Here is a 55,240-nt window from a genome sequence, read left to right on the forward strand (position 1 = left end):
AGACAAAAAATGAAGCGTAAATGTAGAGTCAACATTTATTGAGAACTTAATGCACACAAGACACTGAGTGAAGCCCTGAACGTACGAGATGGATAAATCACAGTTCCTCCCCTCAAAGAAGCTCTAAGAGAGACAGATATGTAAACCTCAAAACGGCCGCACAACATTGGATTTGCCGCTGGAAACCCAGGGGACGGTGCGGGCGACTTCCCAGGGGTAACTTGGAAGCTTTGCATCAGAGACAGCGTAGGACTGAGTCTTGAGAGGTGCACGGGGCGGAGGGAACAGAGTCGGGAAGGGGCCAGTGCGTTCAGAAGGCCCGGCCCAGGCCCAGCAGTCGTGACAGGAGAATTTGGCCGGGAGATGCTGACTGGAGTCACTGTGGAAACTTGCCTGCCTACCTCAGAAATTTGGACTTTTCACTCTAGACAAAATATTTTTGAGCCGTGAATAACATGACCAGGGCAAGTTGGTTTGTTGGTTGATTCGCAGACACTTTGTAGGTTAGAAGTGAAGTGGGGAGGCTTGAAGATCCTTAACAGGCCATTCGTTCAGGCCTGGGTGTGAGAAGCGGATCTGGGAGGCGCTGGCTGTGCGAGGAGAGGAAAGGAAGCAGGCGGGGCACCAGAGGAAGACAGAGGGGAGCCTGGCTCCACAAGCAGGAGGCTAGGGAAGCAAAGGCGCAAAGAAGCCCCTGTGCTTTAAACCTTAGTTATCAGAACACACAGAGGAGGAGCTGATTCTGCAGAAGGAGATGAGGGGGGTGGTCAGGGTCAAGGTGAATTTGAGGTGACAGCAGAATGTCCATGCATTCCCCTCCAGGCCCTCCCGAAGCCCTGCTGCACCACAGCAGAGGGACTTTTTTTTTTTTTTTTTTTTTTTTTGAACGTACAGACTCATAGAAACAAATAGAACAAGGAGAGGACAACAGTAACAACTCTTGGAAGCTGGAGAGAGGACAGGCGGAGAAATCCGAGCCCTGAGCCAGCAGTGAGGGCAGCTGAGACACCCTACATCACAGCCACCGCCACTCCCCGCCCGGGCTTAAGGCTGCTTGGCACAGCTTGCAAGTAGGGATAAGGGAGAATTTTAAAAAGTAAAAAGGTAGTGGTTGCCAGTGGTCGGGAGGAGGAAGGGATACATCAGTGGAGCACAGGGGATTTTTAGGGCAGTGAAAATATTTGGTGTGAGACTTGTCTTTATACCTTTGTCCAGACCCACAGAGTGTATAACACCAAGGCTGAAGCCTAATGTAAACTATGGACTTCAGGTGACAACGAGGGGACAATGTAGGTTCATCAACTGTCACAAACAGACCCTTCAGGTGAAGATGTGGATGGCGGGGAGGGGAGCAGAGGGTGTATGAGAACTCTCTACACTTTCCACCCAATTTTGCTATGAACCTAAAACTTCTCTAAAAAGTAAGTCTATTAAAAAAAAACAACCAAGCAAACCAATTGAAAGTCAGTTTAAGGAGCAGTTAGTCCTCCAGGTCCCTTCCCCTCCCTGTACCATCACATACTCTGGCGTGGGTAAAACAGAGGGTCTTTGGGCGGGGGGAAACTGATGCCGCAGAGGCAGGACCACTACAGGGGGATTAGCTGTAGGGTTTCTAAAGGCCAGAGGCAGCAAAGGCACAAAGCATTTAGAGTTCCATTCTCCAATAGAAACCCAACGATTCACAGACATATGAGAAAAGCATCTAATATGAAAAACAGAGCTGGAAACAGATAGATGAAAGCAATTTGAAAGACACTATTATGCAGACAGAAAGAAATTTTTTTTAATTATTTATCCTCAGAGAAATATGATAACTGCATCCGTGAAACAAGAATAAGATGCTACAAAAATGAACACTCAGAGAACAAAATGAGATCTTAGAAATTAAAAATCTAACAGGATTGAAAATTAAATAGAAAGACTGGAAGTTAAAAATGATCTTCCCAAACAGTAGCAAACTAACAAACAAAAAAAAGAAGGAAAACAGAAGACGATGAAACTAGAGGACAATTTCTGGAAGACCAACAACTAAATAACAGGAGAACTAGAAAGAGAAAGAAAAAAACAGAGAAGAGAAAATCCCTGAAAAAAGTATCACAAGAGAATTTCTCAGAATTGATGGACATGAGTTTCCAAACTGAATGGGCCAAAGAGTGTATAAAAATGTCCCCTCACCAAAGCATAGCATGGCATCATGGAATTTCAGAACACTGGAGACAAAAAGGTGCTACAAACTTCTAAAAAGACAGCTAAATCACAGGAAAGGATCAAGACTCCAAACAGCTCTGGTTGTTAAACACACTGTTGCAGAGAATGATGAAGTATAGCCTTTGACGTTTTAAGAGAATATTTTTTTTCCCAACCTAAAATTCCATACCCTGTTAAACTAAGAATTAAGTGTTTAAAGGGTAAAAACATGTCAAGACGAGCAAAATCTCCCACAACTGTAACTTCCATTCACCGTTTCTCACAGTGGGAGGGGAGAGGATGTGTTCCCCCCAGCAAACAAGAAAAAGGAAGTCGAAGATCAACATAAGAGAGGGGTGAGGACCCCCTGCCAGGAGTGGAGCCACCAGGTTGGACTGGAGAAGTCAAAGGGCTCTGATTTCTTCAAGAAGCTGAGATGCATAGAATGCCTAAAACTTGGACGTATTGGGATGAGATCTACACTACTAGTGAAGATTTGGAGAGTGGATCTAGTACGAGGAAAACGAAGCAAATGAAAAAGGGCAGTTTGCTCCAGAGAGAACAAAATGTTGAAAAAAAATAATATACTACATGGTTTAGCTATAAATAACACTTCATCATAAAAATGAAGACATTGAGTCCCCCATCTAACCAAGCAGATGATGAAACCACATCAGAGAACGAGGAGACAGGAAGGCGGCCTGGGGGAAGGTGATAAGGGGCAGGGTGGATAAAAGAGAACGTAATCCACATCTTATAGAGTGAGAACGTAACTGGCATCTAAAACTGAAACATCAAAAAGTAGCGATGCAAGTCTCTTTTCTACAGATGCTAAAATTCAAAAGGAAGCATTTAAAAGAATTGAAAGTGGTGGTGCCTGGGGAGTGGCTGGGGGCGGCCAGGTGGAGGTGGGTGGGGACAGGTGGTGGGTTGGGGGGCGGGGTGGAGGAGGTGGGGTGCAGGGTGGGAGTGGTGCGCAGGGAGCGAGGACACCGCCGCTTTTCTTCACAAGGCTGGGATAGCTTGATTCTTCCAACCAAGGCAGGTAGCTGTCTGTGTTCTACTTCCAGACTGATTCATCAGCCTGCCTTCTAGAACGCAAGGTCTACATGGACAGGAGGCCTCATCTGTCTTGTTGCCTCAGCGCCTAAACCAGTACCTGTCAGACAGCAAACCCTCAATTACATGTTTGTGGAATGAATCATTATTGGTTCAAGCTGGGAGGGAACTTTCATTGCAACTCTATCATTTTACAGGTTAGAAAACTGAGGCCCACAAAAGAAAGGGCAGGTTCTCCAGGGCTCAGGGGATGAGTGACAGCTCTGAGGCTAGGCTGTCAACCTCTGGATTCTCTGGCCATCCTCCTGCAAGTCCGGGGGTGGGGGTGGGGCTGCCTTTGAATCTGCAGATAAGTGACAGCTCTCTTGGGGAAGAGAATTTAAAGAGAGAGGAAAGGTAACAAGAAGAGGGAAGACAAGCACCCAGGAGGAGGTGGCAGAGAGGTGGGCGTGGCACTGCCCAGGCCGGGAGAACAGCATCTCCCAAAAGAGGAGGTGGCCACCCAGGACCCATCAGTAGGCTACTCCTCTGAGGCCCCATGGGAGCTCAGAGTTCAAGATCACACCCCATGGCTGCTGGCCAAGGATCAGGAAGCTGCTCTTGCTGCTGCCAAACTGGCCTCTCAACAGCCAGGAAGCTACAGAATGGCCCTGGGATGCCACAGCAGAAAAAGCACATTTCCTCCACCTTCCCCGTGAGCAAAAGCGGCCACAAAGGGCGCTCACTGCTGCTTCCAGATACCACCCAGTGCGTCCACATCAGGCTGAAACTCATTCGCACTTATTGGATCCCTATTGCCAGCAAGTTTTGAGAAATGTGGCTTTCAGCTCTCTGACATGTCTAGAGTCGAACAGTGGACCGGAGGTTGGGGGCGAGAATTCATAGCCCTCTCTGTTGATTTCACATCATCCCTCTCATCTCTCCCTCTGTCTCAGGCAACTTCACCAGAAACCTCCCTTCTCCTCCCGGCCTCCAAGGAATGCCACCTGCCTGCTGGTAAGTTCATGCAAGCAGATGCCTGGAGGGACCCAGGGCCACCCAGCTCTGAATCCTAGAGCTGGGTCTACGTGCCCAAGGACATATTAGTGTCATTAAGGTCCCCTCTCATCCATCAAAGCATCCGGCATCCAGTGGGGTGGGGAATTTCAGGTTTAGCTGGTGACATGAGAAGACTATTGGGCAGGATGCCAGGACACAGGCAGGAGGGAGCTCTGTGCCAGGGAGATGCCCCACGTGGGCAGCCTGGTAACCATCACAGCATGGGCACCGGGTAGCAGGAAGCTTGGCCACATGGGTCCCCGGACTGGTGAGCTAGACAAACCAGGAGACCTTTCCAGAGATAATATCCAGTTGGGACCATGTGAAGTCTGGTGGTGCCTGGAGGGGTCGGGGGCTGGAGTCTGCCTGGGTCAAAGAGCTCTTGGCCGTGGAACCCGTCTCCCCTGGGGTTAACCCGCGATGCAGAACCTGATCTCCCATTTCATCTTGCCCTCCTCAGATGGCTATGCACTTGCCTGGTGCCCAGACAGTCCGGGACAGTTCTTGACGGGAGCAAATTGGGCGACACCTCTCTCTCCCTCCTGTTGTGGAACATGGGTTCTCCTCTGTTCTCCCAGCCCTCCCCTTGCCCTGCCCATCTCGGAGTCAGACAGACTTAGGTCCAATCCATGCTCTAGCACTTTCTAGCTCTGAGTCCGTGGGCAAGGTGATGTCGCCCTTCTGAGCCTGGGCTTTCCCATCTGTAAAATGGAGCTGAAGGTAACATTCTCCCAGGGATGTTGTGAGGATTAGATGAATAACATGCGTAAGGCTGTCGGCAGTGCTTGGCACATGATCAGTTGTCTGTTACTGTGTAAAAACTGCTCCAAAGTTTGGTGACTTAAAACAACAGCTGTTTCCTATTTCTTATGATTCTGGGGGCTCAGCTGGACAGTACCGGTGGTCCTTGTGATGGTGGTGGGGTCACCATTTGGCTGCGCTCAGCTGGCAGTTCAGCTGGAGGGGCTGGGAAGCAGTGGGCACCAGTTCCAGCTAGATGGACTTTTTGCACGGCAGCCCAGGGCCCCAAGGAGTCCAGGTGGAAGCAGTCGGTTTCTAGGCTGGAACTGGCACAGCTTCATTTCTGGTGAGTTCTCTTGCTCCAGGTCAGCCCCAAGGCCAGCCTAGAGTCAAGGGAAGGGGCGAGAGCCTGTGTCTCCTGGTAGGAAGAGCAACGTGGCACAGGAATGGGAGAGGCTGTTGGGGGCTGACTTTGGAGACAGTGCACCAGCACATAAGGTTGGCGCAGTGGTGATGGGGAGTGCTGGGAGTCTGGCTTGACCACTCAGATTAGCACCCTCTTGGAGTCTGGCCCAGAATAGTGTTTCCCAGACAGTTGGGGCTGTATTACTGGTGTCCCAGAGATGATTGGATGGCAAAAAGTAACTTTGCCTCTTGAACTCCTTTTCAGTCCTTTTGGTACCATCAAAGAGAACGAACTCAGCTGAGTGCTAGCCTGTCTCTAACTCCTCGAGAACACTGGCCATCTCTGGCCGGGCATTAGCGGTGTCCCTACGGTAGGCAAAGGGTCTAGCCGGTACGTAGTATGTCGCTTTGTTTCACTAAGTATAGAATTCTAGGTCGATGGTTTCTTATTTTTTTTTCTCTTGTATTACTTTAAGGATGTCTCTCCGTTGTCTTGCCGCCTGCAGAGTTTCCCACGAGAAATATGCTGTCACTTTTTTTCTTTGTTCCTCTGTATGAGCTGTGTTCCTTTTTCTCTAGATGCTCCTACAGTTCCCCCTTTGTCCCTGGTTTTCAGCCGTCTGATTACGTTGTGTCCTTCTGTGGTCGTCCTCCTGTCCTCTTCCGCTTGGGTTCGTTGAGCCTCTTGAATCTGTTGTTTTCAATTTTCATCAAATCTGGAAATTTTTTTACCCTGATTCCTTCCAACAGATTTTTTTGTTTGTCCCAATCTGGGTCTCCAATGATTCATATGTTAGATAACTTGATAGTATCTCAAATGTCATTGATGTTCTATTTATGTTTTTTCCCCTCTTAAATTTTCTCTCTGGGCTTCATTTTGAATGTTTTGTTTTTTCAGTGCTATATCTGCAAACTCGCTGCTCATTTCTTCTACAGTGTCCAACCTGTTGATAATTATATCCAGTGTATTTTTTATATAAGATATCATATCTTTCATTTCTGGACATCCCATTTGGATTGGGGGGGGGGGACAGGGAGATAACTAGGTTTATTTATTTATTGTTTTTAGTGGAGGTACCGGGGATTAAACCCAGGACGTCATGCATGCTGAGCACATGCTCTACCACTGAGCTATACCCTCCCTCTTGGGTTTTTTTATACTCTTCTATTTATCTCCCCATCATGTTCATATGTTTCTCTACCTTCTCAGATATATGAGGCATATGAGTGACGCACATTTATATTATCTCTTTCAATGTCTTTCTCTGCTGATCCCTTCATCTCTTCATTTCTAAATCTCTCCCTACTGACTGATTTTTCTCCTGACTGTGGGTCATACTTTTCTACGTCTTTACATGCCTGTTGTGGTTGCTTGTTGCTCTTTATCAGATTGAGGAATTTTCCTTCTATTCTTAGTTTTCTGAAAGTTTTTATCAGGAATGGATGTTGGATTTTGTCAAACAGTTTTTTTACATCTATTGAAATGATCACATGGTTTTCCTTTTTTAGTTTGTTAATATGGTGAATTAAATTGACTGGTTTTCAAACATTAAACCAACTTGGCATTCCTGAGATAACCCCACTTGGTCACGATGTATTATCCTTTTTATATATTGTTGGATTTGATTTGCTAAAAATTTGTTTAGAATTTTTACATCTATGTTTGTGAGGGACATGGGTCTGTAGTTTGATTAGAGGCTGGACATTGTGAATTTTCTATGGTTTGGTGTAAGAGTTTGTTGCATTCCTTTAAGTAGTGTCAGACTTTGCTCTGGTACATAGCTAACATACTTGGAGTAAGATGTATACTTTTGAGGCTTGCTTTTAAGATTTTTAGGATAGATACAGAGTAGCTGTCAGTCGAAGGTTAATTTAGACCTCTGCTAAGGCGATCCCCTTTTGAGGACTGTACGCAATGCCCCATGTATTACAAGGGCTTTCCACTCTGCCTGATGGGGACGCAAACTAATCCTTGCCCCGTGTGTTCTCCAGGCGTTGCTCTGCCTTCGGTGGGTCTTTCCCCAGCCTTTCCTTTCATGTTTGTGCAAATCAGTGCTCAGCCAGGCTCAAGGAGACACCTCTGCCAGTCTCTGGCTATATGTTCGGCTCCCCCTCCCTGGGACTCTGCCCTGTGAATTTCTAGCACCTTTCTAAATCTGTCTTCTCAATCAGCAAGACATCCAAGCTCTGTTTGGATTCCCTCCTCCCTGCATTGAAGCCTGGAAACCGCCTTGGGCGGGGAGCTGGGGTAATTACAGGGCTCACCTCATTTGTTTCCTTCTCAGGGATCAGTCCCATGATGCCTTTGTCCAAAGTCTGAAAATCATTGTCTCATATATTTCCTCTGGAGTCCTAGCTTTTTAAGGCAGGAGAGTAAACCTAGCCCCTGCCACTTCATCATGGCCAGGAGCTAAAGTCCCATTCTGTTGGTAAACTTGTTTTTGTGTGTGGCTGTGACAGGCAGAGCCTTCTGAAGTGTGGGTTCCCGGTCCGAGGCCCCTTTGCCTACGTCTAAGAGCACTGCTAGCTAGCTGTGTTACTTAGGGCCAGCTACTAGTCCTCTCTGTGCCTCCATTTCTATTACTGTCAAATGGAGGGAACAATAACAGTACTGCCCCTGAGGACTGTTGTAAGACACGGCTAAGGTTTTACAGGCAGAGCACCTAAAACAGCGCCCAGGTTTCCACAGTGAGCGGGTGTTCAATAAATATGGGTTATTTCAGGGACAGTCCCGATCACCCAGCTAGGACTCCCTCCAGCTCCCACTCTCCTCCCACCTTCGCTCAGAGAAGGAGGAATCCTTCCTTTCCCTTTTTAAGGCCATCATACCCCCTGGCTAATGATAAAAAGATACTTTGGGGGCATATTTTTCTCTTCATTCCTTTTTTTTTTTCCTCCTGATTTCTCAGCCCCTCTGTCTTTCCAGAGACTCTTTTCCCTCAGACTAAAACATATTCCTGTCTACAGCCTTCTAAACACAAACACACACAGACATTCCCTCTCTCTCCCTCCGCCTTGTGCTCCCTTCCTTGGGCTTTATTTCCTTTCACTGCCAAATTTCTTGAAAGAGGGCTCTGTGCTCCCTGCCTCTCATCCCTTACCTCACACTCACCCCACATCTCTGCACACCCTGCCCTGCTCAGACTCCGCTCTCTCGCAAAGCCCGGGGCCACCTTCTAATGCCGTGGCCTCTTCTTAATCCTTGTTCCACTCAGCCTCCCTGGAGAACGTGACAGTGGAGGAAACCTCTTCTTCAGGCCTCCATGATTCTCTCCAAACAACCTGTAGACCTGGACACCCAGAGTCCCTGACAGAACAAGGAGCTCTTGGGGCCAACGAAACATTCCTTCTTGTAGCACGTGACTTGTCTTCTAGGCCATGCTCCAGGGACCCAATATTTGGGCATCTGTGCCCAGACAGCCCGAGGCCCCCGTCCAGCACCTGCAAGGGCTTCCTCCCTTGGTTTGTCCTCTTAAGGGTGAAGCAGGACTGGTGTTTGTGCCCCAGGGCCTGAGGCACGATCTGGGGCAGCCCGTTGGCAGATAGAGGGCGTGGGCAGAGCTCGGGTGCATGGCTGGAATGTGCGTGCATTGCAGAGTGCGTGCACTCTGCAGGACAAGCTGAGAGGGTGAAGAGGAAGGGGGAGAGGGCAGGCTGGGGGCTGGGAGCCCTTTGCTTTTACCAGGCCCTACAAATGTTACAGGTGGGCTTGGTTTTTCCTCCTTGTCTCTCCTGCTAGCTCTCAAACCACTTTCCCCGTCTCCTCCGCTGACTTTGCTCCCTCTCCCATCCTCCTGGAAAAGGCTTCCCAGAAGGATCTAACCCCTGCACCTCCACTTCTCTACCTCTGTGCCTTAACTGGTGCTCTTTGTCCTACCTGGAAGGCCACTGGCATCATCTCTGCTTAGTGAAGCCTACCTATTCCTCAAGAATCAAATTAAATGTGTGCCACCTCCTTGCAGCCTTCCTGGATTCCCACATCCTGGTGCCTCCTCTCCAGTTACACACGCATGACATGCCTCCTGAAGGCCACAGTCCTACTCCACACAGGTTGTGGTTATGCCAGTTCAAGCCCCAATCCTCCATAGAGTTGGAGCTTCTTGAGGGCAGAGGAACAATAGTTGGTGTTTAATGGATGTTTACTGAATGAATGAATGAATGAATGGTTGCAGGATATTCTAGATGCTCTGGCAATGTCTGATAATCTACAAGGACAGTTTCCAGGGAGTCTTGAACCGAGGCCTCTAAGATAGCAAACATACCTCCTCTAACTGATTCTTGGGATTTAAAGGGACTTTGGCTTGCTGAAGAGCCACCTCCAACTTGTAGAGAGGTAATAATTAGCAGGGCGCTGACCCAGGAGGGCAGACGGGCAGAAGTCTTTCCCTCTGTCTGTGCTATAAATTCAGAGACAGGATGGTGTGGTATGAAGATGAAACGACACGGTGTTTTAAAAGCCCCAGTGGAGGGCCTGGTGCGAGGCTGGCTCTCGAGAAACGGCAGCATCAGCAGGAGTGTCCTTGGTGGCGGTTGTTACCGTTCGGAAGAACTGAGTCTGCAGGGCACGAGGGCTGGGAGGCTGATTCATTCGCAGTCAGTAAGTGGTAATTTCTGCTTGAGGACTGTCTTTCCACTTCTAGCCCCACGCTTGTCAGTACGTGTGTTACTTTCCTATCACTGCCTTAACCAGTTACCACCACGTCAGCGGCTTTAAACACTGCAAACGTATTACCTTACGGTTCTGTAGATGGGAGGTCCAACGTGGGTCTGTGGGGCTACACTCAAGGCGTTGGCAGGGCTGGGTGCCTCCCTGGGGCCCGGGGCCCCTCCCTCAGTCTTCAAAGCTGGCAACGGTCGGTCATGCTGCCACCCCTCCGACCCTCAGCCGTCAATGTTTAAAGCCACTGATGTTGAGTATCTTCCCTCTGTACCTTCAGCAGGGAAAGTTGCTCCACTTTTAAGGATTTATGTGATCAGATTGGCCCACCTGGATAATTCACAATAATCGTCCCATCTCGAGACCCATACCCTTTATCACAACTGCAAAGTCCCTTCTGCCACGTAAGGCAACGTATTCATAAATTCCTGGGACATCTTTGGAGGGAGGTAGTCATTATTCTGCCTGACACAGTCTATTCTTTTACAAGTTGTCTTGAATGCGTTTTCTCTGTGGGGACTGTCCAGTTTCCTCTTCAGAGGGTCTCCCCATCGTCATCACAATAGCAAATCACTAGGAAGGGTGACCATCTGCCAGGGACTTTTCTAAGGAATATGCATTTCTGAACTTCACAAATTCCTTAGGAGGCTCCCCACTCCTTAGGTGTGGACTGTACACAGTCACTTCCTTCCCAAGAGCACAGTCAGGAAAGAGGGCGGTAACTTCACAGGAGAGAAACCTGACAAACACCACCTCAGCCAAGTGATGCAGGTCCGCATCCGCTGTCACAAGTCCCGTCGATAGGATGATATGAGATGAGGACAACACTTTCCCCCTGGGACCTCCCCACTGCAAATCCATAATCCCAGTCCAATCATGAGAAAAAATCAAATTCCAATAAAGGGCGTCCTACAATATACCTGACTAGTACTCCTCAAAACTGTCAAGTTCACCAAAAACAAGTAAAGTCGAGAAATTGTCACAGCCAAAAGGAGCCTCAGGAGCCATGACAACTAAATGTAATGAGATGTCCTGGATGGGATCCTGGAACAGAAAAAGGACCTTAGGGGAAAACTAAGGAAATCTGAATAAACTATGAGCTTCAGTTAATAATGTATCAATATTGGTTCATTAATTATAACAAATGTTAATCGCAGAGAAAACTGGCTGTGAGATACTCAGGAACTCTGTACTGGCATCTCAATTTTTCTGTAAATCTAAAACTTTTCTAAAAGATAAAGTCAATCAGAGAAACAAATAAATAATACATAAATAATGTAACAGAACCCTACAAGACCAGTGCCATCATTATCCCCATCTTACAGAGAAGCAAACTGAGGCACAAAGAGGTAACCTGCCCTGTAAATGGTGGAGCCAGGATTTGAATCCTGGATTCTAGCTCCAAAGTCCACACTGTTAACAACTGTGTTTTCCTGCTTCTCTAGGGGCTGTCCAATCTCCCCCATTAACCCGGAAGTTTCTCAAGGTCAGAATCTGTCTCTTCCTTCAAACTAGGGCCGGGGTTCTACCTCTGTCCTTCAGGGGCAGGAAATATATTACTGCCAGACTGGGCACCATTTCCTGGCCTCACTGTGCATGTCCAGTGTGGAGATACACCCTGAGTTTTGGGAATAGGCCAGTGCTTTTCAACTGGAGTGCTTCTGCTACCACCACCACCCTCCTCCCTACCCCCTTCTCCCCAGGACATTTGGCCATGTCTGGAGACTGTCAGTTGTGACAACTTGGCATCTAGTAGGTAGACGCCAGGGATGTTGCTAAACTTCCCACAATGCCCAGGACAGTCCCATAACAAGAGTTATCCGGTCCCCAAATATCAAGAGCGTCAAGAGTGAGAAACCCTGAGATAGACCCTGTTTCTAACACTCTCTCCCATTTTCCTCATAAGGACAGTCATATGTGTCTAACCATGGGTACCAATTTTTGGTTTGGGAAATATGGTCACCATAAGTATAGCAGACTCTGCGGTGGAGCTCTCCACCCTGGGGAACAGAGGAGGGAGGGGCCCTCGCAGGGTCCCGCTCAGGGCTCTTCCCGCCCGCCTGCCTCAATTGACCAGACTACCTGACCTCTAGCATGGCCCTGTTGGCAGAGACGCCAGGATGCCCTATTTCCTGGGGCAGGAGGAAGTTACCGGCCCTGAGGAGGTCACGGCTTGAGTCAGCCCTTCTTGGCGTCAGCTCCAGCAGCACATGCAGACAAGAAAGTGACATCCACAGTGAGGCTCATGGCTTGCTCGGGGCAGCCAGACGGGGAGGCGCAGCGGGGAGTGGGGTGCTGGCAGCCACCGACTCAGCCCTGTCCTGGCCCACAGCCTTCCTGGGACTTGCCAGATGGGCATGTCTTGGCAGCTGGGTCTCTTTGGGCAAGTCATGACTCTCTGGACCTTGGTTACTTTGAATGTTGAGAGTGGAGAACACTCACTCTCTCTGTCCGTGGGAGGACAGCCTGGTCAGGGAGAAGAGTCTAACTGAGCACTGACTCAGGCAGGCGGCTGGTTCCAGGTGCTGGAGAAAGTGTGGCGGACAAACAGCACTCTGTCCTCAAGGAGGTCGTACTCAGGTGAGGGGAGACAGAAGATGCAGCGGTCCACATGGATCTATTTCGGAGGGGGTGGGTGGCGAGTCTGTTGGCTCTCAGCTTTGTTCCCTCCCTCCTGTGTTCAGCAGGAAGCCTACAAACTACCTTTCCCAAGCTCCAGTTAGGGTCTGTGAATGGGAGGAACAGGTGAGTTCTGTTTTATGCTCTTAGCTATTCAGAAGCACTTTTTGAATATCTGATGCAATTCCACCCTCCATCTATTTTGCTTTGTTTATCTTCAACAATGTCAGATTGTCCTCAAAAACCCATAGACTTGGGTGGGGGGAGCGTACAGCTCAGTGGTAGAGTGTGTGCTTAGCATGCACAAGGGAGGTCCTGGGTTCAAGCCCCAGTACCTCTGTTAAAAAAATAAACAAACAAATAAACAAACCTAACTACACCACCCCAAATTTTTTAATTAATTAATTAATTTAAAAAAACCCATAGACTTGGAAACAGGGCCACAGAAGTGAACAAAATTCTCTCTTCCCACCTCCAAATGTCCTCTATGCAGATGCCTGAAATTCTACCTCTGAAGCAGTCCTTCAGATTAAGGCAAATAATCTTAAATGAGGCTTTCTGGGAGTCTAGGAATCTTCCAAACTTGTATTGGAAACGCCATGCTTATTTGAGGAAAGTTTTTTGAGAGTGCCCATAGCTTTCACTAACTTGTCAAAGAAATATGGAATCCAGAAAAAGCTGCAACCAGTAGGCTAAGGCAAGGCCATCTGTCAATCACATCTATCCCTTCAGGAAGAGCAGTACATCATGGTCTCCAAAGTGGGATTTAAGAAGAAACACTCATTTCTGTTTACCTCTGTTTATGTTGGATTTGTTCATATTTACTCTGTTTCATGTTTTCACTTTGAAGCATATTTATTATGTACATATATAGCAACATAATAGCACAGATATATAATTCATAAGTGGTACATATGAGGATTAATGTGCGTTTTTTTTAAAGTGACAGAGGCAAAATACTTTGGAGGAAGCAGAGCTTGAACAGATACTTGTACACCAATGTTCAGTGTAGGATTATTCATAGCAGCCAAAAGATGAAAACAACCCAAAAGTCCATCAACACATGAATGGGTTAAAAAATGTGACATATCCATACAATGGAATATTATTCAACCATAAAGAGGAATGAAGTTCTGATACATGCTGCAACATGGATGAAACCTGGAAACACTGTACTAAGTGAAATAAACAAAAGGACAAATATTCTATAGCACTTATATGAAATATCTAGAATAAGCAAATTCATAGAGACAGAAAGTAGCCTACAGGTTGCAAGGGGCTGGGGGGAGGGAGGAATGGGGAGTATTATGGATTGAATTGTGTCCCCCCAAAATGATACACTGAAGTCCTAAACCCTAGTACCTCAGAATGTGATGTTATTTGGGAATAGAGTATTTTACAAATTTAACCAGGTTAAGATAAGGTCATTTTAGAAGTGGTCCTAATCCAACATGACTGGTGTCCTTTGGACACAGAGACAGGCAGACACAGAGGGACAGTGATGTGAAGAAACAGCGAGAAGACGGCTGTGTGACTGGAGTGATGGATCTACAGGCCAAGGAACACCAAGGATTGCCAGCAAGGATTCTCCCTGAGAGCTGTCAGAGAGAGCATGGCTCTGATGACACCTTGATTTCAGACTCCTAGGTTCCAGAACTGTGACACAATAAATTGCTCTTGTTTTAAGCCACCTAGTTTTTCGTACTTCGTCACGGCCGCCATAAGAAACTAGAGAGTTACTGCTTAATAGTTGTAAAATTCATTTGGAGTGATGAAATAGTGTTGGAAATGGATAGTGGTGATGGTTGCACAATATTTTGAAAGTAATTAATGCCACTGAATTGTACGCTTAAAATCATTAAAATGGAAAATTTTATGTTATAAAGATTTTACCACAATTTAAAACAATGGAAAATGTAATATAGCAAAAACCATTAAATTATGCACCTTAAATGGGTAAATTATATCATATATGAATTATGTCTTTATAAAGCTGTTAAAAAATAGAGGGGCAAAAGACCCAGAATAGTCAACATATTATTGAAGAAAAACAAAGTCAAAGAACTGACCCTATCCAACATTGAGACTTACTATAAATCGGCAGTAATCAAGACAGTGTGGTGTTGGCAAAAGAACAGACAAACAGATAAGTGGAATGGAATAGAGAGCCCAGAAATACTCACATAAATACAGTCCACTGATCTTCGATGAAGGAACAAAGGCATCACAATGGAGCAAAGACACTCTTTTCAACAAATGATGCTGGAACAACTGGACATCCACATGCAAAAAAAAAAAAAATCTAGACAGTTTTCATAAAAACTAACCAAAATGGATCATAGGCCTGTAAACACAAAACTACCAACCCCCTGGAAGATAACAAAGAAAACTAGCTGACCTGGGGTTTGGCAATAATTTTTAGATACAATACCAAAGGAATGATCCATGAAAGAAATAATTGATAAGCTGGATGTAAAGTTAAAAACTTCTGCCCTGCAAAAGACACTTTCAAGAGAATGAGCAGACAAGCCACAAACTGGGAGAAAATATTTGCAAAAGACGTATCTGATAAAGGACTGTAATCCAAAATATACAAAAACTCTTAAAATTCAACAATAAGAAAATGAACCACCAGATTCAAAAACAGGCAAAAGACCTGAAGAGCCACCTCACTGAAGATGACAGACAGATGCAAACAAGCATATGAAAAGATGTTCAGCTTCATGTCATTAGGGAAATGCAAATTAAAGCGGCGATGAGATACCACCACACACCTATCAGAATGGCAAGAGTCCAAAACACTGACAACATCAAATGCTGGTAAGGATGGGGAGCAATAGGAACTCTCAACCACTACTGGTGGAAATGCATAATGGCACAGCCTCTTCAGAAGAAAGTTTGGAGGTTTCTCAGAAAATTAAACACACTCTTACCATGTGCTCCAAAAATCACACTCCTAGGTATTTATCCAAATGAGCTGAAAACTTATATCCACACAAAAACCTGTACACAAATGTTTACAGTAGTTTATTCATAACTGCCAAAACTTGGACACAAACAAGATGTCCTTCAGTTTAAAAAAAAAAACTGGATAAATAAACTCTGGTACATTCAGACAATGGAACATTATTCAGTGGTAAAAAGAAATGGGCTATCAAGCCATGAAAAGACCTGGAGGAACATGAAGTATATATTATTAAGTGAAAGAAGCCAATCTGAAAAGGCTACATACTGTATGATTCCAGCTATACGACATTCTGGAAAAGGTAAAACTCTGGAGACAGTAAGAAGGATCAGGGGTTGTCATGGCTGAGGGGAGGGAAGGATGAATTGGTGGAGCACAGAGGATTTTTAGGGCAGTGAAAATACTCCGCATGATACTATAGTGGTAGATATGTGTCATTAGATGCTTGTCAAAACCCACCGAATGTGCAATACCAAGAATGAACCCTAATGTTAACTATGGGCTTTCAGTGATAATGATGTGACAAATGTAGATCCATCCATTGTAACAAACGCACCACTCTGGCGGGGGCTACAGATAGTGGAGGCTGTGCAGGGGGTGGGGGCAGGGGTGTGTGGGAACTCTCTACACTTTCCACTCAGTTTTGCTGTGAACCTAAATCTGCTCTAAAAAATTGTCTCCTTTTTAAAAAAAGTACAAATGCTGACACTGTCCAGAAAATTTTAACAGGTTTACTTATAATTGTTATAGGTTGAACTACTTTTTTAAAAAAGCTTGGAGGCCAGTGCATGAGGGCATTTATACATGATTAACAGTTCAGAGTTAATTAACTTACCACGAGGAGAAGAGGAGCTACACAAGAGTGGAGGATCAGGGCTGACCTGAGCCTCCTCCCTCCTCCCAGGGAAGATGGTGCTGAAGGGAAGGCTGTGGGGCTTAAGCAAATTGCTTAACCTCTCTGTGCTTCCATTTCCTCACCTGTGAAATGGGGGAGATACTGGTATTTAATATTAATTGATACTTAATGTTGTGTCTACTAAACTGGTTGTCAAGGCTGTGAATTGTGCCTGTCACATAATGAGCACCAGGTAAGGGTTTGAGACTACGGACATGCCTTGTGACACTCCCCTTGCTTGCTGCTGGGTGAGGGTTGGGGAGGGCAGTGCTGGGCAAGAGAGTTAACATTGACCAAGAGCCTACGATGTTGTACCAGGTGCTCACTTAATTTCTCCCTAGTTGTGATGTGAGAACTTATCCCCCTGGATTTACACAACAGAATTGGAAGCTCAGAGAGTTCAAATGACTCGCCCCAAATCGCAGAGCTAGGTAGCAGTGACTGAGCCAGGATGTAAATTGGGTCTCCATGACACCAAACCAAGCCCCACTCTTTCTACGATGTTAATTACCAGCGAGACAGAGGGACGCCAAGGACCATGTCTCCATCTCCGACAGCCAGCTTGGAGGTGAGGGACACGTTCAGAAGAAGACCACAGTTCTCTCTCTCGGTGCTAAAGGCCGAGTCAGGAATTGGAATGAGCATGGCCCTGGGCTTCAGAAAATGCAGTACAAGTCCCCGCTCCATGAGCTGCTAGTTGTGTGGCCATGGGCAAGTCACTTTGCCTCACTGTGCCTCAGTTCCTCATCTGTAAAATGGGGATAATAGCTATCTGGATTGTGTGGGTATTCACAGAATCAACAAATCTAGAAATATCTAGCAAGGGGCTGGCAGATAGAACACACCCAACTCATGCGTACTGAATGTAACACCACTTTCCTCACCATCACCAAGAACAGAAAAGAGACTAGAATCAGGCTTGGGGCCCAGAGCTCCCCTCCCGCCGTTACATGCCATTTCCTTCAGGAAGGGAGGATCAGAGCCCCATTCCCCCTACTCTGCTCATCAGGGAGGGAGTTCCTATCAGGGTGTTCTGTTCCGTTCCTGTCTGCAGCCTTCCCCCCACTACACACAAACACACCCCCATCTACACAGCCCTCTGCAAAGAGGTTGTGCCACAGCGTCCCATCTTCCATTCTCCAGGGCACGGAGACTGCAGCTGTGGTCCAGATGGGGAACTCAGCCCAGCCACCGACTGGCCCTGTGCCACAGACAGGAAGCTGGGAAGAGCTGTGCATGCCTGCTGGACACCGGGGAGGGGTGGACACCAAGGGCTGGAGCCCAGCCAGGGCCTGTAATTGCATTGTGTGGCAGGGACTGGATGGGAGAGCTGCGCAGGGTCACTGTCACCCTTAGGTGTCTGGAGGGCTGTGGGAGTGATGGAGGGGGTGGTGAGGATAAGCCCCAGGAGGCAGGAAAGAGCACTGAATTGAGAGTCTGAAAATCTGGGATTTAGTAAGCTTTTGCCACTAACTCACTACGTGACTTGCACTAGCCCCTTCCCCTCTCTGGCCTCTTGTTTTCCCATTTGTGAAACTGGAAATATTGACTGAGCTTTCTGTGTCAGACCCAGTTCTAGGAAACACACTAGCAGACAAAGCGAAGTCCCCTCTTTCCTGGAGCTTTAATTCTATTGATCAACAAGCAAATATATAACAGGAAAAGTGGCAAAAAGATATATGAGGAATAAAAGTGGTGGGAGGAGACAGAGAGTGAGGGGTCTGGGATGGCCTCTCTGAGAAGGGGACATAAGCACAGGAAACAAGGAAGGGGGCCACGTGACTATCTAGGGGAAGCACATTCTGGGCAGAGGGAGTAGCAAGTGCAAAGGCCCTGAGGCAAGCACACGAGGCAAGCTGAAAAAACAAACTGAGGAAGCAGCCAGGCTGGAAGGAAATGAGTGAGGGGAGATTAAGGCGAAGGCCAGTAGAGCCCAGGTAATGGAGGGTGAAGGCCATTGTAAGGACTTTGCTTTTGTCTCTGAACTGATCTGTGGGCCCCAGGAAAGCTAGGCCTGGGCTTGAATGCAGAGCCCACTTGGTGTTGTGTTTGGTGGGGGGTGGAAGCATCTTCAGCCTCCACTCATTTACTCTGGGGTCCTAGCCAGGTCTTTCAGGAGACAGTAATAGGCCAGGAACAGGGTGAGGTGTGTAAGGCCGAGAGTAAGTGAGGCACTTGGCTCAGATGCAAAACTTTAGGGAGCATCAGAAAACTCGGTAACTAAGATAAACCATATTTTCTTGCAATATATCTAAAAATTAAAATTAATGCAAAAAATCCATAATGAACAAAATGCCAAAATTTTAAATAAAGACAGGCCCTAACCCTGAACTTGTATGATCCTATCTCACTCAATTCACCCTAATCCTGCCCTGGTTCCAATAAAACTTTATTTATACAAATAGGTAGCTGGCTGGCAGGGCTGTAATTTGCTGATTTGGTTTATTTTTATTTTTTAATATTGAACTAAAATGTTTTTTCTTGGCACCTTCCTCAATTTGGTATTAGGTAAGTGTTACCTCACTAGTCCTGGTCCTGGATAACAGTGAAACTATTAGGTTCTACATTGAGGGCCCCAGTGATCATCTCTTCTGGGGGCTCAAAGAGGTAAAGGGACTTCCCGAAGGAAACATGTGGATGGCACAGTTGGAATCTGAACTGGAGTCCCATGCCAAGGCCCACTACCTGGCCATCACACTGTTACTGTGCTCTGTCTTGGAATGTTAATTTCAATGTGTTGATTTTTTTTAAACTTTTAATTCAAGTGTAATAGTCAGTCATTAAAAATGTGCTTGTACTTTAAATGATCAGCTTGCTGAATTTTCACAAACTGAGCACACCTGTATAACCAGAATCTGGGATTAAATTTAAAGCATATTTTACATTTTCAACAGGCATATTAGTTAGTACTGGGCCAGATTCAGAGGATTTTTAATACCAAGCAAGCGACTTGGAACTGTAAGGCTAGGAGACTGAGCTGATCCAGAGTTTAGAGGCCCTGGATAGAGACTGAGAAGCAGGGTGGGTAGTGGTGCGGTGCGAGGATCTGTGGTTGGGGAGGAGGCCCCACGTGCAGGAGAAGACAGAAAGAGACCGTGGGGCTGCCCTGGAGATAATGTCCATCCCCCTTTACGTCCTCCCACTTCCACCCTTGGACGCAGATGAGGCCAAGCCCGCAGGCCCAGGTAAGCCGGTGAGAATGCTGCTGTCGCCAAGCCCGGCGGGTGCGTCCCAGTGACTCAGCCCTTACCAGGAAGGGGGAGACCGCCCCGCTCCCCGGAGCTTCCAGAAAGCAGCCTGATCTGGGCTGGCTCCCGGGACGCCAGGCCAGGCCCCGCAGCAGGCAGCCCGGCCCCGGGAGCGGGACTCCCACCTCCCGGCCCGGGGCCCCCTCTTCCGCCAGCAGCCACGTGGGCTTCTCGAGGGGACTCGGCCTCGGGTGACGAGAGCCTTGGGGGCCACGGCGGTCCTGGCCACGACGGCGCCGCGAGGACCTACGAGTGCTGTGAGTAGTGACTGCGGGGGCTGGGGGACATTAAGGAGAGGCCTCGAGTCCCTAGCTCGGCCCCGGCATCCCAGCCCCGGCTTCAAGCCCGGGCTGGAAGGCGAACCGGGAGAACTGGCCTGGCGCCTCCGCCTCTCTAATTGCTCACGGGCCTTCGTGGTGGGGAGCCCAGACTCGGCTCCGAGGCGTCCTCGGTCAAGCGTAGCCGACAGGCTGTCACCCCAGCGGGCAGTCCCACCTGAGGATCATTGCACGGGCCCGCCCACCCCGACACAGCGGGCCAAAGGCTCCAAGCCCTCCCCTGTCCTCCAGGACCCGGTCCCTGGGCGACGCTGAGGGTCCTTGAATTCCCCCCGTTCCCAGTCCGTGGCTCCTTCCTACCCCCGGCCCTGAGAAGGGATCCAGCTCACAATTCCAAATGTGTCGCCCAGCTGCCCCCGCCTGGAGGGGCTCCCTCTCTCCCCTTTCCGGCGCACCCGCAAGTTGGAAGGCCTAGGATTCCAGTCTGGAGCCAAAAGAAGGGCTGAACTAGAGAACCTCTCTGCCTGCAAAGTTAGGTTTCTGACCCAAATTCCCACGCACAGCTAGTAGGGGTCGGGGCATTAGGGATGCTCAGGGCTTCTCTAGGACGCGGGAGGCTAGATAGTCACTAACCGGATTTCCCGAAGAGACAACTTCTGGCGCCAGGTCCGTGCCAGAGCGTAGGACCCCAGGCGAAGACCGAGGGGGTGGGCAGACGGTGCCTGAGAAACGTGATCACTCCCATTTTTGGGACAACGAGATTTGGGGGCACAAGTATCCAGGCAATTGGCTCGAGGTGGTTGTGGTCACCGTGCTTTCCCTCTCGCGTTCTCTTGCTTTTACGAAAACTTCTGTAGAGTGTAGGACCGGCGAAGGGAAACGCGTGGCCCGCTCTGCAGCCCCCCGGGGCTCTGAGCCTGGGAGGGGGGCGGAGATTTGGGGAGACCAGGGCCCAGCTCTGAGAACGGTGAGGAAAAGCTTGGAGCCGGCTTCCTGTCGGGGCTTCGGCAGCGGCGCCCCGCAGACAGACGTGTCCGGCCCAGGCAGCGCCTAGCCCGGCGAGGGGGAAGGGACGTGGTGGGGGGGCGCTTGGAAAGGCGAGGAGGGGGCGGGGAGAGGGTGGGCCGGGGAAAAGGGGAGGGGAGAGGCGAGCAGGGGAGGAGCGAGGGGGCTGCAGGGAGAGAAGGCAGAAGGAAGGGGCCGAGCGGCGCGTGCTGGCGCTGAAATGGGAGAAAGGAGCGAGTGAGAGGGGAGGGGCGCGGGGCGAGCGCGGAGGAGCCTAGTGGCTCCTGGGCTGGGGCGCCCGTGGCCGGCACGCATGGCAGGCCCCGCGTGGTGATCCCCGCAGGGCGAGAGAGAAGCGCTCAGCTCGCAAGAGTAAGTCAGGCCCGGAACAAGCTGGAAAGAGGGAGGCGCGCGGCGGGGAGGCGCGTGGCTGCTGCCGGATCGCCCCCTGCCCGGCCCCCTTTCCCCCCGCACGCTCGCGGGGACCGTCCGCCCAGCCCGCTGAGCCCTGTTTCCCGCAGGTCCCGGGCCGATGTCCCAGGTGAGTGGCCAGCGACCCCCTCACTGCGATGCGCCCCATGGAGCCCCCAGCGCAGCCCCGGACCCAGGTAGGACCAGGGATGGAGAGCGAGGCTGGACTGGAGCGGGGTAGGCGGCTGGGGTTGTGGGGTGGTAATTCTCCCCCCTCCTCCCTGAGACGTGGGGAGATGGTTCGGGGGAGCTTGGGTGGAGGTGAGGGCAAGGAGTCTGGATATGGGGACCGAATCCAAGGAGAGTGGAGGGCTGGGGCAATGGGGGCAGGGCCCGAACGGAGGCCGCGGCCATGCCAAGTTGGCCCAAGTTCCCCCTACTCCCAACACCAGACACACACACACCGCAGTGTCTGTCTGTCCGTCTGGGATTTGTGTCCCAACCGTTTCTGCCCAGTGTGTAAATATTTATGGGGGCCTCAGGTGGGGGTGGGGGTGTCTGAATCTTTCTCTCCTTCCCTTCCCCCAACCCAACCAGAGCCTAGCGCTTCCCGAAAACTTTTGTCCGCTGCAAGCGTCTGCAGGACCCGGCCCCTCCCCTCCTTGCCATCTCGTCTCGCTCGCCTTCCTCCCTACCCGAGCCTGGCCAGTCCCCGCCACTCCTACCCTGCAAGCACACAGACACAGACACAGACACAGACACAGACACACACACACACACACACACACACTCCCTCTCTTACTCTTTCTCACACACTCACTCCAACCAAGTGCCCACGACCCGGATGAAATGCCCCTCCCTCCAACTCACAGGGTCTGTAACCTCCCTGGGATTCCTGCAGGAGCCTCCCAACCCCGGGAGGGTTGGTGACTCCCTGATGGCGTCTGGAGGGATTGGAGAGTCCTGGGACTGTGGCTCTCAGGTCCAAATGTAGGCTGAGGCCCACAGCGGAACATAGGGTCTGGGAGAAGTCAGGTACATGTGGGATTTGTTCAGGGGCAGGAGGGTGGTGTGCGGGAGTATAGGCCCAGATTTCATGCCTTTAATCCCAGCTCTAGGTGAATCTAATCTCCTGCCTTCCTCTTGCCCACCCCCATTACCTGCTTCTCCCCTCTTTGAGTCTCTGAATAATGGAGGTCTGGTCCTGGACCTCTGACACTAACTCCCTGCATGGTCTTGGACAAGTTCCTTCCGCTTTCTGGCCTCAGTATCCACATCCGCCCATAGAGGCTGGTCTGCCTGTTCAGAGAGGCCAGTCTCAAGCCCCCAAGTCTACCCGGTGTGGACGCTGGCACTCTGGACACCCAGGGCTATGGGGGCGGGTGTCTCCTAAAGCAGAGTGAGGACGAGTGGGAGGTGTCTGGCCAGGGACCAGCACATACATGAGGCTAATATGTCTGCTGTACATCCCGCCAGCCCTCAGATTCCCCCTCTCTGTGGGGGCCCTGGAGCAGGGACTTCTGGGGAATAAACTCCTCCAAGAACTGGGCTCCCGCAGCCTGAGAAAGAGCTAGGGTAGGGCATGGGCCGGGGAAGGCTCTGCTGTGTCTGGGAACTTTTTCTCTCCCGCTCCTGGCCTCCTGCTTCTCTCCCACCCTCCCACTCTCCCGTGCTTTCTTTCTCGGCTTATCCATTTTCTCTGCTCTCTCCTCCACTACCTCCTTCCAAGATTCTCTCCCTTGTGTGACCCATTCTGAGCCCCAGCAGGGAAAGGAGGGGCTGAATGTGCTGGGGCAGGGACAAGGGCCAGGGTGGGCCATTGGGAGGGTTAAGCCCTAGGCTGTAACTTGAGGCCCCCCCAGTGCCCCATTGAGCCCCCTTCCCAGCCTGGGCTGGGCCAGACAATGTGGCTTTCATAACATGAGAAGGCCTGGCTCTGCTGCCTTGGGAGAATGAGCCTGCTGCCCAGGAAGCCCAAACCGCAGGAGACCCAGCCAAAACCCCACAGACGCCTGAGGCTGAGACCAGAATCCCCCACGCGCCCTGCTGAGCACTGACAGAACAGCAAGGCCATGGCGCTGCCCCCCAGGGGCCCTGCTGGCAGGACAGCCAGGGAGCAAGTCAGCCCCTCCCTCAGCCGCCCAAGATGCAGACAGGGTGCAAGGGGACTCAGGACAGCTCTGGTTGGGGCAGGTGGCCAAGCCCCCACACCCTTGGCTCCCCCAGTGGCCTCCTCCCCACCCACTCCCAAGAGCCCCGGTAGCCTGGCTTCCTAATGCACAGCAGATTTCTGTTCAGCGCTGGATCGTCAAATTCCTGCTTTTGGTTCTAAATTTTCTAAATTGAATTTCTTGGGGAATTGGAGCCTTCAGACTTAAAATACAATCGACCGGACCCAGCCTAACTGGTCAGCTCAGGCTCTCTCCAGTCCTCAGCCTGGTGGCCTGAGACTGTGACCCATGTGTCACATGTGAGTATCAAGCTAGTCTACAATTTTGCCTTCTTGGTGCCAGGTGCCACCCCTAATCCCCGACTTCTCAATCTCTCTCCTTCCGCTGATCGGGGGCGATTCAAACTGCAGAACCCAGTCCTCACCAGCAGACATTTGCTGAGTGCCCACTGGGTGTGCAGAGGTGGATCCTGACCCCACCCCAGGGAGTGAGCTGGGGAGGCCTGCAGTCTAGTTGAGGATCTGGACTTCACTCCCTAGTTAGTATTTACAACAGGAAACCCTGGGCACTAAGTTCTTTATAAGTGGGCCACTCAGAGGAGGCACTGTTGGCTTGAGGATCAGGGAAGGCTTCCTGGAGGTGAAGGTCCAGCTGGGTCATGAAGGAGGAGGTAGATTTGGGGAGAGGGGAAGGGTAGGACCTTCTGGTCAATAGAAACAATATAAACTCAGTTGGATCAGGCAGAAGGCCCATTGGTATCCTGGGGCCACGGAGAGGTTGATTGGCCAGGAACACAGGATCCTTGTCCATTGATTAGGTTGAAAATGGAGAATGAAGCCTTGAATACCAGGCCAAGGAGAGATTGGAATGCAGGATTCCAGTCACTACTCTCTGAGCAGATCAGATCCTGGCTGTCTCTCTGCAGAGATGGCCTGAGCTCCAAGGAGGAGGAGAGAGCTGGGCTAGAGGGACCAGGGATGGAGCTCAGGGCCCAGGGCCCTAAGGGCACATTCTAGGCTTGGAGTGAATCTGTCCCACCTAGAAGAGGTTCCCCCAACTCCTTCTCGGTCCAGGAGCAGCAGGCAGAGGGAGCACACAGGATCCGGCTGAAGTTTGAATCTCTTACTTCCCTCTCAGGCTTATGGATTTAAACGTGACTCTTCCACCCTCTTCTGGAGCTATCTTTCCAGAACTCAGAGCATTGACCAGAACCTTCTCCTGTGGTAGGGGTGAAAATGTGTCGAGGCAGAGGGGCTCTTGCCTTTCTGTGTTTCCCCTTTGGAGATGGGGACCCTTGAGAGAGGTGCAGGACTGGGCCTTCTGCTCAGAGATGCCACCAGCATGATGCACATTAGAAAAAGGTGGCTCTCGGGTCAGATGGAGCAGGTGTGCTGCTGGGTGAGCAGATGTCACCTCCGGGGAGGGCAAGACCCCAACCAGGGACTCCAGCCCCACCCCCGTCCCCCGGGACAGATGCTTTTGTGCACAACTTGAATTGCTTGTCCACACAATGGCCCTTGGCCTTGGCTGGCCTCCCCGCCATCCGGGAGTTTCTCCGCAGAGATGCCCTCCCCTCTGTGGCTGGATGGGGGTTCTTCTGGTCACAAGAAGGAAAACTGGGTTCTTTGGGTCTCTTGATGTTGAGCACATGGGCTCTTCCTCTTGTCTGGCTTTTCTGCTCCATGTGCTCCCAGCGAGAGCTGTTTCTTGGTCCAGCATCTTGGCTTCGGGGCACCTGGGCAGCATGTCATTTGCGGCAGGTCTTCCTGCCACTTCTTGTTCCTTCCCAGTCTACTTGCATGTCTCTGAGCCCTCCATATTGCTTCTCCAAGCGTCTGCTGGGTCTCCTCTGCTGCCCTCTTGGCTCCAGAAGGTCTGTTCCTCTGTGTTTCCAGGTCAAGATGACTGGACTAGACTTTCTTTCCTCCCTGGTTTCCTTCCAAGGTCTGATGCTCACCCCAGAATGGCACGTTTCCTGCAGGAGGGGCCTCCTCAGAACTTAGTCTGTGCTCTCTGTAATTTCCTGTTCCCACCAGATTCAAGGTCACCAGCCATGTAGTGACTATTAGGAGAGACTGCCCGGAAAGTGGCGACGTGGAGGGAAGGAGGGCAGAGGTGGGGACCAGTCTCCCTCACCCCTCTTTCTCACCTTCCTTTGTCTCCAACCCTGAGGGCCAAGAGATCCCAAATCCTGGCTCTTTTCCACTACAGAACTGACGGTGTCACCTCTGTGTGCCCTGGTGACCTCAGGAGGAAGCCTGGGAAGTGACTCCAAGGCCCGCCACGCCCCGGCTATCATTCTAGGTTTCCCGCCGTTCACGCCGCTGCTGTTCTCACTGGGGTCTTGGCTTCTGCGGCTGTTCTTGAAATATCCTGTCCTCCTTCTTGGCTGATTGATTATTCAAGACCCAGTGTGGGCATTGTCTTCTCCAAGAAGCCTCCTAGACACACACACACACACACACACACACACACACACACACACACACCCCTGGGATAAGTGCCCATCTTCTGTGCTTCCGCAGTTCTTAGATGCCTCTGCTGTAACTCTTGCTGCTCGGTGCATGTCACTGCCCCCCACCCCCAACTCCTGAGGCAGTGACCTGGTCTTTCTCATTTTGGTCCACCCAGTGCTTGACGTATTGGGAGGTGCGTCGTGGCCAGTTACACCAAACAGCACAGGAAGGAAGGAGGAAAGGAAGGAAGGAAGGAAGGGAGAGGAGGGAGGGCAGGGAGGGGGATGGGTGGGTGGAGGGGTGCGGGAATGGCCCCTGCAGGCCAGCACTGCTGAGTGTTTCATTTACTCTTTGAAACCCTGAGGGACAAGCATTGTGAACCCCCTTCCCATGCAAGGTGACCCAAGTTCCGGTAACTCACCCAAGCTGGTATCTGGTAAAAACCAGGCCTTGGGTCTTCCAGCTCCTCACTCAGGCCTTTGTCTTTACACCTCCTGGAAGGGTCAGCACTCTGGCTTCAGCTTCGGGGGCCCTGGTAAGAGGACTCTGGGGCCAGAGGCTGGAGCTGGGCAGCCCCCTCCTTCCCTGGGAATTCAGACTCAAGCTGTAAGCCTCCCTCTTCATGCTGACAGAGGCGCCATGGAGCAGGCAGCCTGGCTCCCCCTTGGGGGTCTGCTCCCCCTCACCCTAGCCCTGTGATCTTCGAAAAGCCACTTGACCTTTCATAACCCAGGGGGTAAGGGGGGCTCTCAACAGGCCCAAGGAATGGATGGAGCTGGTGGGCACCAGGGGTGGCAGGAGCCTCAGCCCCTCCTGCCTCCCAGCCCCAGCTCCCAGCTGCAGGCAGGGCCTGTGGTTTCCTTGGGCAGGTGTGAGCATGCCTGTTGTTCTCCCTGTGACCCACATGGGGCCCCCGGGCCATGCGAGGCCACGCGAGGCCACGCGAGTCCAGGGTCTTTGAAACAAGGACCACTTGGGTCTCTGAGCCCCTGGATCGTCCCCTCCCCTCAGGATGCTCCCACCCCCCAGACCTGCATGCCCAACCTGAACGGATCCCTCTAATGACCTCCCTCCCCCTTCTCCCCCAGCCCCTCTCATTTGGAGCCAGCCAGAGAAGGGCACCCTATGTAAGGCCCTCTGTGCACTGTGATTGGTTCCTCTTCTATTCCCAAGACTAGCCTTTGTCTCTCCATCTCTGTCCCTGTGGGTGTGTCTCCATCTCTGTGTGTGGTATGTACAGGTGGGTGCTAATTTCTTACTTCTTGGGTTTCATCACCCTTTCTCTTCATCTTTTTCTCCATCTCCTTGTGTCGCTCTCCTCTCCCCAGCCCATTGGCCTCTGAGTCTCTCATTTCTGTCTCCCCTGCTCCCAACATGGCATGGGGGAGGGGCACCCTCCTGAGGACCTGATCCTTCCAACTGCACAACCTGGGGGCTGTCATGGCTTAGCCTGGGTCCTGGCCCCGTGACCCCAGGCATCACCCACCCTGTCTACCCTCAGGCCTTCCCGCACCCGATTTCCTTTCTGCCTCCCTGCCCACCTCCCAGCCCCAGCCCCCAGAACTTTCTTCCCCTGGGCCCAGGCGGCCCTGGTCTTACCACCTCAGGAACTGTGGGTTTGAAGGTGGCTCCATTTCTGCCTTCCGCCCACCCTGCACGGAGGGGCCAAGCTACTCACTGTAATTACATGTGGCTGCCGTCTGCCTCTTCCTAGCCCTCTTGGGCCATCTCCCTGTCTCTCTTCCTGCCCATAGCCCCTCTGCCTCGCCCCAGGCTTCTCTGACTCTCTCTCTGACCCAGTTTCTCACTGTCTGTCTCCCTCTCGCTCTGTCTGTATCCCACTTCCTCTCCATCGCCTCTGCCTCTGACCCGTCTTTATCTTTCTCTCTGTCACTGATTTTCACTCAAGTGCTGAGCCTCCCGCCTGTCCCGGGCTGTCTGTCACTGGGTTTCTGGGGCTCTCTCCTTCCGCCCAGTCTCTTGCATTCTGATGCACTCTTTTTGCTTCTACCTTTCACTATCCCTTTGATTCTTTCTCTCTCCATGTCACTCTTGACGCCTGTCCCTGTCTCTCCATCGCTGACCGTCTGTCTGTTCTCTCCTCAGCTGTGTTTCTGCCTCCTCCCCCCACTTTCCTTTACACTGCACATCTCTGGCCCCTCTCCCTGCCAGTGTGCGCACACGCATGCACACACACCCTTGCTCACTCATGGGCTGTGGTTTGAGAACTTTCTATTTTGGAGTCTGGCACTATTGCCAGATATGGTAAGGGCTGGGTAACTGGTACAGTGACCAAGAATGAGGGCTCACGGCATTCTGGGCTATGGGAAGGGACCGGGGCCAGGCAAACAGGAGGGCACCAGGAAAATGTCCCTTGGTTGTCTGCTTTCTCCCTAGCCCAGACCCCATCCCTCCTGCCTGGGCTGGAGGTAGTGACAGGATCTGCTCACCCTGTGGAGGCAGCGCTAGAGGAGGGCTCCCTGGAGGAGGCGGCACCCAACATGCCCCAAGGCAATGGCTCTGGGGCCCCCCTGGGCCTGGACAGCACTGACCTCGATGTCCCCACAGAAGCTGTGACACGTGAGTCCTGGGGGACCAGGGAATCGGGGTGGCAACATGTAGGGGTTGCACTAGAGAATGCAATCCAGATGGGCTGGCCAAAATGTCGTGGGTGCCCGTGGGACCTTGACGTGAGGGCAGTGGAAAGGTGTGTGACGCTGCCGCTGTCCTTGCTGTCTAGGAAGAAGACCGCCACACAAAATGATTCATATAAAATTAGTTCAAAATAGCGTGGACAGGCTCCAGGCAATACGGTTCAGGACAAGAGAGTGTGAGGTTTATAGAGGAGGTGCCCCTCACCTCTAGAAGGGAGTCGGCCCGGAACAGGGAGCTGGAGCCCGAGGCCGCCCCAGCCGTCAGGGTGTCACGGGAAAACTGGCAGGAGAGACACCCTCAGCTGCTCTGGGTGGAAAGGAGGGAAACTCAGCTCTTCCCAGGTTTGGCTTAATGTCTCCAAGGAGGTCCTGGAGGGGGGAAGTTTGCCACTGTCACCCTCAGAAGCAGGGGATGAAGCTGCCAGAATTATTTTCTAATCACTAGTAAGATGCACAGAATCTATGGACACATTGGCACTTCCCAGTTTTCTTTCCCTGAATGATCTCACATGCTCTCCAAACCAGCGGCCGTCAGGCAACGGGATGGCTCTTGCCAAGCCTGTGTTACAGGTGAGGAAACAGGCAAAAGACCCGCTTGCCCTGGACACAAACTGGGGAGCACATGTCTCCTGGCCCAGGGCCCTTTCCTATGCCTGCTGCTCAGCTGGCATGGCCAAGTGGGGAGCCGCCTTCAGCCAGGGCATCTGGGGCTAAGTTGGACTCCCTGGAAGTCAGGGTTACTAAATCCTGCAAGCACTTTGCCCTCAGCCTCCTCCAGACACACCCACCAGCAGAACTGAGAGAAAGAGGTGAGCGCCGGGGCCACAGAGGAGGGGGCCTGGATGGAGTTGGACAGACACTCCTGTGTCTCTGCACCCTGAGTGTTTGCTCTGTGACTCAGCCCCCACGGCCACCCCCATGGCCGTGGCCACAGGCGAGCTCTGTGTCTGGACGAATCTCCTGGGGCCCTCAGCTCACCACACACTCCCGCCCTCTGGTCACTGTGCCCGTGTTTAGGCAACAGGGCAGGGGGCACCAAAGCTGGCCAAGGACTCAGCCCAGTCACCCACCGTGGGGCCAGGAGGTGGGGGCAGGATGATTCAGGCCTGGCCACTTCCCATGTCCTTACCCCTGTTTACACAGATGCAGGCACCAGCCACAGCTCTGGGCCAAAGGTTCCCAGCATGGAGCCTCCCCAGAGTCCTGTCTCCCATCCTCTCCCTGCCTCCCCAGCTTGTCCTCAGCTCCTTTCTCCCAGTCTCCATCCTCTCCCCGCTCCACTGCCTAGCTGTGGAAACTTTGCCAAGTTTTATAACCGCTGAGCCTCAGCTTTTTCATCTGTGTAATGGACTAGTAATAGTGGCTCTATTTTATGTTTAAGGAAATTTCTACACATACAGTTCTCGGCACTGTGTCTGGCACCTCGTTACAGCTCAAAACGTGTCAGCTGCTAGTTGTAAGTGTAGTGATGGTTGTGATAGTAGCCGCTTATTCCTCAGTCCCTGGTCTCCCAATCTCTGCCAGCCTCCTTGCCTCTCTGCCCTCAGAGCCCCAGCTCTTAGCCTCCAGGCTAATCTCACCTCTGGTCCTTAGCTGTGTGACCTTGGACAAGTTACTGTACTTCTCTGGGACTCAATTCCCTCATCTGTAAAAGGAGGATACTGCCCTAGGAGATGCTGAGAATAATTCCCTTGGCAAGTGTTCAGAACCGTGGCCAGCATGCAGCGAGTGCCCAGTGCTGTGCTGCCGCCATTGCTAGAAGGCCCAGGCCCCTCGGTCAAGGGAAGCACCGAAGCCCCCTTCCACCCTCCTCAGCCTCCAGGGCCCCCCAGACATCCCCTCCTGCCACAGTCTAAACCCAGAGGCCTGGTCTGGAGAGAGCTGGGGATCCAGACCCCAGCGCCTGAGAAGTGGACATGCCCCATGTTTACATGTTTACCGAAGGTCCTCAGGGCCAGAGGGTCCCACCCAGGAGTCACGGGCCCTGAGCAACCAAGGGGTCCCCAAGCTCTCACGATGCCCTCTCGGTCTCCTCCCCCAACACACACAGACCACTGCCCTCAACCCTTGAGAGCAGAACCGTGCCATCCAGGTGGGCAGACTGAAAGAGGTGAGGGAAGGAACTGGGTGTTTTGGGGGGATCTCTGTGTCCAGCTTCCCCGAACCCCACTGATAAAGCCAAATTTTGGTCCCTCAGCCCGGGATGGGGACCCAGAATTCCCAGCTTTGGGGCCTCCCTGCTGCCCTCCCTCTTCCTTTCTTCTCTCCCTTCTCGCCCAGACCCCAAGGGCCCCTCAGCAAACTCTGCCGCCACCCCACAGAGGCCAGATGGGAGGCAGGGGCTAGGGGCAGAAGGAACAGGAGACAGGGGGGCTGCTGTGAGGAGCCCCTGGATTCCAGGGCCAGGGCATTCATCCCCAAACAGATGTTTCCAATAAATCACCCAGTGTACGAAGGGCAAAAACAGCTGGGGGCTGAGCAGGGGCCAAGGTGATGGTTAACTACTTCCCTGCTGTCCCTCCACCCCGACTACCACCACTTTTGCCGAGATCCTAGGACCCCAAGAGCAGGAGAGTGGAGTTCACGCTGGGTAGGAAGGTGGGGTGCAGGCCTCTGAGCCTCTCCCCTTGCCTTGCAGCTCTGTCTTTTCTGGAATGAGGCCTGGCTGGGGGGTCAGGAGCCAGGCTCGACTCAGCTTCTCTTTCTTGGTGTTCCTCTGGGCAAGTCAGTTCTGCTCTCTGGGCCTCGGTTTCCCCATCTGGAGAAAACAGATCAGCCAGGTGACCTGTGGTGGCTCTGGGAACGAAGCGAACAGGATTAGAGCAGAACTCTAGGAGGCTGTGCGACCCCCACCACACACACACACTTCCTCCATTGCCTTTTCTCATCATCCCTCTAGGCCAGCCTCAGGGGAACCCCTTGAGCTGCACCCCACTAGTGGCGAATGGCTCTGGACACCCCTCGGAGCTGGGCGGAACCAGGAGGACGGGAAACGGTGCCCTGGGTGGCCCCAAGGCCCACCGGAAGCTGCAGACACACCCATCTCTCGGCAGCCAGGGCAGCAGGAAGAGCAAGGGCAGCACCAAATCTGCTGCCTCCCAGATCCCTCTCCAGGCACAGGAAGGTGAGCACCCCCTCCCGCCTCTCCCTGGGAGAAGCCTCCAAAGCTGGGTTCCTCAAAGTCTGATGCACGGACCAGCAGCATCTTTACCAGGTTAGAAGTGCGGCATCTCAGCCCCACACGGATCCGCCAGATCTGAACCTCTGGATGAGGCCCAGGAGTCTGGGTTTTAACAAGCCCTCCAGGGAGTCTGATGCAAGACTCTTAAATTGGAGAACCTTGCTGATGACACTTGTTGGGTAAAGTGAGGGATAACTGAGTTCTCAAGGCCAGCCCCTTCTCATCCTTGGAGCCATCTGGGCTGATTCAGCTTAAGTCACCCCATTTCTGGAAACAGGAATTTTCCTTGAAGACTGGGCCATCTGTTTAGCAAGAGCAGAACCCTGAGCAGAATAAAATGATGCTCCATCAGCTCCTTAATTGGGGGCGGGGTGGGGGCCACAAGGTTTAGTGGGAGGTCAGGGCACCCAGATACATCAGCCATTGTTCTCGCCACATGGAGGACCTCTGCAGGGCCACCCTGGACAGCCAGCTCCCCTGGGCAGCCAGCTCCCCTGTCCTACCAGGTGTCAGTTCAGTGTGGGTGACGGCTGCCTATAACCCAGAGGTACTTGACCTTCACCCCGGAACTTTTAAGTAATTTCAGTCCATGCTGGGGGACCCTGGCCTGGTCCTCTCCAAACAGGATTCGGTGTGCCCATTTGCACATAACACGTACATAACCTTTCCACCCCATGGAGCAGATTCTGCCCAAGTCTTATTTATGTAGGGGGTATTCATGATTTTAAAGTGTGCTGGGCATCTGCTGTGAGCCAGGCACTGTGCTGTGTACTGGGTACCCAGTCCATGGCCTCGTAAATCTCTAATGAGAGAGGCAAACAGGTAATCACCCTGTGCCTTGATGAATGGTAAGTGACAGTGCCACACACCGGGATGCTGTGGACACAGGGTAACACCCACACCAGCCCAGAAAGCTGGGGCAGGGAGTCTGAGAAGGCTCCAGAGGTGTCTGAGCAAGTCTTAAAAGACCAGTAGGAGAATCTAGTCAGGGGGCATTAGCACAGAGATGAGAACAGGCTAGTGTGGCTAGATTATGAAGGTCAAGGTGAGGAATGGCAGGAGGTGAGACTCCAACCAGACAGGAGCTGGGGCAGGAACGGTGGGAGTGGCTTATAAACTATACAGTGGATCTAGACTTCATCTGGAGGACAATAGGAAGCCTTGAAGGGTTTTAAACAAGGTGGTGACCTCATCAGATTTGCATTTGGAAAGAACTCCCTTATCCAGTTTGCAGACAGATGGCAGGGGTTCCAGATGCACAAGCCCCTACTCCCTGTACAGAGGAAAGTGGGTGGGGGCGTCAGACCCTCCATGGCAGGGTGAGATTCTCACAGGACCAGCAGCCTTGTGCCAGGGGCCCACCTGGTCAGGGGCCCTGGACACTGCCCGTGGCCTGGTCCCGGGGAGGGGTGCCAACTCAGCATCCTGACAGCATGCTGAGCTGTTGAGAGCACGGGCTGCGGAGCCGGCTCCACCACTTACCAGCTCGGTGCCCACGGCAGGATCACGGGTTAGCTGGCTTTCCGTGTATCTACTCAGGACCAGTGATGTGCCAGGCACTATTCTAGGGACTGTAACAGACACAGATGCCCACCCTCGTGGTGCTTACACCTCAGTACATGGAGAGAGCTGTGTAAGTGCTGGAGGGTGGTAAGTCCTAGGAAGAGAGGCAGAGCAGGCCAGGGTGAGGGGATGGGGCTGCTGGGTGGGGCGGGCAGCTTGCAATATTAAAGAGGGAGTTCAGGGAAGTTCCCCAAGAGGAGATACCTGGGCAAGGAAGGAGGGGCCAGAGTGACTAGAGCATAGGGGGAAGGGGAGCAGTGCCTACGAGGCCAGGAGCAGCCAGTGTGGCCACAGCCTACACTGTCGACAGGGAGAGATGAGCAGGAGTAGGATTCTGGATAGATTTTGAAGTGACTTCTCTTGAGCCTCAGTTTCTTCATCTACAGAGAGAGGCTAATATAGCCCCACCTTGAGGAGTTATTGCAAGTTTAAATGAGTTGAATGTACATGCAACACTTAGAACAATGGTGCCTGGAACTCTATGGGTTCGTTAAATACACGCCTGAGGGTCATTAACACCGGGACTGGGTTCCAGACCACCTGGGCTCAGACCCTTGCTCCACGTTAACTCTCTGTGCCTCGGGCTTGTCACCTGGAAGGTGGGTTCCCCCTTTCACGGAGCAGGGTGGGACGTGTTGTATGAGCATAATTCCCGCACTCAGTGACTCCACTGTGGCTGGTCCCCGGCCCCTGGCCGTCTCGCCCGCAGACTGCTGCGTCCACTGCATCCTGTCCTGCCTGTTCTGCGAGTTCCTGACGCTGTGCAACATCGTCCTGGACTGCGCCACATGCGGTTCGTGCAGCTCCGAGGACTCATGCCTCTGCTGCTGCTGCTGCGGCTCTGGCGAGTGCGCTGACTGCGACCTGCCCTGCGACCTGGACTGCGGCATCCTGGACGCCTGCTGCGAATCAGCAGACTGCCTGGAGATCTGCATGGAGTGCTGCGGGCTCTGCTTCTCCTCCTGACCCGCGGGCTCCAGCAGCATCCCTGGCTGTCGCACACGGCTGGCCTGCCCCTCCCCCTGGGCCTCTCCCACCCACCCAGCGCCCTCTTGGAACCCCAGCCCGGTGAAGGGGGCTGCCTGTCCTCCTCACTGGTTTCCCAGGACAACAGCACCTAGGACCTGGGGGTGGGGGGACCGCTCCTGAATTAACTGCCAGGGCTGCTGAACACTGTGAAAGTAGGGGGATCGGGCAGGGACGTGGGGGGGCTGGGACGCCGGGGCTGTGCGCTTTTCTACCTCTCACTGCCCTGTGCCTGCCTCCCCTGCATGCCCCCCCCCAGCTTAGAGGACAGCAAAATGTGAAAAGAGACACCCCACCCAACCTCAGCCAAGCCCCTCCCTCATCTCCTCTCCTGGGATCTTGTGGGGGCCTCACCCAAACAGTGACCTGAGAGGGCAAGGCTGGACTTGGGCCTGGGTGGGTGGGAGGGGAACCAGTATAGAAAAGACTGGAAAGGGGGAGGGAGGGAATGGAGGGAGGGTCTGTTCTATTTGTTGCTGTAAATAAAGATGTTTGTCCATCTCAGATTTCCTTAGGACTCATGAGTGATGGCCATGGACTACGACTCTCAAAAGCAAACATTCCCCACAACCCCCTACAAAGCCCCCAAATGAGTGGAGCTTCCCTGGCCTCTGGGGCCCCCTCCCTTGTTCATATTCCCCACTAAGGGAAAGAAGGAAGAGGGGTACCCACTTCCCACTGTTACTTCCCTCTTCCTGCCAGAGGGATGGAGCAGCCCAGAAAGGGAAGAGTTAAGCCTTGGCATAGAATTAATTAACAACAGATGTGTTCGGGTTTTGATTAATTAATCTCCTGCTGACTCCAGCTTCTCCAGGCCGTGATGGCTCCAAGGCATAGGGTGACGCCTATATCGGTGGTAGAGCAGTGCTTGTGGAGGGGGCTACCCTGGGCTGTACTGGGAGGAGAGTTTGGCCTGAGTTGGGGTCACGTGGCCCAGCCTCAGTTGTCCCCTGATTGCCAGAGCGCCTGAGATAGAAGAAAACTCTCAAGACTGGTGGAGCCTCAGAGGCCATGTGTCCAGCACACTTGGTGCACTGGGGAGGGGCAGACCTGAGCACGCAGGCTGAGGGTGGGGAGGGCTGTCTGCACTGAGCCCCTCCCCACCACGTCCTGGACCTGGAGAAAGCCAGGAGGGGTCCAGGGTGAGTGAGAGGATGTCTCATGGTTGGACCTGGATTATCCTGAGGGGAGGACATGGTTGAAGAAGGCCCTGAAAAGTGGGGACCTCTTGGGAAGTTGGTGGGCTCTGCTTCTAGGAATAAAGGGTGGAGTGGCCTGGAGGGATTCTGGAAGGAAGGAGCAGCTCAGAAAAAGGGCCAGAGGAAACCTGAACTCTCTTAAGGAATGCCACAGGATGGAGCAGCCCACGGCCTTGGGAGTGCGTTGCAGGGTGACAGGAGGAGGTGACAAGAGGTGGTGAGAAGGACTCCCCTGTTGCCCCCTCCGACTCATACACATATTCACAGGCCTCACTTTGCCAACACAAGTTTTTCTGACCTCTTGGACGACATAGGAAACTCAGGACACAGGGGAAGTGACCTCCCCAGAATCACAAAGTCAAAATCAAAGCTAGGAGAGAAGTCCCACTTCCTTGGCCCCTCAACATTCATTTATTTATCTCAGTTTTTTTTTTCTTTTGCTTAGTTATTGCATGCCCACAGTACAAAGTTTTCAAAAGTCTAAATCCGTGCATATATAAGCATTTATACGTGACATTTTCTTTTTCTTTTTTTTACAAAAACGTCAGAATGCACCTTGCACCATGTTTATCACTTGACCATTCGTGTCTTGGGCATCTTCCCAATCAGCACGCCGAAGAGCAGCCTGGAGCCTCCCTGAAGGGTGAGCCACGCTCCCGCTGCCTGGCTCCTGCTTAATCCCTTCCATTAATTTCTCTGTTATAAGCAAGATTGCATGAGCAAGTCCTTTTGTACCAACAAGCTGTATCTATGGAATATTCCTGAAGGTGGGATTGTTGGGCCTCAGGGCACATGCCTTTGTGACTTTGACCTCTGAGCAGGGGTGCCAGGCAGCTCCCGTGGCCACAGGGAGCATCCATTTCTCTCACTGCTGTGGCTTTTTGTCCACAGAGGGACAGACGATGGTAGGAGGGCTTCCGCTCAGTCCCCACTCAACCCAGGTCCTCCAAGGCTAGTGTCCGAGAGACATTAGGGCGGCTGGGAGGACTGTGGTGGGGGGTGCTCCTGACCAACTCGAGGTCGGTCCAGGTGGGCAGGAAGGCCCCCTCCCCGGCCTCTCCCCTCCGCGGGGGCCCAGCAGGAAGAGGCACCTCTGCAGTCCAAATAGTGATTTCCTGCTGCAGGACAGTGGCTGAAACCCGAGAGGCTGAGCTGGGTCGGGGCGAGACGGGGGCGGGATTCAGCCAGCCTCCACCAGCACACACACACAAACTCACACACTCTCCTTACAGCCACGCGCTCACGTACATTCCACAAAGTCTCACACACACACACACACACACACCAGGCATACACACACAGGCACTCACACACTGCACCTTTCAGAGCCTCCCACACAGCCACCCCGCTCAGCCTGATCCCTGTGTCTGCTCCCCCTCTTCCCACGCCTGCCCTGCCTTCCCCACCTCCCATGTCCTTGCCCAGGTGGCCCTCACCTCTGCTGAGAAGCAGATGGCAATTACCTGAGAGGCCACCCACCCCCTAGCTCTGCCCACAGACCCTTCCCAGGCAAGCCCTGGCTCTGGACCCTTCCCCTCCACACCATGGCCCGTCCCTGCTGGCTCCCCATCTCTGCTTTCTAACCAGCTGGTCTGAGCCAGGTTTTGCTGTGGGGCCTGGGGAGGAGTCGCTGTCACTCTCCGGGCCTCAGTTTCCTCACGTGTACGAGGGAACAGCAATGAGCCTAGTGGAAATCTAATGGCTGCCACCACGTCCAGGGAAGTAGCCTGGTTTCCTTTCATTGGTGGAGCAGCAGACCAGCACTCCCCCCCCCCCCCCCGGTCCCGGGAGACTTCCTGAGGGCCACCCCCAGGCCCTGGGGTGTCTAACCCTAGACAGGCATTACCACGTTTGTGAGAGGACAAGGTGGCGAGGCCAGGCCTGAGTTGTCCCTGGCCAGGACTGTTTGGACTGCTGGGTGGTCCTGTGTGCCAAACCCAAGAGCAAGCAGCTGAGCCAGGGGTTGGCTTGTGAGGGAAGGGGTGGTCGGCCCACCCCTCTGCCTCTGTAGCCTCCACCAGCTTCTCCCTGTTCTCTGGCACATTTAATTGGCATTCCCTGTGCTCCTACCCAGAGCTGGGCCAACTTGGAGTCAGACCTTGACACCCCATGGCTCCTGGGCCAGGAGGGGAACACCTTTAAGCCACCCCATGCCCCGGGCCTTTGCCAGCTCCCGTGGGAAGATGAGGTGGTGGTGGGGAGTCAGGGCTGCTCCCCACGGCTCTCAGGATAGTCGCTGCAGACACTGCCTGTTGCTGAGCAGTGGGAAGGAGTGTGGTCCTTTCAGGACTGGCCCGTGCAAGGAGGGGCGGGGGAAAAGCAGGGACAGGAGCCTCAGGGCACATGTGGGAGCAGCAGTGGGGACAGAGATCACAGGCCTGGCCCCTTGTCCCCTCCATATTCATGCTCTTTGTCGCATTCCAACTTTCCTAGGATGGCAAGCAGATAAGCTTGGGATGGTGCCTGTGGCCACGGCCCCCCCCCCCATTGCCCCGGCTCTCCCCTCCCCTTCCACCTCCTCCAGAGAAAAGCCCCTCCCAGCCTTCCCTGCCCCTTGCCTGGCTCTCCTACCTTTCCCTGACACTCTACAGCCCTCAGTTCCTGCCAGCTCTGGGTCACAGCCTCGTTCCCTCCTAGTGCAGACAGGAAGCGGGGCTCAGAGGTGGGAAAGAGAGGTGTTCACTTGCTGCGTCTGCCTGGCATTTCTCAGTTTTGCCACCTCAGGGGGCCCAGGAGAAGTGCTAAGACCCACCCCTGGGCTAGTCACCGTGTCAGGGGACAGAGGGCTACATTGGGCAAGGCCTCTGTGGCCAGAGAGGGTGGGTGACATGGCTGACCACCTCCAGAACCATGTGGTCAAATTTCCCAAAGAAGTAGAGGTGCTATGACCAAAAGGAGGGCTGAGGCTGGCAGGTTAAACAACAGAAGTCACTATGGGTGCGCCCAGAGGAGGTGCCTGGGTGGGGGAGTCCTGGCTGGAAAACACAAGTTGTCTAATGCCGTTCAGGGCATCTGGCTGAGGAAGGGAAGTCGAGGACTAAGGCCTTCAAATATCCGAAGGCTGGGAGGAGAGTGAGGCTCCGTCTCAGGCTCCTGCAGGCAGAGGTAAGCCCTAGAGGCAGACAGGGTAACAAGGAGAGAGCTCCCAGCCCCAGGCGAGAGACGCTCTGAGAACCACCTAAGGGGCGTGCACTGCAGCGGTGGGGGAGGGGGGCTGTTCTCAGGACTGTTCTGGGTAGGGGGTGTCAATGGGGTCCCTGCCCTGGTGTTGACTGGTGGCAGGGAGGACAGATGCAGGAGGGTGGTTACAGGTGGCCCCCCACAGTTCCTGCTAAGTCAGACCTTCCATGGCTCAATGACGCAGGGACCGTCTGATAAGAGAGAAACAGAGATTGAAGGTAAACGGGAGATGGAGCAAGATGGAGGAAAGGAGGCAGAGAGACCACAAGGCAGATGGATCAGGACAGCGCAGACAAAGCATCCCCAAGGCCCTGGAGGCAGAAACTCGAGGCAGGCAGGCTGTGGGCATGCGTCCCTGGGCTCGTGCCAAGGTCACCCGCCTGGGCTGCAGGAGCGGCATTGCCCCTCCTCGGCGCTGGGGCCCTCCCGTGCCTGGAGCATCCACAGCACCGGGCAGCTCGGCATTAATTAGGGGCCCGGCTAATGGCTCGGAAGATTGGCCCGTTCCGGGGACGCTGCTGAATAGAGACCTCAGTGAGATTTATTCCTAATTATCTCATTTGTCTCCCCCCATTACTCTTTATGGCTGGGATTTATGGGGCCATTAATGGGGCCTGGCCAGGCCAGGATGAGTGTGAGCCTTGAGATGCTTCATAATAATAACAATAACAACGCTCACCCTGGCCAGATTAATGGGCTCTTGCCCTTCCCACCCCCCGTCCTTGGGACCTCAGCTACCTGCTGCCCATATGTCCCTTTTGCTTCTGGCACCCTAGATCCTCAGCTCCACGTCCTCAGTCACCTGTGGAGTTCAAGTCTGTGGCCACCCTCCACCCACCCCAGTCCACCCCAAGCCTGTCTTTTAGCCCTTCTCTGGTGCCACTGACTGGGAGCTTCAATATGGGAGAGGGGAGTGTCCATTCTGACGGTAACGCCTCTGGGACAAGGCCTGTACCAGTAATTGATGAGTTTGGCTGCAAGCAGCAGAAAACCCAGATAAAGATGGCTTAATCTGTAAGGATGTGCATTATCTCCTTAACAAAAATTGCATAGGTAGGTGATCTCAAGCAAATTGGAAACTCAAAGATACTGTCAAGGAGCCTGGATTTCATCCTTTTGCTCTGTCATCCTCAGCATGTGGTCCATGTCTTCCCTCCTTGTCACAAAATGGCTACCACAGCTCCAGGCATCAAGATCACACAGCATCCACACAGGACAAAAAAAAAAAGAGAGAGAGAGACAGACAGACAGACATTCTTCTCCTAAATCTTTCACCAGAGAGGGGAAAAGCATTTCAAGAAGTTGCTAGCAGGTCTACTTAAATCTTTGTCTAGACCGGGTCACACGTTGACTTCCCCAGAAGCAGGCTGTAAACTAGGCTTTGAGTGTAAGTACGTTTGTTTAGGAGGGGATTCCAGGAAACATCAGTAGGAGAGTGGGGAGTGAGATGGGGAGGGAAGTCAGCTAATAAAGGGTGTTATCAAATGGGTTCCCACTGTGAGCAGCTGGCACTCAATCCTGCCTTCGAGGGAGCTGAAGTATTTATACACCAAACCCACAATCACGGGTTGAGGGCTTTTCCCAAAGGAGTGTCAATATTCTGGCACATGCCACTTGACTGAGCTGCTGAAGGAAGGAGTAAAAGGGGTGGAGATGCCAACAGACAGAGAGCTAGAGAGCTCTTCACCAGTAAGGCCTGAAGAGACAGGTGGGCCCAGTCACCTGTAATGGGTGTGCAGTGACTGGCAGACAGACCAACCTGATCCAAGTCAATTACTCTTTCCCATTACACTTTCTCTTTGTTATCTTAAGAGGTAGGCCTGGGAGGAGGTGTGCAGTTTCCCAGGGGGCTGGTAAAGTTCTATATCTTATTTGAGTGCAGCTTAGATGAATGTGTTCAGCATGTAAAAATTCACTGAGCTGTACAGTTATGATGTGTGCAATTTGTGTGTAAATGTTGCACTTTAAGAAAAGATTAGATAGATATAGATGTTGATGATGTAGATGTAAATGCAGATGTAGATGATGGTGCAGATGTAGATGATGTGCATACAGATGTAGATGTAGATATATTCCTAAGTCACACATAAGAATGGGAAGAAGCAAGGGGGTTATCCAGTCCTGTCCCTTCGTTTTACATAAGGAAATGCTGAGGCTCAGTGACTTAGCCAAGATCCCAAGTCCGGTTAGCACCCTGGCTGGATAAGCACCCAGCTCTCTCAGTGCCTGGCTTGTCATATTTCCTTTTACACCACCCTGTGTGACAACTTGTATCCTGAAGAGGACATGGGATTTTGATGCCTCTGAGGACAAGCCTCACTCTGAATTCTTCTCTCCTTTGGATGGCACAGAGTCTTTATACAAGACAGCAGATCCACGCATCCTAAGACTTCGCTGGCAGCATTTCTGGGAAGTGAGATTCACGTGGTGGAGAGGGTAGTGCAGAAGAGACGGGTCTTGCCAGAAAGAAGAAGGGATTCATACTGAGTGAGTAAGTACTGTATTTGTTACCTATTGCTATGTAACAAGTAGACCCAAATCAACAACTTAAAACCACAATGAAGGTTTATTCTTTTGCACAGTTTCTGTGGGTCAGGGATTAGGACGTGGCTGAGCTGGGTGGGTCTGCTTCAGGGTCTTCTGTGAGGCTGGAGTCAAGGTGTTGGCCAGAGCTACAGTCATCTGCAAGCTTGGTGGGACTGGAGGCTTCACTTCCAAGTGGCTCCCTCACACAGCTGCAAGTCTGTGCTGGCCATTAACAGGGGCCTCAGTTAATGTCCCCTTGAGGACACACCTCTCCAGAGGGCTGTCTGAGTGTCCTCATACCATTGGCTGCTGACTTCCCCACAATGAGTGCTCCCAAGAGAACCAGATGGGAGCCACAATGTCTGTTATGACCTGGCCTTGGAGTCTCACACATCTTGGAAACTGGCCACCATATTTACTATGAACCAGGCTCCATAGTCTGTTTAATCTTCATTCAGCTGTTGTTAGAAATTTTTATCAAGTTTCTATAACATGCCAGGCCCACTCAAGTGCTCAGCACCTCTGTGGTTGGAATCACCCAAGTATTTATGGTCAAATTATATCTGACAAGGAGCCAAGAAAACTCAAGAAAAGATAGTCTCTTTAATAAATGGTACTGGGATCATTGAATGTTTCCATGTAAAAGAATGAAACTGGACCTCTGTCTTACATCACTCACAAAAGTTAACTCAAAAGGGATTAAAGATTTAACTGTGAGAGCTGAAACTATGAAACTCCTAGAAGAAAACATAAGAATAAAGCTCCTTGACATGGGTGTTGGCAATGACTTTTTGGATATGACACCTGAAGCACAAGCTACAAAATCAAAAATACACAAGTGGGACGACATCAAACCAAAAGCCTCCGCACAGCAAAGGAAACCATCAACAAAGTGAAAAGACAACCAGTGGAATGGGAGAGAAATATTTGCAAACCGTATATCTGCTAAGAGGTTAATATTCCCAAACTATGAAGAACTCATACAACTCAATAGCAAAGAAATAAATAACTCAATTTTAAAATGGGCAAAGGACCAGAAGAGACATTTTTCCAGGTGGGCCAACAGGTGCATGAAACAATGCTCAACATCACTAGTCATTCAGGAAATGCAAATTAAAACCACAACGAGATATCACCTCACGCCTGTTAGAATGGCCACCATCTATAAGACAAGCTATAACAAATGATGGCATGAGTGTGGAAAAAAGGGAACCCTTGTGCATTGTTGGTGGGATTGTAAACTGGAGCAGCCAGTAAGAAAAACAGTATGGAGGATCCTCAAAAAATTAAAAACAGAACTACCATATGATCCAGCAATTCTACTTCTGGGACTATATCCAAAGTAAATGAAAACACTAACTTTAAAAGACACATGCACCCCATGTTCATAGGAGCACTATTTACAATAGCCAAGACATGGAAACAACATAAGTGTCCATAGATGGATGAATGGATGAGGAAGTTGTGGTATATATAATGGAATATTATCCAGCCATGAAAAAGGAAATCCTACCATTTGTGAACTTAAAGGCATTATGCTAAGTAAAGTAAGTCAAAGACAAAAACTGTATGTTCTCACTTATATGTGGAATCTTAAAAAAAAAAAGGAAAAGAAAAAAGAAAAGATACTGACTGATCTATTTCCCTTCTCATGACATTTGTTGCTTTGTGAGAGGAATGGAGAGTGTGCCCCAAAGCCTCACTTTCCTGGCCAGGAATCCAGAGAGCTCTGTGACTGCCATGCTAGTGACAGAAACCCTATGCAAACCAACTTAAACAAAAAAAAGGAATTTATTGGCTCACATAGCTGGAAGGAACATTCTGGTATTTGAAAAACTAAAGAAAGATCTTCAGCAATCAGTGGGAGCTGGGGACCCAGTGCTACCAGGATTCTCTCCCTCTCCTTTCTTCAGTCTCAGCTCTGTAACTCCCTGTATGTTGGCCTCAGTGCCTCCTGTTACAGACAGATCTCCTCCCCACTGGTGGATAGGGGGAGAGCAAGGTGGATAGGAATCAGCGGTGCCAGCAACCCCAGTGGGAAAAAGGACTTTGCAATCCCAGGAGAGGACTCAGGATGGCTCTCTGGGATCGCACGTCCATCCTCTAGATGGATCTCTGTTGCCAGGAGCATTGGATACAATGATTGATTGGCCTGGGTCATCTGTTTACTCCTGTTGGGAGGGGGCTTTGGTAATTGAGAGCCTCATTAGAACCACATGGAGGGGAAGAGGAGCAGTTTCCCAAAACCAGGATATTGTTTTAGAAGGAGAGAAAGGTTGCTGAGAAGACAAAAGAAAAAGAGGTGCTTAAGACACACCCCACCTCCTAAGGAGAGAGGGCCCCTTTAGGTGGCTCTTGCTACTAAAACTTGCTCTGCATCTTGCTGGTACATTGAGTGAAACCAGCCTGATTGCCCAGAGAAGTGCTTCCCATTGAAAACCCCTAGGGGCCACTGTTCACACTGACTCCGTGTGAATGGTCCCCCTTGAAGGCGGACTGTATGTGGCAGCCCTGAACTTGCTCATGCCTGGTTGGACCAGGGATGGATGGCTGAGCCATGAAAGAAGCCAGCCATCTCTTGGGGTCTTGTCCCAAAACTCTGGCTGAAGGATCACTCCATTTTGGATGATGGCTCTGTGAGTTGGGACCAGTTATGAAAATTCAGAGTATTCCAAATTTTGTGTCCTTGCGGGAGTTGGGGTGGGGGTGGTTCGTACAGGGAATGGGTTTAGTGGGGGGTGGAAAAACTGAGAAGCCAATGGGGGTGGTGAGGAGCCCCGGAGATTAGCCAGGCTGGGAAGGGATGGAGGGAAAACAGGAGGAGATGATGTTAGGGATGTTGATGGTTTCCAGAAGTCAGGGCCATGTGGAAGGAGCTGACCCACACCAGGGGCTGCCTCGCTGAAGCTGCACCCACGAAATAAGGCTGTCTTGCGGAGGAGGAGCCACAGAGGGGACACAGCTGTTTCTGGAGGGGCCACCCCAGTCAAAGAGAGAGGGAAACAGACACCCTGGACTCTCCCTAACTTCTGTCCTACCACCACCCTCCAGCAGCCTCCACCAGCTGAACTCAGATGGAAACTGGCTGAGGTAGGAGCCCGAGAAACGCAGGCTGCGAGGCTCATTGTCCCTGTGACGCAGAGCAGAGGAAAGGCAGGGACTGGATCTGAAGACAAACAGGTAAATGACAGACACAACGGCCACTGGCCCCATCAGATCCTCTCCCTTGGGAAGAGCAAAGGCTGCCACCTTCATACAGGCTGCTGGCACATTCTGGTTCTGAAAGCGCGGAGTCCCTGAGTGACCACCCGTCTGCGTCTGCACGTTCCCAGCTGTCTTACAATGAGCCCTCAGCCTCTGAAAGTTCCTCACAGTCCATCCTTTCAGCCAGGCACCTGTCAGTTCTGGGAGTCTGAGCTGCTGCCCCTCCTGATCCAGCCTGGGCTGACAGGCTCGCTGCCAAAGGCAGAGCATCAGCCGTGGGGCTGCGTGGGCAGGAAGCACGGTCCACAGTCCCGGGCCTGGACGCCCGCCCGCCCGGGGTCAGGAGGGAGGAGGTCCTCCTGTGGTTTCCCAATGTCACCACCACCACACTCCGGGAAAGATTCTGAACTGCACGAAAATGAAAACACATGTCAACATTTGTAGGATGCAGCTAGCACAGGACTTAGAGGGCAATTTATACCACTACTTGCCTTTATTAGAAAAGAAGAAGGATTTCAAATCAATATCAGAAATCCCACCTAAGGAAATTAGAAAAAGAAAAGCAAGTGAAAAACCCAAAATAAGCAGAAGGAAGGAAATAATAAAAATTAGAGCAGAAAGCAATGAACTACAAAAAAAAAAAAAAATAGAGAAAATGGATGAAAACAAAAGCTGATTCCTTAAGAAAAATCAGTACAATTGATAAAGCTCTAGTCAGTCCAAAATTACCAGAAAAACACTTTTATATATAAACATATATCATTGAAAACTATGAAATACTTATATAAATCTGACCAAAAAATGTTCAAGACACTGAAAAATTAAAATACATTGCTGAGAGAACTAAAAGAAATGGAAAGATCTACTGTGTACATGAATCAGAAAACCCAATATTGTTAAAATAGTGATTCTCCCCAAAACTGATCCTTAGATTCAGTGGAAGCCCAATCAAAATTCCAGCAGGTTTTTACATGGAAGTTGACAAGTTGATTCTAAAATTCATATATAGAGGAAAATGACGGAGAATAGCCAAAACAACTTTGAAAAAGAACAACTTGGAGAATTTACACTATCTGATGTACAAGTCTGCAGTCACTGGGACAGACAGACTGATGGAACTGGCAGAAAGATCAGTGGAACGGAATAGAATGTCCCAAAATAGACACATGCATACATGATCAATTTATCTTCAACAAAGGTGCCAAGGCAATTCAAATTTCAAAGGAGTCCCCTTCCTGACACAGTAATTCTATGTCACCAAAAGCTGGCTGGATGCTACAGAGGCAAAAATATAGATGACCCCATATCCCTGTGATGTTGGCTGATGATTTCCAACGGGACTGCCAGCTCCTGGAGCTCGGGCACCAGGAAGAGGATACAGACCAGTGGACAGCATGAGGAGGGCCAGGCCGCCGGGGGAAAGCGAGGGATGGGGTTTAGAGGCAGAAGAGAGAGCTCAGATCACTTAGCTTGTTTTCTGGGCAAAGCCTCCAGCACAGAGAAGACCAAAATATTGTAATAACATATTTCTTCCCCAAATTTCATCCTGTAAAATTACTGGCCAGTAATTACCTAGCAAATTAGAGAAGCTACCAGGAACCCTATTAGGTACCTGAGGATATAATTGGTCCCTAATTAGAAAAAGTTGTCAAACGGGAACAATTATCTTCGTTCTCTTTCATTTCCTCCCCTCCTCAAGCCAGATCGCTCTGCTTCCCTGCCGTTGGTTCTTCCTGCTACTCCTGCTACTAGGGGGTGGAGGGGAGGGGACAGAGGCTGCTGTCCATCACCACCACAAGCACCAGCCCAGGAGGTAGCACCAGGGGCTTGTCCTGTGTCCCCAGGAGCCCCAAGCCCTCACCACTTTGTTTTCTAAAGCCCTGTTCACTTGTCTCTTCTCCAACTAAACTACAGGCTACCTGTGGGTGTGAATTTGTCTTACCTCCCTGTCTCTAGACCTAGCCCAGGGCCTGGCTTCCAGAAAAGCCTTAGAAAAGATTGTTGAAATGAAATGATGGGGGGTGTGGAGGGTATAGCTCAGTGGCAGAGCACGTGATTAGCATGCACAAGGTCCTGGTTTCAATCCCCAGCACCTCCATTAAAAAAGAAAGAAGAGAAATGAAATGGCGACTCTGGGCCCCAGAGTGATGGTACTGAGCGTCTTCACCCAGGCATAGGGGAGGGAGCAGACTGCATGACCTCACTTGCCCAGAAAAGCCATCCTGCCCACATCCTGTGGAGGAAGTAGGAAGGAAAGAAGGAAAGAAGGAAAGAAGGGCTGGGAGTGCAATAATCCTTGAAGCACCACCAAGGAGTGTGGTCTTCATCCTGTAAGCATTGGGGAATCATTCAGCAAAGACATTCATTCAGCAAAGACATTCACCTTGAAACCAGGTGCTCATGACAGAATCAAGAGGAGAAAGGTGAGGAATAGAGAAAGGAGGTGGGAGGTGGGGCCAGGGGGCTGGTGCAGGGGAGGTAGGGCGGATTAGTGGGTGACGACGAGTGGGTACAGGATTCTGATTGGAAGTGATGCAAATGATCTCAAACTGGATTGTGGTGATGGCCAGACAACTCTAAATGTACTAAAAACCGTTGCGTTGTACGTTGAAAATTAGCAAACTTTCTTGTTTGCAAATTATACCTCAGTAAAGCTATTCAGATTTTTCAACAGGGCAGGGGGATTCTGCGCACTGGGAGGAGAGTGGTTTCTCTTCGAAACCGTGAGCAGCTCTGGACCCCAGCAGAAAATGAAGCTGTCCTGCATTAGGAGATGGAGCCCTTCTGGAAAAGAGTGGGACAGGGTGGCAGGGGACAGGAGAACCTCAGGGAAACAGCTCCAAAGATGATTGTCATGCCAAGTCCCTTCATTGTGGACAGCCAAGCAGACGGGGCCCCTATGTCCAGCACACCACACTCTACCTGCCACCTCCTGTCTGCAGCGAGGGAACCAGGGTGGTTCTGCACGCAGCCACCAGGCCAGGTCAAGGCTGAGTAACAAGGAGAGGTGGGGTGCCCATGTATGGGGCAGAGGAGAGAAAAGCAAGAAGAAAGAACCTGGCAGTCCTGGGATTGAATCCCATGTCTGCCACTTAACTGGCTGTGACCTTGAGCAAGTGTCTTAACCTCTCGTGGTCCCAGTTTCCTTATCTTCCTCAAGGGGGCGCAGTTGAAGTTACCCACTTAAGCAGCTGTGGAGAATAGGGTGCGGTACCTTAAGGCCCCCTTCCACAGGAGCTGTGCAGGGGCGTCATCACTCTGGTGAGAAAATCCTGGTGATAGGGCAGAGCCTCATGGACCCCCCCAAATCTCCATGACCAGAGCCAGTAGGGGTGGGGCCAGGGGTCAATAAATCACTGATCCCAGAGCTGCAGGGGGTACAAGAGGAAGAGGGGCTCCCTCTGCAACACGCGATGTCTCTCCTTGCAGCCACCTCCCCATCCCCACCCACCTTCCATTCCAGAAGCTTCCAGCATGAGGGTCTTTCAGGCTTCTCCAAAGAAGGGACTAATTAAACCTTAATTGACACAGCACTAATTAGCTTCTTAATTACACGGAACCACATGATTAGCCACTCAGAAGACACTAATCATTCATTAGGAAGCAGCCTCCCCTCTCCTCCTTCCCTTTTCTAGAACCTACCAGCTAAGGCACCTGAGGGGCCCAAGGTAAGAGGAGCCCCCCAACCCCAGCCCAGCGTCTGAGCCGGTCCTGATCACAGAGGGGCAGCTGGAGGGGTTCACGCTGCCTTGGCCTGAAGTCGGTGCCCTTCTGTGGTAATAATATAAATAACAACAAGTTCTACCATTCTGAGCATCTCTGATTCAGGAGCCTGCAGCCCTTCCTCCTTCACAACCCCTGGCCCAAATCAGGAAGGAATCGTGGGCTCTGGAACCCAGAGTTCCGGCCCCCTTGGGGTGAGGGGAGCCCAGGGCAGGCCAAGCTTGGAGAGTGAGAGGACAGGGAGCCAGCACTCATGAAATACCCACCTCGCGCCGGTCGCCTTCCACAGCTTAGCGTCTAGAGCCTCTGACACCCAACAGAACAGGTATTTTCCAGGCAGGGAGACAGAGCTTCCACAAGAGTGAGAAACGCACCCAGGAAGTTAACATGGCTAATGAGTGATGGGGTCAGATTCAAACCCAGGTCTGACTCCAAAGCCAAGCTACTTTCTACCAGTCCTGCTGCCTCCTGCAGAATTTCCCAGGCCTCACGAAGTTCAAAAATGGGACCTGGAGTGGAAGGTGACTTGCCCCTCCCCATGAGGCCAGCTGCCTCCAGCAACGCAGCTTAAGTTCTCTGTAAGCAGGGAGCAGGGCCTCAGGGAACAGGGACGGGCTGCTGGGTTCAGATCCCCACTCTTCCTAAATTGTGTGGCATTGGGTGGGTTACTCTCACCCTCTCTGTGCCTCAGCTTTCTCCTCTATAAAATGGGAAGAATAATAGTACCACCTCCCAACCCCCAAGGCCTGCTGTGAGGATTAGATGAGCCAATGCATGAAGAGTGCTCAGAGGCATGTCTGCCTTGCAAAGCCAGTGCTTTTTTAAAAATTTATTTATTTTTGTTACAGTATAGTTGATTTACAGTGTTGTGTTACTTTCAGGTGTACAGCAAAGTGATTCAGTTACACACATATATATCTCTATTCTTTTCCAGATTTTTCTCCCTTATAGGTTATTACAACATAGGATACAGTGCCCGGTGCTAGACTGCAGGTGCTTGTTCTGTGCTTTGTAAGGGCGGCAGTCACTGTTTTCTGTAATGGAGGCTGCTTGTACCTCCAAGAGAGCATCTTGGGATTTGGGGTCCCCTTTCCTTCTTTCCCACCTCTCAGGTTTCCTTTCCCCTGTCTAGCCTTGGGAGTGCTCTCAATAGATCCACCTCCCTAGCCTCTGGGAAGGCGCCTCCCCCTCCCAGGCTTTTGCTCCCAGCTGTGTCCTTTTCTATATGCCTCCCCAGCCCCAGCCCGTGCTGGCTCCTGAGGGCCCCGAGGTAGCCAGACCTCCTGGCCATGGGGGTCACACAGACCCTCCAGCCCATCCCACCAGAGGTGTGGGCAGGAAGGGGCTCAACCCTGCATGTCCTGCTTCTCCCAGGACAGCCCTCTTTTTCGCCTATTGCCCTGATGTAATTATTCGCAGGGCCCTCTTCCACTCTTAAAGCGTCCTGATTTGGACAATAAATGACATGATCCCACAGTGGACACCCCCTCCCCTGCCTGCCATCAGCCAGCTGCTGGGCACACCAATCCCAGAGCATCCTCAGCCTCGGAGGAGTTGGATTGTCAGCACCCCCTCCCCTGGCAGAAGAAGAAAAACAAAAGCACGGAGTTGTGAGTGGAGGACTTCCCCAAATTCCTACCGCCAGGAAGGGGAGGAGTTGGGGTGCTAACCCACGACTGGGGGGCTTCAGAAGCCCACAGCCCCGCTCCTCCTGCCCAGCCACGCTCCTTCTCCAGGTTGACAGGAGAGCGCTACGTTCTAGAGAAGGGCCGTGTGGGAGGAGGAGGGTCAGGGCTACTTGTGGTGAGTGTGGCTGGGCACACTGTGACTTAGGGAAAGGGGTTAAGGCAACTCGGTGTCCGGTGTAAAGGCTGCTGGGTGTGGAGGGGGCAGGTGACCCAAGGGATTGGGAGTAGGTGACAGAGAGGAACCTGCAGAGGGCAGGGGACAGGGCTTTAGGCCAACCACCCAAATAACTACCCACCCAGATGAGGCGCAGTTCCGTATTCATGCTCTGCCACTGGCCAAAGGACTTGAGATACATATCCCGGGCAGAGGGGCCCCAGAGGGCTTGAACCCAGAGCCGGTGGAGGATGGGGCCCTTCTGTTGGCTGGGTGTTGAAAAATGCACCGCAGGTGGGAACAGCTTGTGCCAACACTGAAAAATACATCTCTGATCTCTTGGAGTACGGTGAGTGGACCAGCTTGTCAAGCCCTGGGATGCTTTAATGGACGTGAAGCCAAAAGAGATATTGTGGCCTGTTTGAGGAGAGCCTTGGGTTCCCTGGTGAGCATTTATCCTTATTGTGGAGTCCGGGGAATCAGCCCCTGAGGTGCAGCCATGCTGGCTTCCGGGGAGCCAAAGATTTGCTCCCTGCACCTCGCTACCTCCTCCCACCCTTCTTGCCCTCCTGAGTCCTCTTCTGGTCCCTCTCTAGAGAGCCAGGCCTGGTCTCCAGGGCTGAGATGCTCAGGATGACCCACTCCTTTCCTAACTGGTCCTTGTGGGAGGTAGGGGGAGGTGAAGATACTCCAGCATTTAGGGGCAGGGCCAGCCACTCCCACCCCCACCAGGTCCCTAGTGTCACCATGAGAGACACAGCAATTAGGTCAGAATGCCCCTCCAGATGCTCACCCCTTCTCATTATCTGGAAACTGTTACAGTGTATCAGGGAAAGCCCCATGGGGTGTTTTCCCATCTGTTGCTCTATTTTTGACACATGCTGCTCTCCACCCTGGAATTCCCGAGCCTCCTCTCCTCTCATCTAAGCCCTTCCTGTCCTTGGACAAGTTACCAAGTCTCTCCATGCTTTTTTTCTCCTCATCAGTAATGCGACTATGACAGTCCCCACCTCCTGGGGGTCAGAGAGGACTCAGGGGATTAATGCATACCCAGTGTTTAGTTCAGGGTCCAGCACAGAGTAGGTGGTCAATAAACAGTGGCCCCAGTTCTTCTCAAGGCCCAGCCCAAAGCCCTCTTTCTCCAGGAAGCTCTCCCTGACCACTCCAGCCTGAAGTGGGCACTCCGCCTTCTGCCTTCCACTGCCCAGCTCCTCAGGCCTTGTCACATCTTGATGTGCATCCTTTGTCGCAGACATACACCTTGCCCCCACGTTTATTGGGAGCTCACCAAGTGCCAGGCACTAAGTGCTTTACATCTGTTAACTCATTTAACCCTCACAACATCCCTATCCCATTTTACAGAGAAGGAACATGAGACACAGAGAGGTTAAGTAACTTGCTCAAGGTCACACAGCAAGTAAAGCGATGGACCCAGGCCAAGAACCAAGGAAGTCAAACACCAAAGTCCATGCTTTTACCTTCTACTGTAATCATGTTGATAAACATTTGCCAGGGGGATGGGCAGGATACACACATGACAAGTACCAATGGGCTTTGTGGAGTTCCCAGTTTCACTGCTATACACACTTGGGGCTCTGTGCCTGGGCTGCGCATGTGTGTTCATTGCATGTGGATCGTGTGCATGCAGAGATGTGTCTCAAGGCTGCATCTTGCATGCATGGGGAGCTTAGACACAACGTGTCCAGAGCATGTACACAAGTGTACAATGTCTATGTGTGCACCCGGTGTGTATTTCTGCAGAGGGGTGGTAGGAGGGCACATCACAGTCCTTTGTGTAGCTGTCTCTCTGCCTTAACAACAGTTAAGTACCCAGGAGGGAAGTGGAGCAGGACTTATTTCCCCTTCTTTAGAAATCAAGATGCCAGAACCTGGAGCAGCTGCCTGACTGGCACCCTGTGTGCATGTGGAGTGTGAACATTACGTGATCCAAGTACGTACACCTGTGTGTGTATCTGTGTGCTCACGCTACACGATCCCGTGCACCTGTGTGTCAGCAGTGCATTGGAAGGTGTGTTTGGGTGCACAGAGGAGATACGCGACCTGTGTGTGATGATGCAGGCATGCGTGTGTCTGCACACTGAGAGACATGCCAGCACACAGACAAGGAAACGTGGCTGCCAAGACTGCAAAGTAAGACAGACCTGACTTCCACCCCTGCCTCTGCCTCTGTCCAGCTGTGTGAGCTTGGACAAGTTGCTTCATCTCCCAAGGCTCAGTTTCTGCATCACAAAATGGGAATAATCATACCTAGCTCACAAGAGAGTTGGGAGGATTAGAGGGACCACATGAGAGCACAGAAGGCGCTCAGCGCAGGGGTGCTATTTGAGGATGTGTTTGTGTGCCCACGCTCGTGCGTGCAATGAGAGTGTGTCCTGGAGCTGTGTGTGCTCACAGGGTGCGGGGGGGGGGCATAATGAGTGAGCACACAGGTGTGTAAGTGCTGTGCACACTGCAGGTGTGTGCCAGGGCTGTGGGTGTAACACGCGTGTGGCGGTGTGCGTCTGTTGCACACTCTGTGTGCCTCGTGGGGGCGCTGTGCCCCAGACCCCTGGTTTCGGTGGGGCCGGAGATGCGGGCCTGGCAGGTGAGGCGGGTATCTCTGGCTGTCAGCCCCGCGGTGGGTGGGGGTGCCCCCGCCGGCGGTGATTGAGCCCCCGCTCTCCCACCAGGGCTGCCAAAATACAGAGAGACAGGCTATAATTACCGGCACTTACCGCGGCCATTACCCCCCTCGCCGCGGCGCGTGACACACGACCCGTCAGCTCGGCGTTCGCGCCATTAAGGAGCCTCATTAGCATCCCGGCTCAGAAGCAAAATTACCCTCACTGCTCATTTCAAGATGTCATCAATTTTAATTTAGGGCCCAAAGATAGTACAATGGGAAGGCCCTCCCGGCCCGCCGCACACGGAAAGGGAGGAGAGGATGGGGGAGGGGCGGGGGCAGCCAGGGCCAAGGGGCTGCGGAGAGGGAGGAGAGGGACGAGGCACGGAGGCCCAGCGAGGAGGGGAGGGAAACGCTGGTCCCCTCCTGCCCCAAAGAGGCCCCCAGACTAGGGCCTCTGCTGGCACCCCCTTGGGAGGAAAAAGGAACTGAGGACACAGTCAGGGGCAGGGGCCTGACCCAGCCACCCCTCAAGGGCCATCTGGAAGTATCTGGAGCCACACCTGGAATGAGATGCTGTGCCTGGCACTTCCCTTTGGCTATTCTTTTAATTCCCACAACGACCTTGGGAGGTAGAGATGGCAACCCCCATTCCAGGAGGGGAAACTGAGGCAGAGACTATCTCCCCCACAGCAAGCCCTGTCAGAGCTACGTTTCAGCACATGCCCATTTGGTTTTGCTGCTCCCTGCCTTCCTGGCCCCAGAACCTGCGCCTCGTGGAATAGTTCTGCTCAATGCCTGGGCCCACCAGCCTCATCCGGCAGTCTCACCAGCACTGCCATCCGCAGGCGCCCCCAGTCATCTGGCCTCCACACACTGTGTGCCCCGTACCTGAATGCTCCCTCCCTCTCCTTGCTCCCTCATGATCCAGTTTAATATCACCTCTGTCTTCCTGCAAATCCCTCTCTGAATCATGGCTGTTCATGTGTCTGTCTCCCTGCCTCCACTTGCCTGGGGACTGTCTCCTAGTGAGTAGGTACTGTCCCTTATCCACCCAAGCATCCCAGGCACCCAGCCCAAGGCCAGCTCTAAGTAGGTGCTTGGGATTTGCTGAGTGATTGAATGACTACCATTTCCCAGCCAGTCTTCCTGCCCTCAGGTGGAGATGAGGTCTGCCATCTGGATGAAAAAGGACCATGGAGGTCTCCCCAGCCCACCCTCCATCACTTAGGTGAGCACCTGGGGCGCAAGATGTGGTGGGCGGGGCCTGAAGAAGGGCTATTTCAGTCTGTCTGCGATGGTGCAAGAGCAGGTAGCCACGAATGTTTGCTGAGTGACTGAGTGATTGAATACATGGATGAATGAACACACAAGTGAGAAACGCCTCTCCTCGGTCGCTTTCAGGTCCCTCCGGGGTCAGAAATCTTAGCTATTTCCTCTCCAGGCTTCACAGCAACTTGACTTTTCAGCACTCCTGGGGCATTTTCATTTTGCAGGCAGAGCCTGGGCACATGCTTTGCCCTTAAAGAGCCTCTTTCTGAAAGAGGAACTTCACAGGCCACTGGAGATTTTCCAGAAGACCTGGTGTGGGAGGTGGGAGGAGCCTCCTCATTATTTCCAGCCAGCTCTGCCACCCCCATGGGCCTCGGTTTCTCCAAGTGTAAAGAGGAGGCCATAAGCCACACCACAGCTTCTCGAGCCATGGTGAGAGGCTCCGTGACAAGGCAGCCGGAGGGGGGCGGGCCTGCGGACGCAGGGTGAGGGAAAAGTCACTGCCAGTCACTGCACCTGCCCTCACCTGGACGGGGTCCAGCCTGCCTCCCCTGCTGCCGGGCAGGCAGCCGCTCCAGCCACCACCAGGGTGAGAGGAGAGGGAAGGGCCCCATCCTGAGCCCCGAGACAGGGTCCTCAATGGCGGCAGGCGCCGCTCTCTGGCCTCACAGAAGACGGATCGCTCCCTTAATCACTCTGGAAAAGAACCCCAAGCCGATATAATATTATAATTAATTAATTCACTAAAAAGGTATTAAATTTCTCTCCCCCCTGTGGATATTATCTGAATTCATTGACCTTTAGAAAAATCACCCTCTAATTGTAACCAGGTCCAAAAGCATTTGCAGCCCGTCCCTTTTACATTAATAATATCTTCCCGGACTCAGCTCTGGCTGCTTAAATATTGTATAAATTCCACTGCCCCCCTCGGAAAAGAGAGAGCAAAGAAAAAAGATGAGACTGGAGGAGCCTGAGAGGGGGATGGGGGCTGGACCCCCAGAGGCGAAGATCTCGGGAGGTGAGGGGCAGGAGGCAAATTGAAAGGGCCCTTTCTAGCTGCTCCAGCCGACATACCAGGTGGCTTGGAGGGGCACGGGCTCTGCGATGGGGAA

At 52.1% G+C, this 55,240-nt stretch overlaps 1 protein-coding gene across 1 annotated transcript; it reads left to right on the forward strand.

The window, feature by feature from the left end:
• Positions 1-21,242: 21,242 nt before the first annotated feature.
• MDFI (MyoD family inhibitor) lies at positions 21,243-35,050 on the forward strand. The gene is made up of 5 exons (XM_031434728.2): positions 21,243-21,469; positions 21,619-21,705; positions 28,533-28,715; positions 31,689-31,913; positions 34,243-35,050. The coding sequence occupies exons 2-5, from the start codon at positions 21,630-21,632 to the stop codon at positions 34,497-34,499; spliced, it is 741 nt and encodes a 246-aa protein (XP_031290588.1). The 5' UTR covers positions 21,243-21,469; positions 21,619-21,629; the 3' UTR covers positions 34,500-35,050.
• The last annotated feature ends 20,190 nt before the right edge of the window (positions 35,051-55,240 follow it).

Source organism: Camelus dromedarius, chromosome 19 (genome assembly GCF_036321535.1).
Source record: "Camelus dromedarius isolate mCamDro1 chromosome 19, mCamDro1.pat, whole genome shotgun sequence".
In the NCBI taxonomy this organism is placed as follows: Eukaryota; Metazoa; Chordata; class Mammalia; order Artiodactyla; family Camelidae; genus Camelus; species Camelus dromedarius.

Excerpts from the sequence above, each read along its gene's own strand:
- MDFI (XM_031434728.2), top strand. The coding sequence starts at position 21,630 with ATGTCCCAGGTGAGTGGCCAGCGACCCCCTCACTGCGATGCGCCCCAT. Across the intron at positions 21,706-28,532 it reads CAGCGCAGCCCCGGACCCAG|CCCAGACCCCATCCCTCCTG; the intron begins GTAGGACCAGGG and ends CTTTCTCCCTAG. Across the intron at positions 28,716-31,688 it reads CCCCACAGAAGCTGTGACAC|GCCAGCCTCAGGGGAACCCC; the intron begins GTGAGTCCTGGG and ends TCATCCCTCTAG.